Raw genomic sequence first — 72089 nt, 5'->3', positions numbered from 1 at the left:
CCCAATGGAAAGCCGCCTTCATTCTTCCTGCCCCTGCGCAGGCCAGTCAGAAGCCTCCTCCCTTCTACCTGCCAGTGGAAGTAGAAGGAAGGGAGGAAGCCTTTGATTGGCTGGTGAGGCAGGAAGAAGGGGCACCACATAGTCTCGGGGTGGGGTGGGAGGAATGGCAGTGTCAAACTCCGATGAAGCAAAGCCACCACGGGAGTTCATCCCCATGGCGGCGAAGAGGAAAACCTGACCCCAACCAAGCAAGGGCACCACAGGAGCCATGGCGGCGAACAGGAAACCCAACCCTGACCGAGGCCACTATGGGGGCCCATCCCTGTGGCAGCGAAAAAGAAGACCCACCGGAGTAAAGCCGTGGCGGAACTGGAGCCCATCCCTGCAGTGAAGGAAGAAGAGGTTTTTGGTGAGAGTTTGTGTGTGTGGGTATGAATGGGTGCCTGGGTGAGAGCTGGTGTATGTGGGTGTGAATGGGTGCCTGGATGAGAGCTTGTGTCTGGGGGTGTGAATGGGTGCCTGGGTGAGAGTTGGTATGGTGGGTGTGAATGGGTGCCTGGGTGAGAGCTGGTATGTGTGGGTGTGTGAATAGGAGCCTGGGTGAGAGCTCATGTCTGTGGATGTTTTTTTTTGTTTTTTTTGTATATAAGAGAGCATGTGTGTGATTGAGAGAGAGACTGGTAAGGGAGGTGATGTGTTTCTGTGTGAGAGAGAGAGACTGGTCAGGAAGATGACTGGTATGAAAGAGACTGAGACTGGTCGTGGGGTCTAATTGGGTGTGTGTGTGTGTATGTGTGTGTGTGAGTGACTGTTTGTGGGCGCTAAGGAAGAGGACTGTTGCAATACTGCTCGTGGGCCTAGCCGCAAGCAGCCTCTTACTTCTGCTGAGGCCGCAGCTGACTTCCTGCTCCACGGTGGGTCGGCCGCTGTCACCGCCATTCCTCTCTTGCGGCCCGCGGCCTAATGCGGCCTCCAGCCCTCCTCTTCACTGCATGCACACTGCTGTCCATGGTCCTGCCTCCTAGGCACGCAGCCGTGCCTCTTCTGCCTTCTTAAAGGCCCCACGGTCGGAGTAGCCCCGCGGCATCCCTTGATGATGTCATCCGGGTGTCTCCTCTTCAGCCTTAAAAGGCCCCTTCGCCAGTCCTCCAGCACCTTCACAAGGAGTCAGTCTGCTCCTGGACTTCTCTTCGATTCCAGCTTCTTCAAGGCACTCTGTCTTCATGGGAATTCCCTTGTCGCCTTCATCTGTGGTTTCTGGTCTCTTGTCGGATCCCGTGACTTCGTCTTCAGATGTCCCTGATGTCCTCGTCTTCAGATGTCACGTCTCCAGATAGCCTATTTTTTCCAGCTTTGGAAGCCTTGTCCTAGGATGTTCCTGGTTCTGGTATCGGTGCCTGGGTGAATGCTTGTGGGTATGAATGGGTGCGAGAGCATTTGTGTGTGATTGAGAACTTGTATATAAGAGAGCATGTGTGTGATTGAGAGAGATGTCTCTGACATCTGAAGACGAAGTCACGGGATCCGACAAGATAGTTCTCCCGCCGATTTCTGCTTCTAGTGGACCTGCCAGGGCGTCGGTCATGCCGGGTCACTGAAGCCCCTGCCTGGGCCGGATCCTGCTTCGAGTGTCGCCCGGATTCCACCTCATCCTGAGTTTTAACCTTGCAGTCATCTTTTCCACTTACCAAGAGTTTTCGTCCAACTAGTTCCCTTCGCCTGTTCTTGTTTGGATGTTCCAGGTTCTGGGAGCCAGCCTTAGCCTCCCCCAGTGGACTCTGCTTCCAGATGACCTGCCTGGGCATCGGTCATGCCGGATTACTGAAGCCTCTTCCGGCTGGACCCTGCTTCGTGAGCCACCCGGATCCTCTCTTCATCCTGAGCCTCAGCCTTGCCTTAGCCTTGACCACTTGCCTAGTGTCTTTGCCTTGTCCAAGTCTTCAAGTACTCTCGTCCTGACCATGTCTCCAAGTGTCTTCATCTTGTTCCAGTACCATCGCTTGTCCTCGACTACTGTCCGTCCTGTCGCATCTGCCGTTTCCAGGCGGCAGGTTTGAAAGGGCTATCGAGTGGCCGAAAAGCTACCCCAGAGACCAGCATTGCGTTGTTGAGTCTCTTCCGGTGCGTTCAGGTTCAGCAGAGGTCAAGGTTCCTGGTCTTCAGTCTATCCGCCCGTGCTTGGACACGTCTTGCCTGTCTCGCCGCTTCCTCGGAGCTCCTCTGCAGTCGCGCCGTGGTACAAAGGCTCACTACCTCCCCGGAATCAAGCTTGCTCCTTAGTGCTCCCTCAACAAGGACTATGAGGACAGAGCTTCAGCAGCCCTTGCTGCTTCTGGTGAGTGCTATTGGCCTGGAAGGGAAAGGATTAGGAGAGTTGCTGGAGAGGGTAAGTAAAGGTGGCTTTTTAAATTTATTTTTCTTGATTGCCTGCTGCTTTAAATATTGGGTATTATGCAATGTCTGCTGTTTTGAAATATTGTATTGATATTTATGACAATTTTTTAATGAGTTTTTAATTGTTGGATATTATTCTGTTCAGCAGCTGTTTTGTAACATTTTTAGTATAGCTTTATAATTATCTCTGTGTGGGGTTCTATAGCAGCTTGGCTTATTCTGTTTTCCCAATAGGAAATGTATTAGTGTTTAGGGCCTGGTTTAATAGTTGTATTTCTTATGTAGGGTTGTTACTGTTGAGTGTGTTCCATAATACAGGTGTAACTTTGTGCGGGTTAGTTTGTGTGCATTATTGCAAATCCTGAGAGTCTGTTAGGTGCTATATTTCTCTTTCCATTTCTCCAGGTTCTCACTGCATGCAGAGTGGCTTTTTTTGTTTTCCATTCCAGGTTCTGTCTCCATATTTATAATTTGTGTTTTTTCTGTACTTGGTGAAGGTCAGTTCTGGGTGTGTGACCGAGGTGAGGTATTTTGCTAGCATGTAGGCATTTGTATCAATCTTCTCAATAGGTTTTATCAATCAGTTTTCTCAATAGGATATGCATTAGTGGTAAATTACTGTCTTTTCATAAGGAAGGCTATTGTGCCTGGTAGTAAAAGGAGTTTGTTTTGCTTTTACTGTCATCAGAACCAGAATATCTTTTTTGTATGGCGAGTTGTACAGGGTAATGCCCTAGATCTGCTCTGTACTCATTGCTGGGAGTTGAGGGGATTCCTGTGGATGCCGAGTGCATGTTTACATTTAGCCCCGTGATGGTCACCTGTTCAGTGTGTCATGCATGTGAGAACCATCTGTCAGGTGTGTCCCAGCCAAAAAAAAGGTTGAGAACCACTGACTTAGGGGCCGATGCAATTATGTGCGCTGAAAGCGGGCGCTGACTTTTCAGAGCCCGCTTTTTTAACGTATGCATGGCACCCGCAAGGGAGGGCACCATGCAATATGCAAATTAGGGGGTCGCACTAGGAAGGAGGTGCTAGGGTCGCTTGCGCCATTTTCATTACTGGCAGATGGCCATAATTCGGCCATAACTCAATCTTCATAACTCGGCGGTTTGCTGAGTTATTTTATTTTATTTTTTTTACTTTAAAAAAGAAGTACAGAAAAACTTTTTTTTTCTGCTTTTCTGTACTTTTTTTCAATGCGCTCAGCTATTAACGCCTGCTCCAGGCAGGCGTTAATATCTGAGCGATAAATGTACATCTGAGACGCACATTTATCTATTTACATCCGGAGTGAATGAGTAATGTCTCATTCACTCTGCGTTGGACGCACGTTAAATAGGTGCTAATCCCCCTATTGCATTATGGGGTGGATTAGTGCCTATTTATCCTGCGTCCAACTGCGGGTTAACAGTGCGCTCAGCTGAGCGCACTGTATTGCATCGGCCCCTTAGTGAACTGGATAGCAGGAATAAAGATAGGTATAAGAGTACAAATGTATAAACTGTATAATAAAGCAAGCATTTAGTGCAGAGGGAGTAAGAATCCATCAAGTAGGATTAGCCCAGTGGTAGATGAAGCTATGGGACTAGGCTCATGATCAAAAGATTCTGGCAGTCAGTTAGTAGAAGGACAAGCCTTTGCTATTGAATCTAGCAGAAGGCCTGGGTGTACAGCCAAACATTGATCTTTTTCCGGAAGCAATGCTTTTCCTATTGGGAAAACAGAACAAGTTGGACTACGTAGAAGCCGTATTTTAGCAGAATACTTCACGCTGGTCACAAACACAAAACACAGAAAAACCCTCACAAATATAGAGTAAGTGACCACAAATTATAAATAGGACTTCTGATTTTAGTTTTTAACCAATAAACACCAAGAAAAAAATAATCAAATAGGTGTTTATTGCATGAGCACCAGAAAAATATCACTTCCCCTAGAACTGTATCATCCCTCCCCTTGCCTGCCTTGGATCCTCCACTCTGGTTTTGTGTCTTTTGTGCACTGATAGCTCCCCAGCTACACAAATGTATGTATTTAATTCAACCAGAAAGTATTCTGTAATAGTAATTGTGCATCCAAAACACTGATAAACACAGATTTTTTGTACTCAGAAAGAACCCCTAAGTAGCTGGAAAATAAATATCTAAATTTACAATTTAGAAACTAAGTACAAAAGCCCTAATTATAAATAAAGATATGCATACAAAAACTGAACTCTTGTCCACTCAAGCCACATCCTCTCCAATCCTGTTTAGTACGGGGGTGGAGTAGAGGGGAAGTGTGGGGAAACAACAGGAGGGGAGGGTCTAGATTAGGAAGCAAAGTGGCTCTTCTTTGCTCTACTCTGTTCATTTTAGCCTCACTTCCTCACCTTTTTTCCCTGCGCATTGCCTGGGCAGGGAGGGGAAGTTGCTCTCTGCTACCTGAGACTAGAGCACTGGTCAATAAAGTTACTGGAGACAGCCTTATGTGCTCATGAATACCGAAGCCCCTGGTGCCCCCACAAAACTGCTGCATTCTAGGCAACTACCTAATCTTCCTAATTGAAGAACTGGCCTTGATTTCAGTATGTTTATTTATGTATTTATTTATTTGATTTACATTCCTCCTTTCAGGCATTTCAAAATAGACTATGTTCAGGTGCAGCAGGTAAGAACATAAGAAGTTTCCAAACTGAGTCAGACCAAGGATCCATCAAGCCCAACATCCTGTTTCCAACAGTGACCAATCCAGATTACAAGTACCTAGCAAGTACCCAAAAATTACTGATGCCAGTACTAGCAGTGGTTATTCTCTAAGTCAGCTTGATTAATAGCAGTTAACGGACATAAGAAGCTTCCAAACTGAGTCAGACCAAGGATCCATCAAGCCCAACATCCTGTTGGGCTTGATGGATTGAAACTGATTAAATCCAAACTTTTTTAAACCCAGCTACACTAACTGCCACAATCATATCCTCTGGCAACAAATTCCAGAAATTAATTGTGCATTGAATGAAAAAAGATTTTCTCCAATTAGTTTTAAATGTGCCACATGCTAACTTCATGGAATGCCCCCTAGTCTTCCTATTATCCAAAAGAGTAAATTGAATAACATTTTCCCGTTCTAGACCTGTCATGATTTTATAGACCTCTATCATAGCCCTCCTCAGCTGTCTCTTCTTCGAGCTGAACAGCCCTAACCATTTTAGTCTTTCCTCATAGGGGATATGTTCCATTTTCATTATCATTTTGGTTGCCCTTCTCTGTACCTTCTCCATCGCAACTATATCTTTTTTGAGATGTGGCAACCAGAACTGTACACAGTACTCAAGGTGAGGTCTCACCATGGAGCGATACAGAGTCATTATGACATTTTCCATTTTACTCATCATTCCCTTCCTAATAATTCTCAACATTCTGTTTGCTTTTTTGAACATTGCAGCACACTGAGCCGACAATTTCAATGTATTAACCACTATGACATCTAGATCTTTTTCCTGGGTGGTAGCTCCTAATATGGACCCTAACATTGCGTAACTACGGCAAGGGTTATTTTTCCATATATGTTGCGTCGGAGGTAGACCCTTGGCCTGAGGTGGCATTGAAGCTTCCCATAGGGCAAGCCCCATGGGTCCCACCGTCGGGAGGCGGAGCTAATTAGGACATGGAGGCCGACAGGAGCTTCGCCACTACCAGCCCACGTTCCCCGCAGGTTGAGCCCTTGGGTGCCGGGGCTGGCTGGTCTTAGGCGGGCGTCCATCAGACGATTCCCAGTTGATGTTGTAGCAGGTAGCCAGAGACCAGCAGAGGTATCAGAGGGACCGAAGCAGGTCCGTACAAGACAGGGATTCGAGACCTGGGTGCCGCGGACAGGCCAGGAGCAAGAACGGGTGACGCCCGGGTAGTAGAAGTCTGAAGCCTGAGAAGGCCAAGTCCAAGGAGATATCGAAGATGTAGTTGAGAACTGGCTGGTATCAGGGCAGGTGGCAGAGCTAGTCAAGGAGCACAGTCCAATAATGCGAGGGTCAAAGCCAGAGGTCAGTCCTGAGCTTGGTCCAAACGTAGCAAGGGTCAAAGCCAGAAGTCAGTCCTGAGCATGGTCCAAACGTAGCAAGGGTCAATGCCAGAGGTCAGTCCTGAGTGTGGTCCAAACGTAGCAAGGGTCAAAGCCAGAGTTCAGTCGTGAGCATGGTCCAAACGTAGCAAGGGTCAAAGCCAGAGGTCAATCCAAGCAGGGCTAGGAAGGGACCAGGAACGGAGTCAGGAACAGGAACCAGGCACAAAGTCATGAACAAGGACCAGGAACAAAGTCAGAAACTGGAACAAGCAACGAGCAACGACAAGTGTGGAGACCTGTTGTCAAGGCAAGGAAAAAGTGGCGGGCCTTGCCTTAAGTAACAGGGCCCGATGATGTCATCATCCGGGGCCGCTGGTTAGTTTCCCGCTGCGGCCCCTTTAAATGCCAGCATGGCACGCGCCTAGGAGAGGCAAGACGCTGGACGGCGGTGTCTTCCCGTGGCACACGTGGGGAGACCTGCCAGGAGCTGGGGAGGTCCACAGAGGAGCCAGGAACAGCTGAGGAGGCAACGGGGGTGCAAGAGCACAGACAGCTACCTACTGCCGCCAGTGAGGACGGGCCAGGTCCAGGAGCTGGACGTCGGTGGTAAGTAGGCCCGGTTGCGGGCCAGCCGCAGGCCGGACATGCAACACTATATGCATCACTTGCACTTGTCCACATTAAATTTCATCTGCCATTTGGATGCCCAATCTTCCGGTCTCACAAGGTCCTCCTGCAATTTATCACAATCCACTTGTGATTTAACCACTCTGAATAATTTTGCATCATCTGCAGGTTTCCTGCTTTGGATATTTATTTCTCTGTTCCCAGAGGGTTGGCAATCATTGATGTGGCCGGACTGCCTAATTTGGGTCCCTGCCCCCCAGACCTTACATGGCGCAGGGAGGTATGGTGTAATCCAGGGACAAGAAAAATAAAAGGACAAAAGATAATAACTGGACTAGTGACAACAGTATCCCAGATTTTCAGCAAGGGGACAACTAGGCACTGTTGTTTTTCCCTGAGGAGCAGAGAGATGTCATAATAAAACTGTTTGAATTTAAATCCAGCATGAGACTTGTGCTGTTGCAAAAAGCAGCCATTATCGGATTACAAGAGGCACAGGGGGTTCAGTTACTAAACTGAGCCAATGTGGAGCCAGCTTACTACCCGGAGAGAGGAGAGAACGTCAGACCAATCAGTGAGGAGCAAGCAAAAAAAGGCACGAGGCCGTATGGGAGATTGGAGAGAGGGAGCAGTAGGGGAAGGAAAGCAGAGAGCTGTGCTTGGGCTAGGATCCCTCCTTGCCCTTCATCCATGGCTACCAGGAGACAGAGCACAGCAGAAGGAGAGTCCAGGAGCCGAGAGTTTACATCCCCCTCCTGCAGGACCTTGTTCAGCTAAGTAATCCTACTTTGCTCAGCAGCCGTACAGCGATTCCAGCTGTCTTTCTATGGCTCAGACTGTTGCATCAGTGAGCTACACGATAAACCCCTGCTGTTTGCTACCAACCAAGTAGGGGCTACCCTGAATTTCTAAATCCCTGCATCAGGGCAGGGAACCAGCTTGTTTTCCCCTGGTTTGAAGCCTCTATAAGCTTGGAGCTTCCCCAGAGAGAGCCATTACTTTTCAACTTATACAGCCTGCATTGACTATGATTTAACAAACCTTTTCTTAGTTATACCTGGGCCCAACGTTCTTGTGATTTTTCCTTTTTTTTTTTTTTTGGGTGTATACACTCCTTGGACTGGGGACTAATGAGAGTAACAGTAAAACATTCTTTTGTGCACTGGTATGACATTTACCCTTAAGGTCTTGGGTAACCCTCAGGTTTTCCAGAGGGGCAGTCTGTGCAAGAGAATCCACAGACTGCTACTGATAATTCAAGTTGCTCATAGCCCTGGTTGACTGGGCAGGTTGCTTAATTTACTAGACAAATATTTGGCCAATTTGTGATTGTCAGGCTTCTGGATGCGTGCTATTAATAATTATTTTCCCTTCTTTTGCTTTATCATATCTGTATTGTTCTGCATACCTGTTCATAGTAAAAAAAAGTTAATGTTTACAGTAAAGTGGTGATTTTTGTACTGTACACTGTTCCCAGGTGTGGAGTGAGAACCACAGAGACCCCTAGAAGAGAGGATCCGGGCATTTGGATCATTTATCCCAGAGGTGCTAAAGTAACCCACAACCCCCCACTCTGATACTCATACCCACGGGTGCAGGTGGGGGTTATTCTTCTTGTGCAGCCCCTCTCCCTTGGCAGCATAATACTTGAGGGGGTGCTACACTACAATAGAGGACTATTTGCACTCAGAGAGCAAAGGGTTGGGGGCCTGAAGACATCATCAACTTAAAGGCCGCCTGATTCCCTGCTTCCTCACTCAGAAACTCTAATTGAAGCTTTTTCTTGGCCATCCGTCCAATTTCACCAGAGAAACAAGTGGAGATCAGAAGTGCTAAAGCTCTGATGGCTGCAAATAAAAAAAATCTCGGAGTTCAAATGCTTTTCTTTTATGGGAATGAGCGATGAAATGAATACTGAGCCCAAATGTGCAAGGCCTTGTAAGCCCTGAACTATCCACGCTATGGAGTGAGTCTGCTGTCGCGTCCGTGGCCACCTCTGGAAATGTTAACCAGAGCTGAATTCAAAGCCCGGTTCTGTGAATTTTGCGGCAACATAAAAAATAATAGACAGGAACTTATGGAGAGGATCAATGAACTTCGGGAGTAAATGGCAGATATCGGGAGGAGAGGTGATGAAAGTGACATCTGTTTGGACTCTTAACGCTGGCCTGACTGATAAATTAAACCAGCAGTGCCAGAGATTACAAAAGGATAACATCAATTTTACAGAGAAAATTTAAAACCTAGAAAATAGATCCAGGCGTTGCAATTTGTGCTTTAGGGGCATCCCAGAAGTGGAACAATTTTCTGATAGCAAAGTTACCATTGTGAAACTATGCAAGTATATACTGGAATGTACACATGCCCCGGAGGAAGCAAAACAGATAGATACTCGCATTGAAAGAGCTCACAGAGCCCTAGGACCCAGGGCTGGGAATAAAGTTAGAGATATTGGGGTAGATTTTCAAAGTGCGCGTGTGCCTATATAACAGCATGCGCAGCTGTACGCATAGCAGGCGGCATGTATTTACTAGAGATGTGAATCGTGTGATCGATCGTCTTAACGATCGATTTTGGATGGGGGGGAGGGAATCTGATCGTCGCGGTTTTGTTTTTTAAAAAATCGTTTAAATCGTAAATCGGGGGAGGGCGGGAAAACCGGCACACTAAAACAACCCTAAAACCCACCCCGACCCTTTAAAATAAATCCCCCACCCTCCCGAACCCCCCCCAAATGTTTTAAATTACCTGGGGTCCAGTGGGGGGGTCCCGGTGTGATCTTCCACTCTTGGGCCACGGCTGCGTTAATAGAAATGGCACCGGCGCCATTTTGGTTCCTGTCCCCCGACGTCACGAGTGCAGGAGATCGCTCCCGGACCCCCGCTGGACCCCCAGGGACTTTTGGCCAGCTTGGGGGGCCTCCTGACCCCCACAAGACTTGCCAAAAGTCCAGTGGGGGTCCGGGAGCGACCTCCTGCATTCGGGCCGTATTGCTATATTGCAAAATGGCGCCGGCCATACGGCTATACGGCCGGCGCCATTTTGCAATACGGCAAAATGACCCCCACAAGACTTGCCAAAAGTCCAGCGGGTCCGGGAGCGACCTCCTGCTGGACTTTTGGCAAGTCTTGTGGGGGTCAGGAGGCCCCCCAAAGCTGGCCAAAAGTCCCTGGGGGTCCAGCGGGGGTGCGGGAGCGATCTCCTGCGCTCGTGACATTGGGGGACAGGAACCAAAATGGCGCCGGCGCTACCTTTGCCCTGTCAGGCAAAGGTAGCGCCGGCGCCATTTCTATTAACGCAGCCGTGGCCCGAGAGTGGAAGATCACACCGGGACCCCCCCACTGGACCCCAGGTAATTTAAAACATTTTGGGGGGGGGGGGTTCGGGAGGGTGGAGGATTTATTTTAAAGGGTCGGGGTGAATTTTAGGGTTGTTTTAGTGTGCCGGTTTTCCCGCCCTCCCCCTTCCCCTCCCCCCTCCCCCAATTTACGATTTTTGACGATAAATCGGGGGAATTCCTATTGTATCACGCCTCTAACGATTTTTGACGATTTAAAATATATCGGACGATATTTTAAATCGTCAAAAAACGATTCACATACCTAGTATTTACATAGTTCACGCATTTGTGCGCGCACTATGCAAAATACATGCATGTTTCGGCCGTGACTTGTGCACGTCTGTCATGCATAGTGCGCACAAATATACTTGTGCGTGTAAATATACTTGTGCTCCCCATGCAAACACACGTGTTCCCGTGCACTTGCGAACGCGAGGGCGGGACTTCCCGTTTCTCCATTCCACTCCAAAATGGCTGGCAGGGGGAGGCAGCCAAATTTCACCACCAGGGATGTCAACCTTCTGGAGTCCCTGGTAGTGGAGAAGGAACACCGCCTGTTCCCCGTGAGAGGCCGGAGGACTGACTTTCCTCGGCTGAGGAGAGCCTGGAGGCAGGTCCAGGTGAAATTCAGTCAGAGTGCTTCGCACCCACGTGGAGTAACTTGACAGTCTTTGCTACTGCAGATGGGGGCACTGTGGGAGTGTGAATGTCGAGTTAGGCCTGGGAAGAGGAAACAGAGTGTACAACTCAAAGATTATTGGCATAGCTTATTACCTACATGACTTTTGAAGCTCAGTATCCTGGTTCTTCATGGTTGCTAAATGTTGTTATACCACTCATTGTCACATTCCAGTATGCAGGTCCTATTAGCGCCATCAGAGTACACTCATGGTTCTCTCTTCCTTTTTTTCTAATAGATAGAGGACCTGAAGAAAAAGGCCCGGTGGCTGCATCTAAAGAGGAGGAGGTGGCTGGAGCGGCTGCGTGTGGAGCGGGCTGGGCCTGGTGGTAAGTGATCCTTCCATGCTAATGGAATGTTCAATCTTTTTTTTCAACATGAATGTACAGTTTATTCTGACCTCTCCTTTTGTTTTACAATGCTGCAGAACCTGAAAAGGAAAGGCCAGGCCCAGCTCCAGCACTTGGATCAGCGGCAGCCACTCCGGCGGGAGGAGCCAGATTCTCCCCCCCCCCCCCTCCCTGCGAGGAGACATCATAGGCGGCGACCACCTCCCCGGGACGAGGTGCACCCCAGGCCTCCCCCTCCCCCCTCCCCCCACATAGGGCATCCTCCCTGTTTTGCACGGAGAGTTAGGAATATGTGGGCACCCAGGGACCAGCCTTTGATGGTCCAGGAAGGCATGCCTGGCCCTCTCTAGCCTCTATACCCCCTCTCACATCAGCAGAGCAGAGGCTCATCATCGGGAGCACCTTCTCCTGATGATGAGCCTCTGACTCGGCGTGAGTTCTGAGCTTACATGAGGGGGATACGAGAGGCACTGAGGGCCATGAATGCCTTCCAGGAGAGGATGATCCGGAACACGGATCAGATCCTCAGGGCCGTATAGCTGCTAGGCGCAGCTGTAAGGGCCCTGGGGAATCTCGTCCGTCGTTCCTGCCTCCCTTGTCCCTGCCTCCCTAACTTCCCTGGGCTTTTTTTTCTGTAAATAGTTTTGCTCCCTAGTTCTCCCCTTCCCATACTTTTTGTTTTAAAAGTTTTTATATTGTAAATAGTTTTTTTTTTAAGTTTTATAAAATTTGTTATTAATATTCGAAACAGGTGTGTCTATTTCAGATGAGAGCTTGGTGCTTGAAGGGAGGGGGTGATGGGGGGAAGGGGGTCATGGATTGGATGGGTGGGTCATGGATGGAAGGGGGTCATGGATTGGATGGGTGGGTCAAGGATGGAAGGGGGAAAGGGGTCATGGATTAGATGGGTGGGTCATGGATGGAAGGGGGAAGGGGATCATGGATTGGATGGGTGGGTCATGGAAGGCGGTGGGGGCGAAGGGAGTATAGTTACAGTTACATTTCAACTAATTGTCCAGTGATCAAGGAGGAACAACCAGCTTGGAAGCCAAGGAGCTGTGGCAGAGTCAGCATCATCAATGAAGATTGGAAGCACATCTCCAGCAACACATACAGCTGTGATATCCAAGACATGGATATGGAAGACATATAGGAAAAGAGTTGACTAAGAATTCCCTAGCTATCTTCTCATTTCTTCACAGCTGTGGAACGCAGGGAGGCACTCAGGGCAATGTAGCCAAAAAGTAATTTGCTGACATTTAGGTTTATGTGTTTATAAATTTTACACATTGTTACAGTAATATAGCTATCAGAGCTAAAAATACACACGGGGGTAGGTGTACTGCACGTATGGATCATAAAGGACATGGTGAAGGAGAAATAGCTGAGGGACAGAACACGTTTGTACTTACCAGCCCTATACCTTGTTTTACTCTGCAATACTATATACACCATGAACCATGTAGAGGGGGCAACCATAGGCCCCAAAATATCAGTAAATCACACCCTCTTTAAGTATCTCAGCACATACATAGTCAATTATAGAAACAGAGTACTCATTGCTACCTATCACGTGACAATTCTTTCATATCCACATTTTTCATCTTGTACACCCCAGCCACATGGTCATATTTATTTAGGACAAGAAAAGCAAAATTGATTTTGTTACCTCACCACTGTTAGAGAGCTTCGGGTTGCTCCCAGCCTGGAAAAAAAACTAAGTTGTCCCAGGTATGTAATACAGGTTCCCTCTACCTCTCAAAAGGTTTCAACATAGCAAACAATAGAATACCATTGAGATACCAGAAATTCTGCAGAGCTGATATAGGAGAAGAGATTCAAGTGACATACAAATGTGAGTTACTACCAAACATTGATTCTTAAACTCACATAGGCAGGTGAGAAGCAGACAAGACATGTTTTAAAGCGAAAGTATGGCATGGATCCCCTTACAGAGCAAACACAGAAAAGTGCAAATCAGAGATACAAACTCTCTACACAAGTATCCCAGAATCTAAAAATATTATACACATTTCCCCCTTGTCATGAATTAGTTAAGCCTTCTTACCTAGACATTTTACTCTGATTCCTATAGCCGCAGCAATCAACACACCAGTATGTGCACATAATTGTGAACACTGCAGAATCTGGCTTGCGGGGTCACAGAGAAGGTCAACTCAATCATGGTTAGCTGCTAATCAATTCCCTCCCTCTCCCAGCAAGGCAGTCAGGTCATCCCCAGGGTTTAACAGTGGATGGAGACAAACTCGACTCTGGTAGGTAATGAATCTTAATTACCCATGGGGAAAAGAAACAGCACGCACATGTGCGCCAGCGTTTTCGATTGTAAAGTACACAAATCAACTCACACGCACATGTTGCATGTAATTGGTAATAGCTGTACGCACACATTTTGCAACGTGCACATCTCCATTAATGTTAAGAGGCAGTGCACTCATCTCCATTAATGTTAATAGGCAGTGCGCACAAATCAGCCAGCGCGCACAAGTTCCGCATCAATGTTAATGGACAGCGCGGTTAACTGCAGTATACGCAGATAGGACCCGCCTGTGCAAGTAATTTACGCGGGTGTGGGGGGAACATGCAAATTAGGCTACCTACAAAAGGATCACTTGTCCACTCAATGGCCACCTTCACCATGTCTCAGGCATGTGCAGCTCTGATTCGCAAGCCCAACGTCTTGCCAGCTGAGGTTGACATGATTGTTGAGCATGTCATGCGGTACCAGAATCTGCTGTATGGTCCCCAGTCTAAGAGGGTGGGTGCATACAGAAAGGAGCAGATTTGGAAGCAGATCAGGCACGCTGTCAACTTTGTGTTCCACTACAACCGTAGCATTGGGGAACTGATGCACAAGTGAAGGGACCTGAGGAGACTTGTGAAGCAGAAGCAGGTCAGGAGGAATGCAGAGGGAGAAGGCAGCCACATCAGCTTCACTCCCTCTGAGCAGCTGATACTCAGCACTTTATCTGAGGCAGCTGTGAGAAGAGTTGGCCAGCTTGACACCATGCCTCTTCTAGGGCAGGAAGGTGAGCAGAGTAATAAATATTTTTAAGTAGGCTATACTTATATCCATCTAGCACTTTTTTTAACCCTGCCTTTTTCTAGCTACTCCCCTAGTAAATGTTTTCATATACTGTATGGAAAGCAACATTGGTGACATCTCTAACTATCTGTATGTACACAGTATAGAGTACAGCAGTTTATGTTAAGCTCTGTAATGAACATAGGGGCCATTGTATTTTAGGCATTCATTATCCTAGGATTGTAGGAGTGCATGATCTACACATGTCTCTACCAAGCCAGCACATAGCTTATATCTGCTGCAGCTTTGGTCATATAAGCTAGGTTAAAGTGTGCAGTGGTCTTTCATGTGTGTATGAAGAAATGCAATCTGTATGTAACATGGCCTAATAAAGTTGATTCTTTAAGGTCTACTTGCATAGCCTGAATATTTAAATGCATAGGGGAGGTTCTTTGTTAGGGCCTATGTAGACTGACCAAGTAGCTCCTGTTCAACGTGAAATACAATGAACCTGCTCCAGGCTTACCACAATGTATGCTATGAGATAGTATTCAGCTTTTCTTACAGAGACCACTAGAGAAATCAGAACAGTTCTCAGTGAAAACAATCTGATAAAACCTGGCCTGGCCTGGACTGGCTTGTCCCCCTTGACAAGGAGCTATATGCTCACCCTAGGCCTAGCTCCTCAGCTACTTCCCACCTCACAAGGTCCCCAGCAGATAAGAAATGTCATATGTCCCTGCAGTGCAAAGAACATTGGTGGTCTCTGTTTTTTATTTTAAGGTATCTAGACACTTTCCTGATTCTTCCAAGGACAGGGCCTTGTGTTTGTGTAACTGGTAGACTGTGGCCCAATTCTGTGCAGCACAGTGACAATGTTCTGTTTCCTCTGAAAGTCATATTCCCCAAGCGCTCTGCTGCCTGCCTTAAGCCCTCCCTCTGCCACAAGGAATACCACCTGGAGTGTAAAGCTGGGTTGTTTGCTATATAGAATGCCTGGGGCATTCATAGCTCTATACCACAGGATTAGTAATTAGGTCTATCTAGTGTAGCATGCATCCCATATGAACCAAAGTACATAACACATCAATTGGCAGCGTGTGATAATTTTATTATGACTTTTTTTAGGGGAGCCAGATGATGAGCATACTGGACCTGCATCTAGATGACCCCAAAGGCTGTACCGTCATCTGTAGGTAATCCCAGACTCCTTGGATGAGGAGGAAGGGGGAGCCCGTGAACAGCCAGAACAGCCTGAGGAGGAAGAGGAGCAGCAGCAGCAGGAAAAGGAGCCGGAGGACACACTGGCTGATCTGCTACAGGATCGCCCGCAGGACAGCAGTGCGTCTGACCAGCTCGAACCTGAACTGGTTGCCAGTCAGGCTGAGAGACTGTTATTACAGCAAAGCACCAGCCTCTTGGACGCTATCTCAGGCCAGCCTGATGTGGTGCAGCAGGAAGCAGAGTCCCTCCGTTATACCATCAGGGAGGAATCACAAGCCCTCCATGATACCATCAGGGAGGAAGGACAGGGGATTCAGCAGGCGATACGGGACCTTTGCTGGGCAACTGATGTGGAAGAAGATGCTGCAGCGGTTGCCTCCTGTGCAGCTGAAGTCACCAGCAGCGCCATGGCCTTTCATGGTGCCCTGGATGCATTACCCTCTGCCTTATAGGCCACCCTTCCCATGGATGGCACCTGCCCGTGCTGAAGAGCCCGCTTTGGGACAGCCACCTGCACCTCAGCCTGCACCAGGCTATCTGTGGATGGCACCCCCACCCTCGCCTACGCCACCTGTCATGCTTCCCCCACCACCACCAGAGCCGCTGCAGCTGTACCTTCTTGCAGTCATGAACTGGAACTGCCCCAACCTCCTTTGCCCTCTGAGGGTAGCGTGAGCAGTGATAGGAGTCCACTGCACAGGAGCTCCAGGTTGGGGCAGCCTAAGCTTCCTGAAGCCAGAAAGTGAGGATGGCCAAGGAAGTGATATTTTAGTTTCTTCAGTTTTATTTATCTGCACTTTTTTGAACATACATGCACTTTATTTAAATAAGCACTTTAAATAAATCCACTATCACCTTATGAAATGGCTTTCTATGATAGTGCTCCTTTGTTGTACAGCCTGCCTTTGACTCAAGCGATGGATTTCTTGCAATTCTTCCTGAGTCAGATGCTCTTCCTCCTCCTCATTCTCTTCAGGGGCCTCCTCTGGTAAAGGGATGTGTCTGTTAAGTGCAAGGTTACGTAGCATACAGCAGGCTAGAAAGATCTCGCACATTTTAGGGGGACTGTAAAGAAGGCATCCTCTAGATCTTTCTGGACAGCGGAAGCATGATTTAAGTAAGTCAAATGTTCTCTCTATGACAGCCCTGGTCTTTCGGTGTGCCCTGTTGTAGCGAGTCTCAGTGGCAGTTGCAGGGGAGGCAATGGGGATCATGAGCCAGGTTTTTAGTGGATAGCCTCTGTCACCTGTAGGAGAAGACACAGAAAATCAGAGTAACATATTCCTTCTGTGTTTCATTATGGCACAGCTCACAGGCCTAGTAAACAGGAGCCCTGCTGTGGCGCCATAAATATAAGGCTGACAAAAAGATAGCTGGGAACTATGTATCTTAGAAGTGGTGGTTAGCTTACTACCTAGGAGCCATCCCCCCAGTGATGTGTCCTTGCTGGAAGTGGTCATGAATTCTGGATTGTGATAGAATGTAGGCGTCGTGAGTGGATCTTGGAAAGCGGAGCACCACATTGGTGATGAGGCCCTTGGCGTTGCAGACTACTTGCATGTTTAGGGAGTGGAATCCCTTGCGGTTGCGGTAGGTGGCCTCATCTTCTCCTGGTGCCCTTAGGGGCACATGAGTTCAATCAATAGCTTCCAAGACCGAGGGGAAGCGAGCAATTTGATAGAACTCTGTCATTATTTCTTGTTGTTCCTGTCTTCCGAAGGGGAAGGTGATAAAGTGTTGTGTTTTCCGGAGCAAGGCAGCCAGGACCTGCTCTAGACACCTTGAGGTGGCAGACTGAGTGATTCCATATGTCACTCTGAGCGGTGTTTGGAAGGTGCCGCTAGCAAAAAAGGCGAGGGCAGTAGTCACCTTGATGTGTACTGGCAAGGCATGGCCCCTTTGGGTGATAGGTTGCAGGTCAGGCTCTAACATTTGGCAAAGGTACAGTATGGTTTTCTTATTAAATCTGAACCTGTGCATTACTTCCTCCTCAGACAGATCCAGAAAATTTGTGCAAGTCCTGTAAACTCTATGTAAAGGGTACCTCCTCATTCTCTGCATTCTTCTGCTCCTCTCTCCTTATGGTCCCCTTCTTCCTCAGAACATATTAGGATATTGTCCACATAAACTAGTTTGTAGCTCTATATGTTATCCTTCTCTTTGGAATAAGGGTATGGTCTACTTTGCTCCTTACAAGTCCTCCTTGCATGAAGACTTGGTTGGCTTTCTTATTCCAGGCATTGGCTGCCTGCTTGAGACCATTAATGCTCTTATGAAGCTTGCACAGTAGGTTGTTTCATAATGGCTCTATGAACCTAGATTGTTGCTCCATATGTAGTTGCTCATTGATGTCTCCATACAGGTGTTGATGCTGCATTTGCATACTTTTACTGGCTGCAAGTTTCTTCTGTGATATTTGCTACGAAGGGCCTACTGTTAGCTTGCATGTTCTAGGTCTGAGGAACCTATACCTCTTTCTGTGTTCACCAAGTCCTGCCAGCATGCCCCCTATGGCTCTGTACCCCGGTTTTGAGCACTTTTTGCTTGGGACATGTGCATAGACATTCTAGGCAAATACCCTTAAGTGACCTATATATGGTGTGGACTCCATTGCTTATGATGGTAGCAGGTTTTGTAGGCTGTTATCATTGCTTCTCCACAGAATTTGTTGGGAAGGTTGGCATCTAGCAGCATGCTTCTTGCCTTCTCCACCAAGGTGCAGTACTTTAAGAACATAAGAACATAAGAAATTGCCATGCTGGGTCAGACCAAGGGTCCATCAAGCCCAGAGAACGTATAATTGTATGATTTTGTGATGGAGTATTCCCGTACTCATTTTGATGGGTTGTGTGATAGACACAATTTGGCCCCTATAGGCAATCCAGAGACAGAGGAGACTATAAGTGGAGTTTTAAGAGTCTCTGTGGGGATATGGAACTGCTTGGCCAGCTCCTCCTTGATGAAATTGCCTGCTGTTCCTAAATCCAAAAAGGCCTGACAATGAAGAGTCAGAAACTGGAATCAGAATCTGTGGAGAGGAGCCAAAATGACCCAGTGAGGCCTCTCCAACCAACCCTAGGCCCGAGAGTTTCCCGATCTATTTGGACATTTGTTCATGAAGTGTCCTGTACCCACACAATACAGACAGAGATTATTCAGTCTACGCCGTTGCCGTTACTCAGGTGTTAATCGACAACGATCAATTTGCATGTGTTCTTTTGAGGCCGATGAGGATCCAACACCTTGGGAGTCATAAGGGGTCACTGGAAGGCTGGAGCCAGCCGGATGGGTCGTCGCAACGTGGCCCTTTCTCAAGACCTTTCTTGGAAGCGTAGGTCTAGTCGAATGGCGAAACGAATGAACTCTTCCAAATTCTCTGGTGTCTCATGACCTGCCAGTTCATCCTTAATAGACTCAGAAAGTCCTTGCCGAAATATGGCTGTGAGACTGTCCTCCTCTCCCCAGCGAAGTTCTGCTGCCAAAGTGTGAAATTGAACTGCGTATTCTCCAACGGATCGAGTGCCTTGTCGAATTTGGAGTAATTCTGCTGCTGCTGAAGAGGAGCAGGAGGATTCACTGTTAAATAATTTGAACCAATTCTTGAGGGACGTTCATCAAATATTAGATGAACGTCCCTCAAGAATTGGTTCAAATTATTTAACAGTGAATCCTCCTGCTCCCAAAAGGGAGAAGCCCATGCCAATGCTGGTCCCTCCAAAAGAGATAGAATCAACGTGACCTTGGTTTTGTCAGTGGGAAATAAGGCAGGCTGGAGTGAAAAATGCATGCGACATTGGTTGATAAATCCTCGACATAGTTGAGGTGAATTGTGGTGAAGGTGCTAGACGTAATTCAGGAGTGAGTATAGGAGGAGTCGGAGCCGAGACCGAGAGGGCATCCATTCTAGCCACCAATCTTTCCAATACTCCCGTAACTTGATTTAGTTCCCCCTGTTGTTGCTGGATGTGAGAGGCTAGCCTGGGAATGACCTGTAGTGCTGTTAAATCCACTGGATCCATTGCCTCGGCTAACTGTTATGATTTTGTGGATCCATGATGGATAACAGACTTACCTTAGACCTGATGGATGGGTCGAGGTAACTGGCAAGGTGGAGTCCACAACTAGGCTCAGTTCAGTGTCCTCAGATATAGACAGTGTAATCCAACTCCAGACTGAGTCATAGACAGGTGGCTAGCAAGACAAGTCCAATTCCGGTCCGGGTCGTAGGCAGGCGGAAAACAGAATGTCCGGAAAACAGTCCAGAATCGTGGCAGGCAGAGAGAAAGGCAAATCCAAGTCTGGTCTGGGTCGTAGACAGGCAGCAAGTAGTAGACAGAGTGTCCAAGGAACAGACGAGAGTCGAGGCAGGCAGCAAACAGGGAAATCTCAGGCAGACCAAGTCAGGCAGGAAGGCAATCGATCCAACAGAGCACCAGCACAAGCAAGCCTGTAGCCGAGGCAATGCTGTGCTGGGCTCGGAGCTTTAAATAGAAGAGAGTTCCCGTGCAATTGCAGGCTTCCGGGAACTGACGTGCTTAAAGGGGGCGGGGCCTGAGCCCGAAGCACATCGAACCCCGATGCTGCCGACTTCTGCTGCCGCGCGGCAAAACTGCAGAGGAGCTGAGACGCCGACCTTGAACAGTAACAGCAGCGATGCATAGATTTGCTGCAACCTGAGAAGCTGAATCCTTGAACCCAACACATTGATCTGAAGCACCAACTATTGAGAGACCTACAAGATAAGGATACTATTGAAATTCGGTATCGCCTATTGGAGAAAATGTCTGAGGATGCACTGACTAAGCCACTATCCAGAGACCTCCAAGATGACCTTGTTGAAAAGATGAACTTGGGTATCAATCCTTCTGAAATAAAAAATGGATGCTGGAAAAAGACAACAGAAGATCATTTCCACTTGGACAGCAAAAGGTTAAACTTTACCATTGCAGCTTATCACTCTTAGAAGGGAGGGGATAGTTGCCTAGCAACCTTGAACATGTTAATCTCTTCCTGTGTAATAATCTGAGTAAGTTCCTTTCCCTGTGCTATATGATGTTCGTTAATAATTTTATGGATGTTTAAATTGTAAATCGCTATGACCTATGGAATAGCATTTGAGAAATAGTTTATAAATAAATAAAATAAATAAATAAATGTACCTTTCAGTCCTCTGCAGTGTAACAATCCTATTAAGATTTTCTTTCTTGTTTTATTATAAACTCTAAAGTAAAATTTGTTAATTATAACCTCCAGCTGAAGACTCCATCTGATTTCTTCAAAATAATAGCTCTATTAGCACAGTGTACAGTACAAACTTTGTTTCTGTAGCTAATCTGTATGGGGTAAACTTTCAAAAGTTTAGTTGGGTCTTACCCATGCAGAAGTAAGGAGTTATGTATGTGCCACTCATTTGTTGGCATCCCCAGTTCCACTGGCTAATAGAACGTAGGGGCGCAGTTGGGAATGGTAAGGCAACTAAATACCCCATGCTCACTGGGTCTGTTCCCAACCAGAGGGACAGGAGTTAGTTGCACTTCTTAAAACTTTTACAAAAGAAGGAGCTTGGTCCTCAGTCTAACAAATGTTGGTCATCCCGACTCTTAGGGGTAGCTTTTCAAAGGAGTTACGTGTGTAAACTTAGCTGTGTAAACTTAGCTGTGTAAACTTAGGTGTGTAAGCAGTTTGTACATATGTAACTGGGGGTCAAAACTACATTTTGTTCTGGAGTTGGAAGGGCCCAAGTACGGAACAGAGCAGTAGAAGCAGCACTGATTATGGAGAGCCATAGTATTTTTCTTTCCCTTGGGAATTCCCACTGAGTCATAGGTCTGGATAGGGCGCCAGGTTCATGACTGAAGAAAGGAAAGGCAGCATCACATTGCAGTGAGAAGACGACCATGGGAGTGTGCATGGCCTCCAGGGACTCCTGACCTCACTATGAGGCGGGGAGGGGGGCAAGTGAACAAGAAGGATTGCTGCTGCTGCTGCTGCCATTTCTGTCATTAGTGGTATCAGCATGCAAAAGCCATGGCTACTGCTGATCTGCTCCTACCGACTGAGGGAGACCGAAGGAAGAGTCCAGGGGCAGTGAGAAAGTCCACAGCGCCTAAATTTAGAAGAAGACGGGTCAAGTGCTGATGACACGATGACGTCATGACCCAGAAGTATAACAGGTCATGTGATTGCTGCGGTAAAGAACAATGGGGCAGATTTTATAACATGCGCGTGCGGCCGTGCACATGTTATAAAATCCGGGGTCGGCGCGCACAAGGGGGTGCACAATTGTGCACCTTGCGTGTGCCGTGCCCGCTCCGAGCCACGCTGCCTCCCCCTGTTCCCTACCCCTTCACCTCATCTTCCCTTTCCTTCCCCTACCTCCCCCGCCCTATCCCGCCTACTTTTGATGCCTTCTTTTTTTTGTTTTAAAACTTACTTCAGCCCTGGGGCTGAAGTAAGTTGCACGCACCAGCCAATTGCTGGCGCACAATCCCCGGCCCAGCAGCCATGTGGAGGCCTCTGGCCACACCCCCGCCCCTGGGCTGCCCCGCCCCTCCCCGCCCCCGGACTTCCCCTCTTTTCAAGTCCCGGGGCTTTATGCGCGCCGCTGGGCCTTTTAAAAATAGGCCCGGCACGCGTAACCCCCCTTTGCGCGTAAATCCAGGAGGTCTTTGAAAATCTGCCCCAATATGTACAAAATAAATGAAAATAAATGGGCACAGTGGAAGTGGCAGTGATGGGGAGGGGTTACAATAAAGCCCCTGCTACAAGAACAAACAAAGAGAGATCCATATTCAGCCGCTTATCCGGTTAAGTCCTTTTTGAATATCAGACTCGGGGAAGTCAGGAAAACAGCACTAGTGTCATCATGAGATTTCTTTTATTATACAAATAACTAGGGCAAAATTAGTGATGGGGTGCCACAGAATAAGCCCCTGCCACTTGCAACATGGCCAAAGGGAATCTTTTTATGGCAGGAAATGTTTGGCAATATGAGCAATATATGTAAAATCCCCATTTCTGATAACATAGAAACATAGAAATGACTGCAGAAGAAGACCAAACGGCCCATCCAGTCTGCCCAGCAAGCTTCGCACTTTTTTTTTTCTCATACTTATCTGTTACTCTTGGCTCTTAGTAACCTTTTGGTTCTATTTCCCTTCCACCCCCACCATTAATGTAGAGAGTGGTGTTGGAACTGCATCTAAGTGAAATATCTAGCTTAATTAGTTAGGGGTAGTAACCGCCGCAATAAGCAAGCTACACCCATGCTTATTTGTTTACCCAGACTATGTAATTCAGTCCTTGTTGGTTGTTGTCTGTATATAGATCCACTTTTCTTCATTCCCCCTGATGTTGAAGCAGAGAGTTATGCTGGATATGCATTGAAAGTGAAGTATCAGACTTTCTCCCCTGCCATTGAAGCAGAGAGCTATGCTGGATATGCGTGAAGTATCAGTCTTTCTCCCCTGCTGTTGAAGCAGAGAGCTATGCTGTTGAAAGTGAAGTATCAGGCTTATTTGGTTTGGGGTAGTAACCGCCGTAACAAGCAAGATACTCCCCGCTTTTTTGTGAATGTAAATCCTTTTTTCCACATTTCCTCTTACAGTTGAGGCTTAGAGCAATGTTGGAGTCTTAGAGCAATGATGGAGTCGCATTAACCGTGTGTATGTTTATTGAATAAGGGCATTATCTCCAGGCAGTATCCATCATTCCCGCGAGCCACCCACTCTTCATTCACGTCCTCTAGACTTTATGGATCCACAGTTTTTATCCCACGCCCCTTTGAAGTCCTTCACAGTTCTGGTCTTCACCACTTCCTCCAGAAGGGCATTCCAGGCATCCACAACCCTCTCCATGAAGAAATACTTCCTGACATTGGTTCTGAGTCTTCCTCCCTGGAGTTTTAACTTGTGACCCCTGGTTCTGCTGATTTTTTTCCGACTGAAAAGGTTTGTCATTGTCTTTGGATCATTAAAACCTTGCAAGAATCTGAAAGTCTGTATCATATTACCCCTGCTCCTCCTTTCCTCCAGGTTTTCCCTGCAACTACTCTATGTCTGAAGGGTTGCCGTGGAGACCTTGCCAGCCTGGAGGAAAGCTTGTGGTGGTGACAGAGAAACTGCAAGGTGATTTGCCAGGGTTGTAGTGAGACCAGCCCTCCTCCCCCCATAGGATTTTGAGGGCCACTATAACCGGTTTCAAAAACATCAAAATAAAACTAGCCACCAACAGGGGGAAGATCTCTGCTACAGGAGGGGGCTGATATGACTTGCTGTTGTATAAACATAAAAAATACACACATAGTTTCAGTGTCGCACGCACATTTACCTGTGCGAAAAAGAGGCAGTCTAGGGGTGTTCTGAGGCAGGGCTAAGAGTTATGCACGAACATTACTATTTTCTAAGAGACTGTTAGATCTGCTTGGCTTACAATCACAAGAGAACGTGCTTCTTCTGTAACAGCTCTTACCTACTGGAAAACCTTACCAAATGAATTAAGGCTTTGTCAGAGCATTACGTTTTTTAGGTAATCTTAAGGTATCCTGACAGTGGCTTTCAGTCTGTAGATTAGTCTTTCTATTGAGTCCCTGATGCACAAATTATTGTTCTCCTGCTGAATATTTTTGTATGATGGGAGTTGATATGAACTGCGGTTGTCTGTTTATATTGGCAAGTTCAGTTTGTTTCTGCATATTGTATATTATTTTGTATGAGTGTATCATTGTATATCACTTGGACTTCTAATGGTAAGCAATTAATACATTTTAATAAATGAAATGAAATAAACTTATCTTGCACAATTAATATCAGACTCATCTGTAGTCTGTTACTGGTTGGGTGGGGAGTGTGGGTGAACTAGTGGGAGGTCACAGTGAAGAACTAGAAGGGTCTTGATGACCTGGAGAAAGGCTGGGTGAACTGGTGGTTTTAATTACGCATGCATGTTTTAAAATATCCTGACTTTCGCGTGCAAATCAGGGTTTTACGCAGCAAGTTATATTTATTTTGTGCATAAAATATACACGCAAATATTTATAAAATAGGGAGGAAAAATACCTGCTTTCAATGCATTGCAAGTATTCACACATAACCAAACATAAGCGTATGCTGGGAGTAGACATATGCGTATTTTATAATCTGCTTATACGTGATATGCGCAGGTTATAAAATACTGAAGTATAGCTCAGTGTAGCCATATGCAGATGAATATGGGGCCATGTGCAGTTGTTTGAAAGTTACCCTCCTTCCCGTCAGAATCTTTATGACGTTCCTATTTTCCTCCAAGGATCTTGATGTATCCCTTGCTGATAGGAAGGGAAGGTTTAGTTTAGTTTATGATTGTAACCTCCCCTCCCCATCCCCGACTGGGTACATAAAATGATGGAATGGAACTTCCCTTTTGTGCAGTGGTTGTCTCCTCCAAATTTATTTTGTGAGTTCTTCAAAATGGTCATGCAGATGAGGACGTAGACTTTGATGATGACAGCATGATTTAACACAACTCTATTTCACTTGTTCTGTTAGGACAGGGAGAAAACCCGCTCACTCCACTCATGATCTCTGACTCCATCCATAGGAACTGGTTAGCATAATAATGGAGACTGACGCTTTGTATCAAATTCCAAACCAACAGCAGCTTTATTTTCTGGAAAACTATGTACATGGATGAGAAGGTGTTACAACATCATTACTGAACAAATCAGAAAATCATGGCTTCCATAAGAGTAAATATTACCACTATTGATGACCAGATGGATCACCCTGTTATCCTCTCCATTATCTTTTCTCTCTCTCAGCCCTAAGGAAGGGCTGGGTTGTTCAAGCCTACCCATATCAAAACTCTCATTCAATAGGCATCAAATACAAAATCGCATTTCCCATTGAATTATTCAATCCTCACGTGGTCTTGGACCTTTTCCCCCAGTCTCCATAATCACCATCTTTTTAGTGCAGGTTTCCCTTGACACTACGCATCAAAGACACCTTGGGCATACCTTCACATGAAATCACCCCGCTCGTGCTCCTACTCTGCACCTCTCTTGGGTAGTTCTCAAGAGGAGGAAAAACAGCACTCCACTCTCAGACCTCGGGCCTCTCCATTTTACTACCCTAGTAAGCTCCTTGGGTGGAGGAAGAAACTGCTCCTTTCTCTCTTTGCTGATTACCAGACCTCCACACATCAAAGGACACCCCAGGACATTCCCAATTTTGTGAACTCACCCTAGTCCTGCACTTCTTCTCCTTGCTGCATGATAGTTTCCCGGGGGGGGGGGAGATCCCACTTCTGGCCCACCGTCTTCTGCTTCTCTGCCCTGGTTCAAGAGGCAGACTCCTCTTCACTTCTTCTTGGCCTCGGGCCTCCCTCCTTGAGGGGAAGAGCCCCTGCAGGTTCCCACTCCCTTTGGAGGGTCCCTGGGCCTCTGTCTGTAGGCTGCCTACTCCAGTAGATCACATAGCTGGAGGGCCCTAATCACCATCCTATACTGGCAAGGGCAGGGGGGAAAGGGCAAAACGCCACCAAAACTCCTCCCCTTTATACTTCCCACTTCTCTTTCAGCAACCAATTATAAAAACCCAAACCTTAGCTTCCTAAATTATGTTGTCAATTGTCTTATATTGCCCACGCATACAACGTATCATCCCATGGTCTTTTAGTGGTACTGCAATAAATGAAAGATTTAACATCTTTTCCTAAACTTGCCAACCATGATAGTTTCCCTAGGTATCCCCCACCCAGAGTCTTCTGTACGACCCCAGCCTCACAAAAAATGTAGAAGTAATTGAGGGTGTCCCTATATTAGAAGTCTTCATTTATCGCAATTTCACTTTACATATCAAAGTGGTGCCTTACGCGGTGCTTCAGAGCAGTATTAAGTGTTCACACAGGCCTTTGCTCCATCTGTAAAGCAGAAGACAAAAAAAAAAAAAGAGAGAGAAAAATACATCAGCAAATATGTAACACTTAAAACATTTTTTGTCTGTTGAGAACATCCTGCAGAGAAGTAAAGGGTGGGTGAGTGAAGGGCTCAGGTTAAATGGAAATTGCATTGATGGTTTTTCTTGTAAGTGTGATGCATGGCAGAGTTCGCTATGCATTATGCTATCTATTAAACCTTGCAATAAAAAGATTGGAACTTGAAACATTTTTTGTAGCACTCACCTTTCCTTGCTAAGCCACATGAATTAACCCCTATCTCTCAGCCCAATAATTACAACAACATATATTCTCTAAATATCTGTAGTAGTACTTGGCTGGTGCTGGGAAATATAAATTAACATAATAATTTCTGGCAGATAAATACCAATTGATCCTTCCACTCTGTCCACTTACTCTTTTCCACACCGCCAAGGATCTGAATATTTGTAGGCCATTTCTCCTTATCCAAGTCAATTTTTGTTGTCTGTTTCTTGGGTTTTCTACCTTTCTGGGTAAATGAGCATACAAATACAAATATTTAATCCAACACTCAGCAGCCACTTCCCAATGTCTTACTGCTAAACTTTGTAATAATCTGATCAGCTACCAAAACTATCAAGGCTATTGCCCAAATATTTGCATTAAATTATTTGCCTTTCCAAACCCAAGCTCATGGCAAATTACAAGTCACGTATAATAAGCTGCTTGGGTCCCCTTGGACTTGCTGGGCAAACCTGGCTACTATCAACTTGCTGGTATCAACACAGTTGGTTTCTGGGGATTCGAGCTTGCTAGTTCAAACCTGGCAACCCTATGACCTATGGTGTCATTAGGTAATACTTCCTTTATCTGTTCTTTATTTTTTTCTTATCTCCTCTCCCCTAGTGTCTGTTCTCAAGGGAATGAAGGGTGAGTTGCTTGCAGAACTGCATCTTTATCTTTGCCAAGCTTGCTTGGTAGGAATGTGCATTTGTTTTAAATGAATGCAGAAAATGCAACGAATGAGGCCATTTTGAAAATGGCCTCCTACGAAAATACCCCAGCATTTTTGGGTATTTTTGTATTTGTGGGTTAAAAAAGAACAAAAAAGGCATCTTGCAGCTCTCAACCTCCCTCCTGCCCCGCCACAATTTATCCTGGAGTACAGGACTGCCTGGCTAGGTCTCCTCGGGCCTATCAGAGGCTTCCCTGGATCTCTCCAATCTCCACTCACAACCCAGAAAAGTAACTAAGCTGGGACCCAGGCTTACCCAGCAGAGACACCCAGACCCAACTGGAGCCTCCCTGGGACCTTCCCACCCCCCATTCAAACTTGCCAGGGCCAGGTAGCTCCCAGGCTGGCTCCAACTTATCCCCAGTCCCAGGTCCTTCTCTAATCTTAACAGGCAGGAGTGAAAGTTGTTCACTCCCACCCTGGGTCTAGAATTTAAAAAAAATGGTGCCATCTGCCTGGAAGATGGCACTGAAGAGATGTAACTTTGGTGCCTTCCTCTGGGGCAGCCAGAACCATTTTGAATTAACCTTTGCAGACGTCTTGCAGAAATCATTGCAGGGATAAGCATGCATGTAATGGCTTCAAGAATAATGTTTTCCTCTAAGTATAAGGTGAAGTCTTTGGGAGCATCAATCCAATGTGTTGTATTTATTTGTGATATCGACTTGAATAAAAATAGAGGAGCAATTTCTGTTTTCCATGCAGCTTGCAGATCTGTGACCCTGCAAGCTCATTTTCACAGGGAAACTCCTCACAAACCTTTCTTTTGAAACGTAGGCTGGCACGCTTACATAAGGCCTGATATTCAAAAGTATTTATTCGTTTAAAACTGGGTTTTACATGTGTAAATGCACTATACCCATGTAAGTGGGCTTTTGAAAATTGCTATAATATATGCCATTGAATCGGCCAAAGGTTTTACCCGTGTTAAGTACACTTTACGCAGGTAAATGGTTTTTGAAAATTGCTACAATAGTATGTTACATTTGCATGCGGAATTCCTTTGAAAGTTCACTTGTATGGGTATAAATGTACCATATATCTTGCACCTGCTGTGTAGCAGAAGCAAAATATGCATCAGAAAATACTTGTAGTAATTTAAAATTTAAAAAATTACCAAGGGCAATATTCAGCCACTGTCCAGTTGAGCAGGTTAGCCAAATAAATGCATAATGTAATGTGTGGGTACTTGCCAGGTACTCATGACCTGGATTGGCCACTGTTGGAAACAGGATGCTGGGCTTGACGGATCCTTGATCTGACCCAATATGGCAAGTCTTATGTTCTTATAGCTAGCCTGGCCAAGATATTCAGTAGTGTGATTGCACCGCTGAATATATTCAGTTGTTTTATAAGTTTATTCAGCTACCTATAGAACAGCCAAATAGCTGTCCTAGACTTATCCAGCTAACTGAAGCCTAGAGCCACTAAGCCGTTATGTATTTTTGCGGAAGGGATCCCTCTATTGTGGGGGAGTGTTGCTTTATGGCATGTTCTTTTGTCTAGGCGGCCAAACACTGTGGGACAAAAGAAAACAGTGAATGGCTCATTAATGTGATGGCAGCCCCAACCTCAAGGGACCGCCATGGCCTTAAAGGGCCACTCAAAAAAAAAAAAGTTCCCTGGCCACATGGGGAGATTGAGCTGGGGGTCAGTGCTGATCCCCAGCTCAACCCGAGGCTGCCACTTGAGGTGGCCCTAATTCCCCAAAAGTGGCCCAAAGGTGAAATCAAGATGTCATTGCCCTTGCCTTCCCCTTCCATCAAAGGTGACGTTACAAAAATTCAGTGGTCTGGATCCTGGGATCCTTTGCCCACCAAGGCACCCCCTCCCCCCCCCCCCAATCACCAACATGAAAAAGTAGGCTCCAGGCCCCGGCCTCCTCCCTGTCCCCCAATGCAACCTCCCAAAGACCAAAATGAAAAAGTAGGCTTCAGGCTCTGGCCTCTCCCCCACCTCCTCAAAAACAGAGGGTCCCAGGCACCGGCTAGGCTACCCCTTCTGGCAACTGACCCCTCTCCCACACCCCCAAACCTTAAAATCAAGTTGCAGATCCCGTTTTGGGGCCAAGGCACACCCTCATACCTGGCCCGGTCGGTGCCATTTTTCAAGGGGCAAGGTCCAGGGATAGGACTTACTAGCTGGCTAGAGTGTAGCTGGAGAAATGCCCAAATCTTCATTTAGCTGGATAACTTCTGAGTTTTCCAGCTAAATGTATGTGAATGTGGACCTCATTGCTATTTGTGCTTTGTCTACCACAAGTGGTTAAAGTGGATGACTTTCTTGCCAGTTTGAAGCAGTGGAGATTATGCAAGAAAACAGCTATTGCATGTCCTAAGTGACAATGGTTGGGGTTATGAACAGAGTCACCAGTGAAAGACAGTGATAAGCAACGCACACATGGGAAGATGGCAAGGCTTGTGCTTGCTGAGAGTTCACATGTGTTCTCCATAAAAGGTGATCATGGACAGGACAACATATGTTAGATCTGGAAAGTGAGGCTAAGGGTGGACAGCAAAAGTCGAGAATAGATGAAATCCTCCATACCCCATCATATCTTTATCAGCCTGGAGCAGGGAAAGACCGGGATGAAGTTTGTATGTGACTTCTGAGAAGCAAAAAGTAAATCCATCCCAGTGGATTTGGGTTGCAGAGCGTGAAACTCTATTTTTTTCTTCCTAAGGGGACAGCTAATAAGCTTCAGATTCCGGAGAATGTTGGAGGCTTCTATGGCAGAAGTCACTAAGGGTGTTTGGTGTTTCACTTAAAGACCACGATATGCCAGTGTTTAACATTCTAAATACAGAAATTTCCAATTCTTTAGATTTACAACTCTGATTCTAAAGTTTCATGTTACAGATAAAGTAGGCCATTGAAACAGCTTTAGATGGGTAAAAACTCTCCCAAATAGTCTGCTCCCATTCTATAACAATTTCTCCACAATTCGCTCTGGTAGTGATCTGCACTCCCACAGTGGGCCCATGGCTGCAGAGCCCACAGGAAGTACTGCCTTGATACTGTCATTGTTGAAGGAAGAAATTGTGACTCAATGTCACTGTGTTCCCTGGCTAGCAGATTGAGAGAAACTCTTAAAGAAGAATCATTGGACGCTATAGAGAAAAAAAAATGCATGCATGCTAATTATCTATGAAAGGAGAGGCCAAGGGGGTCAACCCACAAGAAGCAAAAGTGTGAAAACGATGGATCCAAGACTGTTAAAGCTCCCTTAGTCCAACATTGTATTTATTTATTTATTTATTTATAGATTTTTTTTTGCGATAGGGCACCCTTTTTAGTGATCTTAGATTTTCGGTCCTGGACAAACCATGTTGTGATCCACAGGGAGGGCCTTATGACTTATATTGCTATATAAGGAACAGTTTTGGATCTATCGTTTTCACACTATGGCTCCTTATGGGCTGAACACGGTTGCTGATTTTGCAATGTTTTTATAGGATTTATAAAATCACATAGAGGATTAGGAATTATAAGATCGATTTTTTATTTACACTGAATGGCAATTGGTTGTTTGTGTTAGGAGAGGTACTTCTGGGCTTTTAAATTTACAGACACTTTTAGAATTGCTGTAAAAAGTTGGCGTTCGTAAGAGAAGTAAGTGAGGGTAAGTGATAGGCATGACAGAGTCCATATTCAGCCGCTAGGTGGCTCACCAAGTTAGCTGGATACACTTACCTGGCTAACTTAGCCGGGATATTCAGCGGTGCGACAGTGCCGCTGAATATACCTGGCTAGCTTAAAGTTAGCTGGATAAGTTTAACCAGCTAACTTTAGGAAAGCGCTGTGGCCTGACCAGATTTATCTGGATAAGTTATCCGGCTAACAGTGCTGGTGGAAGGGTGTCCAGCCACCCTAGGCGGTGATATCATCATGTGATCTTTCTCTCGCTCTCTCTCTCATCACACACGAGAAACTACCCCAGCTCCTCAAAGAAATACATACCCAAAAACGGAAAATGCCCTCCAGCTCCATGCCTCACCCATGCCACTTTTCATCTCATTTGTCCTTTCAAAAACTGTTGCCCTTACCAGCTATACTGCCGTCCCGCCCACTTCCGGCACCATAGGCCATCGCCTATCTCGCCTAATTCTTCCACCAGCCCCTGCCGGCTAACTGAATATCAGAGTTAGCCGGATAACTTATCTGGCTAACTCAACTCCTCCCCGATCCGCTCATTCCCCACCCCTGAGTTATCTAGCTAAAAGCTTAGCCAGATAAGTCACTTATCTGGCTAAGTGGTGTCCGCTGACCATTCTTTTTCACTGAGCGCATAGTTAAGTTCTAGAATTCATTGCCAGAGGATGTGGTTAGAGCAGTTAGTGTAACTGGGTTTAAAAAAGGTTTGGATAAGTTCCTAGAGGAAAAATCCATAAACTACTATTATGGTAATTAATAAGCAATAGTAGCTTGTGATGTATCTAATGTTTAGGTACTTGCCAGGTACTTGTGACTTGGATTGGCCACTGTTGGAAATAGGATACTGGGCTTGATGGATCCTTGGTCTGACCCAGTATGGCATGTTCTTAAGTTCTTATGTTCTTATATCTAGAAATTCAGCAACACCACTTAGCCAGATAAGTCCAACTTATATGGCTAAGTTGTTTTTGAATATCAGGCTCTACATGTTTTTATAGAGAGATGTCTGGCAATAATGCTGTTTTTCCTTTACAGTTACCCCCCTCCCCCCCTTAAGCAGACAGACATCTATCGAAACATTGCAGTCTTGGGGCAGACACTGGAATGTAACTTCAGTCGGAGCACTATTTCACACTGGTGGCCATGTTCAAGATTAAGATAAATTGTTTCCTTTTAGAAAGGTTTTTGTTAGAAGAGATTTAGATTTTCCATGGGATTTATTTGTTTAGTTTACATTTTTCAATAGAAAGAAAGTGTAAGGTGGTAGATGATTATATCTTAAGGCCGGTTATGAACCAGCTTATTACTGTATGATTTCTGATACCACTCTTAATATTGTCCCTTATTAATCATGAAAGCATGATTGAAAATCTGGATTCCTTTTTCATGATTTTGTATTTACAACTGTTTATAACCTTCTTTGAAAACACTATACCTAAACTGGAGCTGCGGAAGGACCGAATTCCTGTTGTGCTTGAACTGTATGTTTTCCAGTTCAATTGAGCTCAAAGGAGAATGAAAAAAAAAACCCCAAGGAAAGGACTATTTTTCTTTTTGTGTAGGTTTGTGTTTTCTTTATATATCTCTGGAAGGACATACTGTATTTTCCACAATGTTAAAGAGCCTAAGGACAAAGGAGGACTTTACTAGGAACCTGGTAAGGCAGGTACCAAAAGGAGATCATGCTTCCTGAAGTTCAAGAGTATGGACTCTAAGGAGGGAGGGGGTGGGGGGGGGGGGTGTTTAAACTTTGAAAATAGCAAAAAGAAGAAAATTTATAAAATACAAAGAAGTCCACATTCAGCCAGTATCCGACTAAGGGGTCATTTATGAAAGTGTTTTATGGAGTTTTTGCATGCGAAAACCGCCTTTAACACATGCGAAAATGACTTAACGCATATGAAAAGCATCATAACGCATGGTGTAATGCAAATTAGGAAAAGGGGAGGAGGTTTCTGGCCAAGTGGGCTGGCTTTGGAGAGAGAGAGAGAGAGACTAGCTATAAGGCCCTTTTCACTATGCCCCCCTCCCGCGCTACTCCTATCCTAAGACCCTAAGTCTTATCTTAGCCCAGCCTACATCAACCTGTACAGAAGTTTTACTTTTCCCCCTCCCTTCCCCCTCTTAATTATCATAATACCCCCGAAACACCTGTCCCTGCCCCTTCCTTTAGGCCTTTATGATTCTTATAGAATCTGCCACACCTCACGGAAATCTTATTTTTTTTACCCTCATAGTACTTCGATACCAAGTTAACTACAGATTATTTTAACTTGTATTACTCATTTGTTGATAGTTGATTTTTACTATGCACCTCTTATTTGCGTTCATTATTTCCTTAAGCGTTTAAATGTTATCCTTATGCGTTCTATGTAAAGGTTGTGCCTTTGTTTCTGGCCTTCCCACTGTTCTCTGTAAACCGGTACGATGTGCTTATGGCTATCGGTATATAAAAATGTTAAAATTAATAAAATAAATAAATAAATAGTACGTAGGTATTTATACCTCTATATGAGGCCCATGTAGTACCTCGAGGTGAGGTTTAAGTAGTAGTGTAGGGGTTAGGGGCCACTTTGACATTCAGAGTGAGACATACGAACAGAACAGTACACTCTGGGAAAGATTTGATGTCCTCTTCACCAGAGTGTACTGTTCTGTTCGTATGTCTCACTCTGAATGTCAAAGTGGCCCCTAATCCCTCGAGGTACTAGGTGGGCTTCATATAGAGGTATAAATACCTACGTACTATAAGGGCCTTATAGCTAGTTTCTCTCTCTCTCTCTCTCTCATATTGTAGTCAGGAATTGTGGTACTTACCACAAAGTGTGAAAAAGTTAATGCACTCTGCGAAGCACTAAGATAGCACACTTTGTGATAAATAGACTATTACCATAAAACACACCCTTTTCCTATCGCATGTGATATTTAGTTCATTTTGATAAATCCAGACACCGGATAAGTTTATCCAGCTAACTTTACTACAGCTGAATAGTAGGCCTAAACGTATCTTGTTCACTTAAGGGCCTCATTTACTGAGCATTTTTCCCATAGACACAGAATGGGAGAAAAATCTTAGTAAATCAGGCCCTAAATTGGATAAGGTTGAAAATGGGCACTTATCCAGCCGGCTAAACAGCCATTGCTCAGCACAGCCGAATATTCATACAGTGCTTACTTAGCCTGCGAAGTCAACTGGCTAATTGGCACTGAATATTGACCTAATAATGTTCTTATGCAATCTTCTCATATTCTTTCTTACCTAGATTTCTGTCTTTCTGTAATCTCTCAGTGGAGCCTACTAAGCATTTTTCTAACACAGCCTAAAGTTTCTATAGGATCCATCTGAAGAAAATAGGAAAAAGCATAAGAATTGTCAAGTTAAATGTAAAACATTGATAAGACAGGCTAAGAGAGAATTTGAAAAGAATTTGGCCGCAGAGGCAAAAACTCATAATAAAATCTTTTAAAAATATATCTGAAGCAGGAAATCTGCAAGGGAGTCGGTTGGACTGTTAGACCGAGGGGTTAAAGGGGCGCTTAGGGAAGATAAGGCCATTGCAAAAAGACTAAATGAATTCTTTGCTTTCATGTTTACTAATGAGGATGTTGGGGAGATACCTGTTCTGGAGACAGTTTTCAAGGGTGACGATTAGGATGAACAGAACCAAATTATGATGAACCTGGAAGATATAGTAGGGCAGATTGACAAATTAATCACCTCTACTGGATGATATACACCCCAGGGTTCTGAAAGAACTTAAAAATGAAATTTCAGAGCTATTAGTAAAAATTTGTATCTTGTCATTAAAATCATCCATTGTACCTGAAGACTGGAGAATGGCCAATGCAAATCCAATATTTAAAAAGGGCTCCAGGGGCGATCCGGAAACTATAGACCAATGAGCCTGACTTCAGTGCCAGGAAAAATAGTGGAAACTATGCTAAAGATTAAATTCGTAGAGCATATAGAAAGACATGGTTTAATGGAACACAGTCAACATGGACTTACCTAAGGGAAGTCTTGCCTAACAAATCTGCTTCATTTTTTTTGAAGGGGTTAACCTTTTAGATCCTGCTCGTTGAAGGAATTATTTCCTGATGCCCCTTTTTACATATTTTAGTTAACTAGACCCAAATAAGGTATAAATATGGTATAAAAAAATTTGCAAGTAATTAAAAGTATTGAAAAAATGTTCCACTTGTGGAACGTTGGTACCTAAACAAGTGGATGAAGGTGAACCAGTAGATGTAGTGTATTTGGATATTCTGAAGGCATTTGACAAAGTCCCTCATGAGAGGCTTCGAAGAAAACTAAAAAGTCATGGGATAGGAGGCGATGCCCTTTCATGGATTACAAACTGGTTAAAAGACAGCAAACAGAGAGTAGGATTAAATGGTCAATTTTCATAGTGGAAATACCACTAGCCAGTTTCATACCACCATAGAAGGTGAGGCCATTGCAATAAACTACACCTCTTTTGCTATCACATGCAATACTTACCACATTTTGATAAATCTAGGCCTAAGTTACCAAGTCAGTAGCAATTTATGTTTGAGATGGATGCCATCCAGCCCTGGTGATTTGTTACTCTTTAGTTTGTCAATCTGATCTATTTCATCTTCTATTATCACAGATTTTTTATTTAGTTGCTCAGAATCTCCATCGTTAAGGAACATTTCAGGTAAGAGTATGTTCCCAGCATCCTTCTTCTTAAAGTCTGAGGCAAATAATTAATTCAGTTTTTCTGCTATTTCCTTGTCCTACCTAGAACCCCTTTTGCCCCTCAATCATCTAGTGGCCCAATTGGCTCCTCACGGATTTTTTGCTTCAAATGTACTTGAAAACATTTTTATTGTTAGTTTATGCCTCACTAGAAAGCTTCTTCTCAAATTCTCTCTTGGCTATCTTACTACTGTTTTACATCTAATTTGCCACTGCGTACACTCTTCCCTATTTTCATCATTTGGGTCTGCTTTCCATTTTTTGAACGATGCCCTTTTAGCTCTAACTTCCTCCTTTATCTCACCATTAAACCATGCTGGGAATCATTTGGTTTTCCTTTGACCTTTTTTAATGCACAGAATACATTTTATTTCGGTTTCCAAAACAGTATTTTTAAACAATGTCCACACCTTATGCAAACGTTTAACCTTTGCGACTGCTCCTTTTAGTTTTTATCTAATTTCCTCGTTCTTTTATAGTCTCCCTTTTTAAAGTTATATGCCTCTGCAGTAGTTTTACTTAATGTCCTCTCTCCACTGATTACGTCAAATTTGATTTCCTTATGATCACTATTGCTCAGCAGACCTACCACAGTAACCTCTTGTACCAGGCTATGTGTTCCACTGAGGACTAGATATAAAGTATCTGCTCCTCTCATCAGTTATAGGACCAGTTGCTCCATGAAGCAGTTATTTATGGCATCTAAAAACTTAACTTCTCTAATATGTCCCAATGAGACATTGACTCAATTAATATTGGGGTCATTGAAATCTCCCATTATTATTATGCTGCCAAATTTATTGTTTTTTTAAATTTCACCTAGCATTTTGCAATCTGTTTCTTCGTCTTGGCCAGGTGGCTGGCAGTATACATCCACTGCTATACTCTTACTCATCACACATGGAATTTCTAGCCAAAAGAATTCCACAGAGCATTTTGTTTCCTGCAGGATTTTTATCATGCTTTATTCCATACTATCTTTTACATAAAGTGCCATTCCTCCACTCATTTGATCACATTGTTATAATTTATACCCTGGTATTACAATGTCCCATTGGCTAGCCTCCTTTCCACATGTCTCTGAAATACCTATAATATCTATATCCTCAGATAATGCCATGCATTCTAAATCACCAGTCTTCCAGTTCAGACTTCTGGAATTCACATACAGATATATTTTAAAGTATGTTTTTTATGTGTACTTTCATTTCTCACAGGCCTGACAATCCTCATTTGCCCCATATAACTCATTTCTTCTAATCAATTTTGATAAAATTAAGCCAATATTTCCAATTTTCTTAAATGTGTTCATACAAACTCTCTCCCCCCCCCCCCCCCACCCCCCACTCCTCCATGCAGATAAACGGCCTTCTCTTTCAGGATCATAAGTAAAATGTCTGCCATCCAGTCTTTCTTAGATGGCATCCATTGATATTTCCAGTGCAGTGCCATCCTCCTTTACGCTTAGGGACCTTCACTTTTGGGTTTTATTTTTTACATTTTTACTGGGAATTTATCAGGGTTTATTATGACAAGAATAAAAACAGGAGAAAATGAGTGGAAAAATATGAATCTTTATTTTTCTGGGTAAATTTCGGAGTTCATTTTGGTGGACAGAAGCCAGGACAATAAAACAATATTGAGCAGGTTCTCCCACTCAGTAGCGTCCGTGTCTCTACCCCCGTCCCCTGCCTAGTGTGTACCTATCTCTCCCCACACTCCCGAGAACTTCCCTGTCCTTACTAGTGGTGGCTCCAGGCTTCTCCTCTCTCCTTCGGCAGCAGCAACAACGTACTGAGGCTCCTGCACTCTGCAGCACTGCACTTCTGCTTTTGTACTGGGTCAGGGAGCCTGCTGGGAAGTGCTTCTAATGCTGCATTTGCAGCACCAAGCAGCGGGCACTTTGGCTGCTTCGTGGAGGGGGAGGCGGGTGCTCGCTCTCCAGTGACACGTCAGCAACACTGGAGAGCGGGCGCTTTCGCTGGTGGTGGGGGCAGGACTTGAAATGCTGCAGGTGCTGAGGCCTGGAGACACTGCATCTGCAGCTCTGGAGGTCCTCTTTAATCAGTCTAAAATTAGGGTGAAAATCGGTTTAAACAGATTATTACTTTTGGAAAAATCCAGGAATTTATGTCTGAAAATCGGTTTAAACTGAAAATGAAGGGCCCTGTTTATGCTAAAGTCAAAATCATTGCCAGATTAGTAGGAGAAATACACCTTCGACTTCATCCAGACAGTCCAAAAGAAGAGCTAAAGGGTTGACTGGAATATACTATATATACTATAGTGTAAATGTGGTTAATGATTAACACATTATCATTCCAATAGCCATACATAGCCCTGCACTGCTACACTATCAGGCCAATGAAATATTGTGCGCTCAGGCTAGCGCACAGGTTAACTCACGGTTGTGGGTTATGGACGGTTAACACGCGTCCATAACCCCTGATGCAATAAAGGGATCGGCGCGTCCCAAACACGCATCCAAACCAGCATGTAGTTAATAGCGCTTATCGCATGTAAAAGCCATGTTGATGAGGCTATTAGCTAGGACCCCCGATGTAAAAAAGTCTTTTGTGCGCTTCAATGCCCTTTTACAAAATTATCCGCCTGAAATTTATGTACGTCGTGTTCACATGCAAGTTTACCTGGACTGAGTGGAGGCATTCTTGGGGGCAAATTTGGGAAGGGGGTTTGGATTTTATATTATACTTTATTTTTTAAAGTATGCATGTACATTTTTATGGAACATTTGTGCAGTTTTGTGGGATAAATTTCACTTTGAAAATTGGTGTAGTTTATGTGCAGATTTGCCAGCTAACGTATGCGCATTGTTAGAGAATTACCCCCTAAAGGTTAAACTACCTGAAGCACTGGCCCTTCAAAAAAGTCTGACTTTTTATTACCAGTTGTACGTACACCTCAAAATCTTTATCACAGTTAAAAAGCATTTTAAATTATTTTTTCCTATACTATTGTTTATTGGGTTTTTTTTATAATTACATTTCAATTCCTTCAGCTGTTGATAGAATTAAAAAAAAAATTAAAGGGCCAGATTTAAATTTTGTACAAAAGTGCAAAATGTCTGCAGGTCAGCTTGTCTGTTCTGTTTTTGAAAGATCTCATTTGCCTAATGATTTTGATTTCTCCAATCTCAGGAAAGTAAAAAAAAATCCTCAGGAAAAAAAAAAGGAAATATGCAAACAATACTGTAAGACTTTTGCTCAGATTGAAGAATCAGGTAAAAAGTTCCACAGTGCTTTTTACATAAGATTGGGCTTGCATTCTGTAAGGCCCATAGCCTGATTAACTAATAATAACAGTTAAGTAAATTCATATCCTGACAAATATCCTAACAAATAACCTAACAAATAAATAAATGATAGAATCCAGTGCATTGCTAGAGCAGATGTGCACGAGATATGCCAGTAAAAGAGAAAGAGGCGCCAGGATGCAGTAGAGAAAGGAGTAACAGAGAAGAAGGGTAAGAAAGACCTTCAAAATCCCCTAACGCTAACAAAAAGAACGTACTTACATCTCCTGCCTGTCTTGGGTGACATGAAAAATGGGAGCAACAGAGACACTCAGCTGATGGGATCTCTAGGATGCTACTGTTTGGAAGGAGATATCCAAAAGCTTCCAGATTTAATGTTGTGAAGGGAGAGATGAAAAACCCCCAGAGTGCTCTATGGATGACCTGGCAGTAGTCATCTCCATGATTTAGCTGAGTGGACTGGAATGAAGTGGAAAGCACTCACTACTAGAAAAAAATACTTCTGTAGCATTACTTGGGAGTCTGAAGATTTATCAGGGATTGAAGTAGTTATGGCTCTTCTGGCACTGGTGAACAATAGTAGTAGTAATGAACTAGGAGATACGTTTACCCAGTCAATAGTTTATAGGAGAGTATGGATGTTTATTCGTTTGAATTGAAAATTTTTGTTTCAAACAAAATAATTTGATCTCCCACCAAAAAAATATTTGTTCTCATTTGTTTTCAGTAAAATATTGCAAATAGTGTGCACAATTTGCAAAACATGCATACTATTAGCAATACTTTGCAGAAAATGAATGAGAACATAAAAAAGAAAACATCCAAAAAAAGAAAACATAAAAAATAGCATAATAAATGAAAAACATAAACAAAATTTTTGGTTGTGCAAATTCTTTTGGAATGGACTGTAATTGACTGCAAATGATTTTTTCCTTCTGAAAACTCTTCTTCTAATCACCATTTGGAATAAATAGAACAGTTCTGGGAACAATGAACCTGCATTGGTGTGTCTTGTTTTCGGAAAATCAGAAGCGCAGTTGAGTCTGCCCACCAGTAGGGTCTTAAGCTCCTCCCCCATGGAGAAAATCCTACTAGTCCTGCTCATGCCCACTTGCCCAGTAGAGAGACTGGGCTACAGAATATTTTCTATGGAATTTTTCTCTTCCAGAAGTTTCAGGAAATAAAACCCTAGTTAAAAAAAATTCATTATTTCAAAACTGTGTAAGCAAATGTCTTGCAGGTGTTTTACATTTACTTTTTGTGCTACTTTTGCTTGATATTTAAATCTGGCTTGGTTGGAGGCTTACATAAAGAAGCTGAGCAGCTTAGGTGTGAATCCTAAGTTGGTAAATGGGAGTAGAAATTGGTTGAGATGCAGGCAACAGAGGACAATGTTAATTGGTGTTTACTCCAAAGAAAGAACATTACCAGTGATCATTTCTGTGTCCAGCTTTGTTCAATATTTTTTGTACGTGACTACTAGAAAACCCATTGCATTGTGAAAAGTTTAAAATGTTATGAAGGAAAGTAGATGTTCTGGAGTGCTACTGGTGGAAAGAAACTGCAGGACTTAAAATTTTAAATTCCTCTTCAAATAAGGAGCAGAAGATTTGATTTGAACTGAAGACAAGAGTCGTTTGAATTGTTCCTCTAGCATTATGAGTTCTGTTTGGTAAGACAATGTTGATCTAAAGATAAAGTGATTGGCATTTGAATAAAAACATAATAAATTGCCATACTGCGTCAGACCAAGGGTCCCTCAAGCCCAGCATTCTGTTTCCAACAGTGGCCAATCCAGTTTACAAAGTACCTGGCAAGTACCAAAACAGTAAATAAATCCCATGCTACTAATAGCAGTGGCTATTGCCTAAGTCAACTTGATTAATAGCAGTTTATGGAATTCTCCTTCAGGAACTTCTCCAAACTTTTTTTTAAACCCAGCTACACTAACTGCCCTAACCACATCCTCCAATAACGAATTCCAGAGCTTAATTGTGCGTTGAGTGAAAAAGAATTTCTCTGATTTGTTTTAAATGTGCTACTTGCTAACTTCAAGAAGTGCCGCCTAGTCTTTCTATTATCTGAAAGAGTAAATAACCGATTCTCCTTTACCTGTTCTAGTCCTCTCATGAGTTTATAGACCTCTATCATATCTCACCTCAGCTGTCTTTTATCCAAGCTGAACAGCCCTAACCTCTTTAGCCTTTCCTCATAGGTGAACTGTTCCATCTCCTACTGAGACTCTTTCTAATGTCAGTAACACACACACCAGACAACTCATGATCAGTAATTGGTGTTTGAATGATTCCTGTAGCATCAGCAGTACACCCTAAAGTCCTGCTTAACTTAAACCAGACAATCCTTGGCAAAGCATTTTATATACTGTCGTTCCAAAATAAGATCACAACAGTTTACAAAATCATCATCCATATTCTTGTTTAATAATCACATTCTGTGCCAGCATTTATAATCTAGGTCAAAACCACAGCAGATATATGTTCTTATTCATGTTCATACATATTGTTGGTCAACATGACAGTACATTTATAGACTTCATATTCATATATTTTTCAAAGTCGGCATTTCAGCAAATGCAGATTCAAATTCAACTACCTATACACTTTACATCAATCATTACTTATTGCTCACTTCACTATCATTGTCTCTTGTACTGGTGTTGAGGTTTTCAGTATATTGGTATTTTATGTTAAATCGTAAGCTTTTCTAAAGAGCCATGTTTTCAGTTCACGTTTGAAATTCTTTTTTTTCTATTATCTGGCGTAATGACTCTGGAAGGGAGTTCCATAACTCGGGGCCTGCTATGGAACACATTCGGTCCCTTATTTACATGTTATGTTTGAGGAAGGATGTGAACCCCTGGGCTGAGATGAGCGATGACTCCGCCCACAGGGAGGAGCCCTGTGAACCTCACCTTCAGCAGGCGTAGTCTCAGTGGCATGGCAGATAGCTAAAAGAGTAGACTTTATTAATAATGGAGCGAAAAGAAATGTCCACAGTATTAGCAATATGGAAATACAGTCCCGAGCAGTGAGGATTGCCCAGAACGAGCACAGTGAATGAGATCCGGTAGTGGCCCCACAGAGCGGGGTATGCCGTGGAAATCTGTACAGTAGATGTTGGTAGTGATGCCAAGACCCAGAATACTGTAGAGCAGTGATGATGCAGGCTCTTTACTGAAGACAGGCGGTAGTGGCCCGTGACTCGGGGTACGCCGCGTAGAGTCCTCAGTGTAGACAGAATCAAAGGTGTCAGAAGGTACTCACAGTAGATGAACTCTGGAGCAAGGTAAGATCTGAGAAGCAGATCCAGCAGCAGACAGACAAGAAGGCCCTCTGAGGAGCAGATAGCCGAGAACGCAGGGGAGCCCCAAGGAGCGGGTACTCAGAGCGTTCAATAGCCAAGGCTGCAACAGGAACGGAAGTCCAAGAAGTGCAGAGTACAGCAAGACGGAACTCCTTGCTAACTCAAAGATGGAAAGGGCAGATTCGCTTAAATACGCTGCTGGGTAGACGTCATCGGGTGGGGACACCCCCGAGGTTCCCACCATGACGTATTCAAATATGGTCCTTGTGCGCGCACCTAGGTAACTCCAGGTTTAAGATGGCAACCGGCAGCACCCATGCTGTCCCGGGGACGCCGGAGAGGTCGGTTTGTACAGGCCGAGGCCACCATTCTTCCCAGGCTTGAAGGAGCATGAAAAAAAGAGGTGAGCATGAGCAGTTGCAGCCGTCTGCGACCGACAGGAGTAACATTACGTTAGATGTGTGTTCCGAGTAGAAGGCACCATTAGAAGTCCTTTGTGGTTCATAGTGTTGAAGTCTCACTCCTAATAAGCATGAGTCAGTTTTGTTGACGATATTGAAAATTAGGGTTAATACTTTATAATGAATTCTGGATTGTACAGGAAGCCAGTACAGTGCCATCAGCGAGGGGGTGATGTAGTCAAATTTCCTTGTTCCTAGTAATAGTCTAGCAGAGGCATTTTGGAGTAATTGTAGTGGTTTTAGTAAGCTTGAAGGTAGGCCTAAGAATAGGGAGTTGCAGTAGTCTAAGTTTGAAAATAGTAGTCTTTATGCAGAACGCCTGTATTGTTAGCAATGGTTTCAGCCAATGTAATATTCTCAGCTTGGAGTATCCTGTTTTGATTATTTTGAACAAAGTCAGCATGGCTTTACCCAAGGCAAGTCTTGCCTCACAAATCTGCTTCACTTTTTTGAAGGCCTTAATAAACATATAGATAAAGGTGAACCGGTAGATGTAGTGTATTTGGATTTTCAGAAGGTGTTTGACAAAGTTCCTCATGAGAGGCTTCTAGAAAAAGTAAAAAGTTATGGGATAGATGGAGATGTCCTTTCGTGGATTACAAACTCGCTAAAAGACAGGAAACAGAGAGTAGGATTAAATAGACAATTTTCTCAATGGAAGGGAGTGGGCAGTGGAGTGCCTCAGGGATCTGTATTGGGACCCATACTTTTCAATATATTTATAAATGATCTGGAAATAAATACGACGAGTGAGGTAATCAGATTTGCAGATGATACAAAATTATTCAGAGTACTTAAATCACAAGCAGATTGTGATAAATTGCAGGAAGACCTTGTGAGACTGGAAAATTGGGCATTCAAATGGCAGATGAAATTTAATGTGGATAAGTGCAAGGTGATGCATATAGGGAAAAATAACCCAACCCAATAATCTTTTTCAAAAAATTTATTAGATATTCCCACCGTCAAATTGGCAAAATTTGAATTAACCAGAAAAAGAGCATTTTCAGTAGCAGGTCCTGTTTTATGGAATTCACTCCCAGATCATCTTCGTCTTATTTCTTCTACTCAACAGTTCAAAACATCACTTAAAACTTATCTATTTCAGAAAGCATACTCTTTATCTCCTAATTCATAACATAAACATTCATTCATCCATTACAACAACAGTATCTCTTTCAATTCACTCCATTTGTAATTTTATTGTTTAAAAGCCGCAGGTCTTGAATGTTTATTGTGTCATTATTTTAATTGTTAGTTTTAATTTGTTTTAATTTGTTAAGTTTACTTATTATGTATGTTTGGCTGTGAACCGTTTTGATTAATTCCTCCGAATTGTAAAAGCGGTATATAAACATTTTTAAATAAAATAAATAAATAAATTAAATAAATGCTATAGTTTCACAATGTTAGGTTCCATATTAGGAGCTACCACCCAAGAAAGAGATCTAGGCGTCATAGTGGATAACACATTGAAATCGTCGGTTCAGTGTGCTGAAGTGATCAAAAAAAAGCAAACAGAAAGGGAATGGTGAATAAGATGGAAAATGTCATAATGCCTCTGTATCGCTCCATGGTGAGAGCGATACAATACTGTGTACAATTCTGGTCACCGCATCTCAAAAAAGATATAGTTGCGATGGAGAAGGTACAGAGAAGGGTGACCAAAATGATAAAGGGGATGGAACAGCTCCCCTATGAGGAAAGATTAAAGAGGTTAGGACTTTTCAGCTTGAAGAAGAGACAGCTGAGGGGGGATATGATAGAGATGTTTATAATCATGAGAGGTCTAGAACGGGTAAATGTGAATCGGTTATTTACTCTTTTGGATAATAGAAGGACTACAGGGCACTCTATGAAGTTAGCATGTGGCACATTTAAAACTAATCGGAGAAAGTTCTTTTTCACTCAATGCACAATTAAACTCTAGAATTTGTTGCCAGTGGATGTGGTTAGTGCAATTAGTGTAGCTGTGTTTAAAAAAGGATTGGATAAGTTCTTGGAGAAGTCCATTACCTGCTATTAATTAAGTTGACTTAGAAAATAGCCACTGCTATTACTAGCAACAGTAACATGGGATAGACTTAGTTTTTGGGAACTATCAGGTTCTTATGGCCTGGATTGGCCACTGTTGGAGACAGGATACTGGGCTTGATGGACCTCGATCTGACCCAGTATGACATGTTCTTATGTTCTTATGCTTATATGCTTTCTCATGGTGAAGTTCTCATCAATTTATATTCCTAGGTCTCATACTTTGATCTGAGGGAGTGATATTAATAATTCCTAGGTCTACTTTTGTCGGTTTGATTATCATGGTATCTCTCCTTAACTACACTATTTCTGGTTGGATTTTTTTTTTGGGGGGGGTGGTTAGAGTTAGCTTCAATTGAGAACATTTTTGTTGTATAGCCTTCATGTATGTTGACAGAGATGATGAAGTTTTTTCAAATATTTTATCAAAGGGGATGTAAAATTGAATGTCGTCTGTATATAGGAAGAAGGTGATTCCTAGATTTGCTAGTAGTGCACATATAGGCAGCAAATAAATGTTGAATAGTGTAGCAGAGAGTGGTGAATCTTGGGGGACACCTGTATCAATTGGGAAAGTGTCAGAAATTTGTTTGTCAAGTTTGACTTGAAATGTCCTATCTTTTAGGAAGGAGGAGAACCATTTGTTGACAATTCCATCTATTCCAGTTTCTTGCAGCTGGTGGCATAGCAGGGAGAGGTCAACTGTGTTGAATGCTGCTGTTAGATCTATTAGAACCAGGATATAGGATTCATTGTTGTCAAACCCCTGGAGTACAGGTTCGGCCAGCGAAATGAGTAGAGTTTCTGTTGAGCAGTTTTTCCTGAATCTGAATTGGTTTGGGTATAGTATATTATTGTCTTCTAGGTGATTCTCTAATTGTGTTAACACTGCTTTTTCTATGACTTTAGCAATGAAAGGCAGGTTGGATATCGGTTGGTAATTGTCCCAATTGTCTATTCTGCCAGTTTTATTTTTAGTATTAGCTTGTTTTGCCTTATTGGTGACCAATCCTTCTGCTAGCAAGTGGTTTATTATGGTCGTGAATATTGGATTTATTACGCTGTTTATTCAGGGTACTTGCAGGGATAGGGTCCAATGGGTGGGTGGCAGGCTTCATTTTAGTGGTGATTTCGTTTATTTCAAATTTCAAAACTGGGTCAATGAGTTCCACTTCACTTGACCAGATTTTTCTTCGGGCTCTCTTGTTGATGAGCCTATGGAGAATTCTGTATTTAGATTGTTAATGTTGTTTTGCAGAGATTTTGCATATTCATTGCATGAGTTCTTTGAAAACTCATAGTTATTACAGATGGAGGAGGATGGGTCTTTGATTAGGTTTTCAATTGTTTCGAAGAGTAATTTGGAATTAAATATTACCCCATGAATTTGTTTTGCACAGAATTCTTTTTTTGCTATGATTTGTTCTCTGTATTTTGTTAATAGGGATTTGTATTTTTCTAGTGAAACTGTAGATTGGCATTTCCTCTATTGCTTTTCAGATTTTCTCAGGGTCTGTTTGGCATGTCTTAGCTTTTCGTTGTACCAAGGTTTCTTTTGTTTAGTTGTGTTGCCTTTTTTTTTAATGCTTTTTTCTGGAATGGGCATAGGGTGTCTGCTATTTATCCCAGGAATCAAAGGATGAGGAGGCATTATTGTGATCAAATTCATTTATTTTCTTTTTAAATGTTTCTTCAAGTATTTCCGGTTCTATCTTTTTTCTCTATGTGAATGATTGCTTATTATGCGTGTTTGTTTGTTATGTGGTGAGGAGAGTTACTTCAGCTTTTATTAGCTGGTGATCAGACCAGCTGCCTTGTGGGAAGAATTGATTATGCAGTTATTGTGATTGGTGAGAATTAAGTCAAGAATGTGTCCTGCTTTATGAGTGTGTTTGGTTAAAAATTGAGTCCAGCCCTTGGCTTCCATCGTATCTAAAAAGATTTCACATGCTGTAGATTTTGGTATGCTGTCTACCTGTAGATTAAAGTCTCCTACCATTAGAGTTGATTCAGGAGCTGGGAACACTTTAGTGAAGATTTTGATTGGGGGTGAGCAGTCTTTTTGGAGTGTTCCAGGTGGGCAATAGATCAAACCAATATTTAGAAGTGGTGATTTTAGTATAGCAACCTCATAGGGAGGATTTATCTCAACTTTGTAGGCTTTACGTTTGAGTTCTTTTTTACAGATTATTAATGGACCCCCGCCTTTTCGTTTTTTTTCTGAGGAAGTGAAAGATGTCATAGTTGGGGTGATCGATTTGATTTAGAAGGACATTATCACTATCTTTCAGTCATGTTTCGGTGATGCAAAGGATTGAGGGATTTAGTTCCACTAGTAGATCATTTATTAGTGGGATTTCTTTTTGTAGCGATTGTGCATTTAGTAATAAGAAAGTAAACATTAAGCAGGGAGAAGTTGCAGAGGAGTAGTTATTTAACTTGGGTTAGATTAAGGTTTCGCTCTCTTTTCGCTTGTGTTTTGGAGTTCTCTGGCACTTTCCATGTTTTCCACGTCCTGTGATGATTTCAATGAAGTGGACAGGCTCCATTTTAAGATATGTATGGCTGGGGCTGAGATTAAGATTTATTTAATTCAGGCGCAAGCTAGCCAGGTAGAGTAGTGAGCTAGTTAGTGAAGTTAGCTAGATAGTCAGGCCTGCCATGTAGTAAAGCCAGCTAGGAGGTAGTGAAGTAACCATTTTGGGTTAGCACTTCAGGCGCACACAAAGGGGTGCACAAAGGGGAAAGCTCTTGTTGTGCTCCTTTGTGCGCGTGCCAAGGGCGCACGCCTCCCAGCGCAAGCACCTTTGGCATCACCGCTGGGATGACCACGACGAGATGGTGGGCAGGCGGATGGTGGTGGACGCACCCACCTGACTCCGGTGTCCTCTTTCTTTTTTCTTGCTGCACGGGGGAGGAGGGTAGAGCACCTGCAGCGCTACTTCCCATTGCTCCCCGGTGATGGCGCTCAAGTGTTTTGCCTGGCAGGTCCGCTCTCTACTTTCGGCATCACTGCCAGGATGACCTTGCCAGGATGATGGGCAGGCTGTGGGCGGGTGAGTTGCGGCCGTTATCGCATGTGGTAGGGCATTATTGCATGCGATAAGGCCCTAACACACGTCTTAAGGCCACATCGCATTTTGATAAATGACCCAATAAGTTAATCGGATAAAGGACTCTCTTAAAGAGCCAAGGGGGACATTTATTAAATTGATTTATGGAGTTTTCGCATGCGAAAAACACCTTAACGCATGCAAAAAGGCATAACGCACAGTGCAATGCTAATTTGGAAAAGGGGGAGGGATTTCTGGCCAAGTGGGCTGGCTTCGCAATTTGCAAAGCCATATCACACAGTTTTAATGTGGGAAATAACTACACCTTTTTCATTTGCATTATGCTGTGCGACATGGCTTTATCACACTTTGCGATGTTTTCACAAATAGCGTTTTCAGTGTTTTAAGCTGGAGAGAGAGAGAGAGAGACTAGTTATAAGGCCCTTATAGTACTTAGGTATTAATTCCTCTATATGAGGCCCACCTAGTAACTCAATGTGAGATTTAAGTAGTAGTGTAGGGGTTAGGGGCCCCTTTGACATTCACAGTGAGACGTACGAACAGAACAGTTCACTCTTGTGAAGATTTGATGACCTTCGGAGTGAAGAAACTCACCCAAAGCTGAGATTTGTACAATGTTCTCTCAACCTAGCTTGATGGACTAGGTTGAGAGAGCATTGTACAAATCTCAGCTTTGGGTGAGTTTCTTCACTCGGAAGGTCATCAAATCTTCACAAGAGTGAACTGTTCTGTTCGTACGTCTCACTGTGAATGTCAAAGGGGCCCCTAACCCCTACACTACTACTTAAAACTCACATTGAGTTACTAGGTGGGCCTCATATAGAGGAATTAATACCTAAGTACTATAAGAGCCTTATAGCTAGTCTCTCTCTCTCTCTCTCTCTCTCTCTCTCAGGAATTGCAACAATTGTGGTACTTACCACAAAGTGTGAAAAAGTTATCGCACTCTGTGGTAATACCTCTGTGAAGCATTAAGATAGTGCACTTTGTGATAAACAGGCTATTACCATAAAACACACTCCTTTTACTATCACATGCGATATTTACTGCATTTTGATAAATCTAGGCCCAAGAAAGGGATTAGGTTTGGTTGAATACGACTGCATTGAGTGGTGTAGAGTTTAATTCACTAAAATTGATTTCAGTTTAGTTAGGTTGGATGCAGGTCAGAGTTAGATCAGAGCTGATTTTATCAGGATTCAACTGGGGGATGAGTTCCAACAGGTTCAACATAGACTTGACTGAGTTAGAGCAAATAGAGGTGGGTTGGCTTGAAGTAAATTTAAGGTGTAAAGAGCTTGATTCACTAAGCTTTTTCACCATAGACACAGAATGGAATAAAGCCTTAATGAATCAAGCCTTAAATGATTTGGCTTGAATTTGATTTAGTAGACTTGGATTGGGTTGAGTTGAGTTGAAGACTAGTGTCTAAGCTGTACACAGTAGTCATGTTGATTTCATTTCAACTAAGGTAAATTGATTTGAATTGGATTAGTTTGCATTAAACAAATCAGTTGAATTAAGCGCATTCTGTTTGAATTGATTCAGTTTCAGGTTGGATAGAGTGAAATAGGTTGAATTAAGACTGGATTGTTTAAAGTTGGGTAAATTGGATCAAGTTGGATTAGATTGAGCTAACTCTGAACTAGACTTAATTTGTTCACATTGATTTGGGTCAATTTTGATTAGCTCAAACAAAACTAACAAATTATTTAAATAGATATGAGACAAGGCTAAGAAAGTTTAAAGACACGGAATTTCCAAATTATTTATGGTTCCTTGCTCAAGCAATATTGAACTGGCTGGGATAGGATTAGGAAGGTTTGGGATGCATCTAATTTGACTGAATCAGGACTGGATTATGTTGGTATTTAAGTCATTTGTTGCTGAAAACAATTAATAGTGCATGTGGCTAGGGATCCATAACGCCATCAGCAGCCCTGGATTCGCCATAAACTTTTCTGATCACAACAAAACCTAACACCTGCAGCTAGTCCCATGAACAAAAAATAGAGTCACAGAGACAATTCATTTGTACCATCAACAGAACATTGTTTACCACAACAAACAAAAGCTAAACTGAAAATGCTTCCCCCCCCCCCCCCTCGCACACCAGTCCTGGCCACCACTTCTCTTTTAGAATAAAAGAAAATAAATTAATAACATCCGATGTGCTGTGTTGTTGGGGACTCAGAAACTTGGAGTCCAATCCCTTTAGGGACCAGGAGAGAATGGAACAGTGGAATGGAGGGCAATGCAGAGCTGCACAGCTGCAGGAAGAGAAGTGAGAAAGTGCTCACAGAAAGCAGCCTTTGTTCCTTCCCTATAAAGGGTAAGAAACACTTATGCATGGCAAATTAGCTCAAAAATGTATTTGAGTAAAACGTTGATTGTCTTGGGGCTCTGCAGCTGCAGAGAATTTCCAGATAGATTGTTTGGGGGTGACAGTGGGGGTTATAGTGGGAGGGAGAAGACAGAAGGGTAGGCAGATTATCTATGTAAAATTAACACATTCACGTAGACAGCCAAACGCCCTGTAAGACTATGATACAATTAACACTGGTAAGTATGCGGACAGATTTGTTTTCAGAACAAAGCAGAGCTGCCGTGAGCTGGTTAAATACTGGTGCAAAATGTTGTTATTATTACTAAAATGAATAATTGCAGAATATGTGGGACTGACACTCAGGATGTCTTGTTACCACTATTTTGTGGGAAAGAAAATATTTTTTCCGATCCACAACTAAAACTGCGTGCCGCAGAGGAAGTTAAGGCAGGTGCCAGATTGCATAACCTGCACTGGACCTTGGCCAGGAAACTAATAGAGATAGTCCTACTCTTGTGAAAGGCTTCAGGGGATCTTAAATGCTAGCAAAGCACAGCAGACACCCTCTCTTTACCAGTGCGGTACCTTCCCACCAGACTGGGAGGTTGCTTCAGTACTGGCTCAGGTGAAACAGTGGTTCCTAGCACTCTACTAAGATTTCCTGTTTGACCTTCCTCTGCCTGAATGAAAGTTTAATGATTGTATGATAAAGATTCAGTCTTGGTTATTGCAACATGTATTGGTATTACATGCCAAAAAGTCCACTGTTTTATTAAATCAGTTGTAAGCCACTGATGGAGTCCCTGGAAAGTACTTTTGGGAATGTAATGATCCCTATTTCTGCAGAGATCAGAAACTTGGGAATTCAGTTTGACACTAATATGACATTAAGACCTCATATTAGATCTGTATTTTTTAAAATTTCAAACCATTTGCTCTTTAAAGTCCTTAGTGTCTCCCTTGGATATTCGTCTGATTGTTCAATCTTTAGTGTTGTCAGATTAGATTATTGCAATAATCCCTAAAAACCTGCTTCATGTTTTAGTTAATCCAAAATGGTGCAGCCAGGGTTATAACAGGGGCCAAATACACTGAGCATATTACACCAGTGCTACATTCCCTTCATTGGCTCCCCATTGAGGAACAATTAAAATGTAAGTTGTTAATCTTAGTATATAAATCTTTGCACCGTGATAATTTCCCACTTGCAGATCTGGTTGACCTTTATATGCTGTCGAGGTCATTGCGTTCTGAAAGTCAATCCCTTCTCAGTATATCCTCTTGTCTCAAGCTATAAACTATAATAAACCAGACTTTAGAGTCTTCTCTCAAATCGGTCCTGTTTTGTGGAATAATTTGCCTGCCTCCTTAAGAATTTGTGAAGACCATATATATTTTAGAAAGTATGCTAAATCTTATTTTTTTAAGCAGGTTTATGCAATTGAAATGATGTATTGTGTATTGTACTGTTTATTTTATTGATGTTGTTTGATATGCTTATGGATGGAATTGTGTAATCAGAAATGATCAGTCCAGAACTGCATTTTGTGGAATATAAGCGTAACAAATAAATAAACAAATAAATAAATAAATACCGATTCAATATCTCATGGAGGAATTCCCCCGCTAAGCTGCTGACATCTTTTGCCAGGAACATGTGCTCCTTCAAGATCTTCCCTCTAAGGGGGTTCAAGCACTTTTTTTACAGGAAATATAACAATAAAGTTATCGATCATCCCAATCATCACTATCTCATACATGAGAGGCCCTCTTACTTTCACATGGGTAATGATCTCAAACAAGCCTTTCCAGACAACAATCAAACCCAAAATCAATATAATTAACTCAGAACACCCTTCAGGATAATCAACAGTTTTGACATTCCCATCAATTGTACAATCCCTTTTAAACTGGCAGGCTTTCCCAGTTATTCTTCACTGTTAAATTACTATCTCCTTTTCTTCTGTTCCAAGTTGTAATATGTCCCTGTTTTATTGTAACTGCAATTTTCCCTTCTTTTAGCACTTGTTAATGTTTTTTATCACTTTATTGTTGTTCACTCCTTGTTATTTGTAAACCGGCATGATGCGATTCCCTTCGCGAATGCCGGTATAGAAAAAACTCAAATAAATAAATAAATAAATGGACATTTGCAGGCTTTGGATGGTAAGAAAAAAAAAAAAGTTTAAACCCATGATCATACAAATCTGACCCAATGGTGCAAGTAAGTCTTCCCTTCCACGCACATTCTTCATTTTATCTTTCCCCTTTCCAAAGCATGTATGCTGACCGTTTTATTTTTATCATCTCAGCGCAACGTGTTTTTTATCTTCTTCGTCTCTCCTGGCAGTAGCCATGCATTGCTTCTGTCCTTCCTCTTTCCTAACTGGCTGTTACTAGGAGGCCACTGAGCACGCCCTCTCTCCTTTTACCCTTGGCCTATCTGGTGTTTACTTGGAAGTTACCATATCTGGCTACCATCATTGTTCCTATTTTCTCCTGCAAGGACTGCAGAGACCTTCACTCAGTGTAATAGGCCCTTTGTTAAGACCGTGTGCTGAAAGTTTCTTAAGGCTGGCATTAAAAAAAGAAAAAAATGTAGCTCCCAATGCAGTGAGCAAACGGTATGGAAATGCACTGGGAGTTAAAAATGTGCGCAAGAACCCGAGTTAAAATGTGTGACTCAACACAACCTGATCATACATTGATACTCAGGTAGAGGAGAATCTCTCGAACAAGATTTATGCACACAAAAATCATGTTATGTGAGCCTAAAAGACTTTTATGTGCACAAAATATGATTTGTGCTGATTTTGTGTGCCTAAAATAAGATTTATGCTCACAGAAATGCTTTCAGCTCAGAAAACATTTTTGGTTAACATGAATCATATTTATGTGCAGAAAATGTGTTTTTGTGTGCACAAAGCATGTTTTCTGCGCATAAATCCTGAAAACAAGACCTGGCACTAGGTCTCCTGCTTTTGCCCTTAGAGTAACAGTAGCGCTGGAAACTTTACTCCACCTCTGACCAAGAGTAAAATTTCCAGAGCTAAGAAAACCTGCATTAAGCCAGCACACCTCTCTGCATGTGTGGGATTTCTATACAGGGATGGTAAGCAATATGCACAGATTTCTGTGCATATTTTTTGTAAACAAAACTCCTGCTACATTGTAGTTTGTGCACAAAATATTTGCACACAACTGCGGGTTAAGCTATGCGCGTATCTTATCATATCAGACCCTAAGAGCATGAAGCCATTTGCTGCATACATCAGGCTCCCTGTACGAACACGAGTTGCAACTGTGGGAAGGAACAGTATTTGACTTAGTTTTCTCCCAAGGGCTGTGAGTGAGACTTCAGCAGTGTTCTGAGCCTCACAGTCTAAGAAGCAGGAGCTTAAGCATGAAAGAAAATCTAGGTCTCATGTCTAGCAATGCAGAGCGCAAACCACCGGACCTTTAGGCTGTCACCCACATTCACCATTTTTATCAGCAATTATAGTAAATGTCTTTTTTTTTTGACATATCATTACAGAAGAAAGTAAGGCGTACAATGAGCCATTGATAGTCTCCCCCTTGGTGCGTGCCAACACTCTTTCCACCCGCCCAGGGCCGGAACCTCTGCCAAACAACCTCTTGCAGTAAACAAGAGGAACCAGATTAACCAGGAACACAATAGAGGGATTTGTTGCTCATGGTGGTGGGAACAATGTCAATGTCGCGCACAGCTGCATCCCCCCACTCAAAAACTTAGGCTTGATTTATGAAAGGTTAAAGTTCACCATGTTTAAAAGGGTGTCTGCCTGCATCACTTAACCCTTACCAGACAATAACCCATTAATTTGTAGACAGGAGGTGATATGTGTACAAGTATTAGGAGGTGGGGTGGTGTGAAAGCAGGGGGAGATGCTCACAATTTCTGTAGTGTTGAGGGGTGAGGGGTATTTTAGACTCCAATATTTTTTCCTGGGTCTTTGCCATGTTTATTGGTATTTCTTCATTGCAAGATGTATCCAGTACTTCAATGTAATAATGAGTACCATGAATTCCAGGAGCATTTAATACATATCTGCTCTGTCTACATCATGTGCTAAGTTTGGCTGACCAATTCAGGTAATGTCTGGGACTTCCAGTTATGAAGACAGACCCAAACTAATGTGGCACAAAGGAACTTTGGAAAGCAGAAACCATAAACAGTAACTGTGTGGGTACTCTGCAGCTTCAGCATCCATGCAGCAGGAGCCAAAGGCTTCGGACAGTGGCTGTGGACTCCTGGAAGTGTAGTAGCCTCGGTAGTGCAGACACTCTGTGTCCCCATAACCACCCCTGCTCCTTCCCCTCAGCCGCATGTGCCGCATTTCCAAACTGGATGCATGTCCAACTGTCAAGGAGGAAGATGAGCAGCCATGGGGACATTAAGCCTGCCCTACTCCAGTGTCCCCATGGTTCACAAAAGTATTACTGCCCTTCTGGGGATGGATGAGAGGGAGAGGCTGGAAGGACAAGCTGGATGCCGGGGGCAGTAAGATGATGGAAAGCTGGGGGCTAGAGAGGAGAGGGAAAATGGAGGGCGATGTGAAAAGGGATGACTGAGGAGAGAGAGCGAGGGGGTGACTGAGGTTGAAGGAGGTAAGAGGGAGTGATGGAGGCTGGAGGGTGTGATAGGGAGATGTTGAGACGGGGGGGGGGGGGGAGATTGAGAGATTAAGAGAGGGGATGCTATCTGGAATTGGAGACAGAGAAGTAAATTAGGGTCTCAGAAGCAGCTGACAGATGAAGAAGGGACTAGATGAAGTAATAGACAAGGGTGGAGAAGTTGGGAGGGAATGGTGATAGTGAAGAGGTTCACAGGAGAAGGAGCAGAGATAGTGATGACGGGAAGAGGAAGGCAGAAAGAGAAAAAGATGACAAGAAGTAATGTAAAAGGAGATGGAAGGAAAAGAAATCAATGTAAAGAATTCATAGAACGGATAAAAAAAACAGAGGAGAAACATGGAATGGTGAAATGAAAAAAAGATACACAAAGATAGAAAAAAATACCATTTTCGATTTAAGACAGATTACATGACTCTTAAAAGTTTTACATTATATTTTATGAGGTAGATATTTAGCTGCACAGGTTTAGCTGAACAGGTTAGCCACATAAACATATCCGGGATATTCAGCAGCATGACTGCACCACAGAATATACCTGGATTTCTTGCAGTTAGCCAGTTAGGTGTATTCGGCTGTCTTTAGACCCTGCTCAATGGCAGGTCTAGCTTATCCAGCTAACTTAGCTGGATTAGTCTGAATATCGTCACTTATTCGGCTAAGTTAGCCAGATAATTAACCACATCCTGGAATGCCCCATCCCACCCCCTACTTAGATAACTATTTACTAATAGTTACCTGGCTAAGTGGCAGCCACTGAACGTGGCTGAATATTCAAATACTGCCACTTAGCCGGTAAGTCCGAACGTATCTGACTTAAGTGGTGCTGCATATTGGGCCTCGTGTATACATGTTTAAGCTTTTTTAATAACTGATATGTACCATTTAGCAAAGGCTATTTTTGTATATTGGGGAGGGAGGGGAGGAGAAAACATGCTGTAGCGTTTCTCTTTTCCGCCCTTCCTCACTCCCCAATGTCAACAGTCCAAACCGAGCTTGTCTGCAAGTCGGGGGTAGGAGGGAGTTAGGACAGAGTAATGAGGGGGTGGTCGTAGAGTGGGAAAGAGGGAAATGGAAGAGTGAGGGATGGTAAAATGGAGATGGATAAAGGGGGGATGGGATAATGGAGGCAGAGGGGTAGGAGAGGAGAGGCTGAGATGGAGAAGTCAGAATGGGAACGGAAGAGTGGGAGGCAGAGAGGGATGTGAGGCAAAGGGAGGTTGAAGGGCATCAGATGAAGGGAAAGAGAGAGGCTGATACAGTGCTAAAAAAAACAGCTGGAAGGAGAAGGGCCACTTTAATCATTTATAGGGCCCTGGGTGAATGTCTGTGGATGGGCTCCCTTTTATTCTGTCCATATTTACAAGTGAATTTTAGATTTCACTTTATTTTCTTTTCCAAGCTCAAGGCAAGCTACAATCAGATTAAGCAGGTAGTTCCTTTCCCCCGAGAGCTTGCAATCTGTTTGAACCAGGTCACAAGACGCATCAATGGGAGAAGTAGGATTTGAACTCTGCTTTCTCTGGTTCTCAGCTCCCTCCCTTTCCCGTCGTTGAACCCTTCCCATCCACCCCCATTAATCTGATACTGCCGCAGCTGACTGATAGGAGCGCACCGCATGCTCCCTCTGTCTTCCGGCCCATGCGGGCCAACGCAAGCGCACCTCAGGCCCTTGCACGTGTGGGGTGAGGCACCTTCCTCCTTCCAGCCTGTTCAGGCTGGTGGGAGAGCGGTGTTAAGGTCCTTGCACTATAGGCAGGACCAGGGCAAGGATAGTATGCCCCCTAGGTCAGCAGTTCCCGAACCTGTACCGAAGGACCTCTCCTCAGCCAGTCAGGTTTTCATGATAACCACAGTGAATGGGCAGTGAGAGAGATATGCATGCACTGCCTCTACTACTTGCACATTTCTCTCATGCAGATTCATTGTGGATATTCTGATTACCTGACTGGCTGGGGATCTCCCAGGACAGGTTTGCTCTAGGAGGTGAACCTTCAGCATGGAAGGGCCTCTTCCTCTTCCTCTTCCCCTTCCCCCCGCTCCTCCACACACATGTAATTTCAGGTCCATAGGCACCTCTTCTCCTTCCTCTGAGATTCTGATAATAAAACTAAATATTATGAGTTCAACACCACTCTTCCCAGAGCATTCCTATAAAGATACATAATTGTATGTCATATTTTTAAATATTAGACTTTGTTTCATTCATATATATATATATATATATATATAATTGTATTTATTGCATTAAAATATTTATATACTGCATTATAAAAAATTCCAAGTGGTTTACAATAAAAGACTTTTATAATATAAATCAGTAATAGACAAAATATCTCTCCATCACAATAATCATCAAAGAACAATTCAGAAATCAGGTCAGTGTCTGATGAATGTGTCGTCTGTGACTTGGGGAGGTAGGCTGCAAAAACTAATCAAGAAATACTTAAATATGTAAATTCAAAGAAATTCATGCTGCATTGATTGATGGCAGTCTCTGAAATGGCTGGCTGGGCTGAACCGGGATGTTTCCCTTTGCTGCTCACTGCAGGAAAAAAAAATTCAAATTCTGTTGTCACCTCAGTGACTGTGACACAAACTCCTTCCATTACCAGGTGAAGTAACACACAGCCCTGCAAAAATGTCACTCAGAACCCTTATTGCATACCTGCCGTGCCAGCACAGCACTAACTCCCAGAACTCCAAGGCAACACTGCAAATGTTTCACTGGGCCCTAAAACACCAATACACCTCCTCCTGAGAAAACAAAACAAGCTAGACTGCTACAGATCTGTACCCAGGACCTATATACTAGCAAAATACCTCATTTCAGTCATACACACAGAACACAAGTCCTCACCAAATGCAGAATAAGTGACCACAAATTAGAAATAGAAATATGCAGACAAAAACTCTGCTCTGTTGTCCAATCCAGATTCAGCCCTTTCCTCCTGTTCTCTGTAGACAGGAGGAGAGGGGAGAGAAAAAGAAAAGAAGGGATTAGATTAGGGAGGAGAGTGACTATACTTATTTCTGCAGTGTCTTCTCCAGGCTCAGCCCCCTTGCCTCCTGCTCCTGAAGACAGGAAGGGAGAGACTGGATTAAGAAGCAGAGTGGCTCTTCTATGCTATGCTTTGTACTCTGTGCTCTAGGCTCATTCCTTCTCCTCCTTTTCCTTGAATACTGCCTGGGAGGGAAAGTGCTGGAACAGGCAATAGAGGGCTGTTCTCTGCTGCCTGAGATTCCTGTAAGCTACTCCAATGAGCCACCCGCATTGCAGGGCCCGAGGCAGCTGCCCTTTTGCCCATAGGTAAAAGCAGCCCTGGGAAGAAAAATTATGGACGTATCAGATTATGGTGACTCAGCACCTTGACAGCTGTGTAGAACTTTGCTTCTATCCTAAGGCTGGGCAGATGATGCCGAGAGCGTGCTGTACTACTTGACCCCCATGCCAGCCTATCCTCCTCCTCCTGTTCCTGGGGGCTTCCTGTTTACAGCAAATAACATGCACTGCAGATGGGAAGAAGAGAGACAACCACAGGGACAGGAACACAGTGCCACTATTGCTGCTGATCTGCAGTTAGGAGATGGGGAAGAACAGAGGGCAGAGTCCAAGGGGAAGGGGTACAGAGACTGAGGGGAAGGGGTACAGAGGAGGGATCGATAGGGTAAAACTAACCTGTCTCAAGGCAGGCTGCAATGGGGTAGAGCAAAGGATATAGGAGATCAATGTGTGAATGCAAGAGGGTAGGAAAAGGGATCCAGAGAAGAGGTGAAGGGCTATGATGGGGGGTGGTGAAGGATAGAGAGGTGAGAGGAATAGCTGTGAAGGGTTAGAGAAGGAAAGGAAGGCACAGATGAATACCCATTGGAAAATCATAAAAGTGAGTGCACCTAGCAGAGACCTTCTCCCAGTAGATGACTGCAAGAGTTTTGGGGCTCTAAAGGGATGAAAACAACTGCTTTCTAACATGTCAGCGTGGGAGCTCTATGGATTTAGATGGACGAATCCAACCCATTCCTAGTGTTAGGGCCAAATGAGTTCTGGGGGTTAGAAGAATGGACACAGCTCCCTCCCAGTGTGGGACAGCAAACACGCCAGGGGTTAAAGGGATGGGGGGGGGGGGGACAGAGCGAGCTGCGGGGTGTTAGAGAGATGGAAACAGCCCCCTTCCAAGGTGGGAGAGGGATTGCTCTGGGGGGCCTGAGGTATGGGAAACCTTGCTGCTCTATCACGGTGTAATGGGGGAACTATGAGAGGAGAAAAGGCTCCCTCTTCCCCCTCCCCACTGTGCCTGCCCAAAAAGACAATGGAAAGCAGTAGTTACTGAGATGACTGTTGAACCCTTGCTTTGGCTTTTCTGCCCCGAGCAAGACGACCATTGCATTCCTGCGAGTGCTGATCAGGGGTTGAATGACACAACTGATGACTCTTGGCTATTAATTCTTGCTGATAGAATGAGCTCCTTGTTCTCTCTCCCCATCCTACAGTCGCAGAGGAATTACAGGACAAGGCACCCAGGAGATTTTCTTCTCTCTGTCTCTTAACTCTTTCCCACCCTGCCTTCACAGCAGAGGGAAAAGGCGGGAGCTCTGCAAAACTCTGCTCTACTATAACCGAGCCTCACAATCTATCTAGCCGGCGAGAAAACTCTTCGGGGGTTCCACTCAAATAAAAAAAAACGGGGGTCCATCATGTGTACATCCCTAACATACATCTACTAGGGCTACGCACCTCTAGGAGCTCTACAGATATAGATTAAAATGTCTTCACCTCTCTTCTTCCCTTTCCCTACTCATAGTGAGACGTGAACATAACCAGAAAAAGAATGCCAAATCTACACAAAGGAGATGATGATGGACTCCCAGACGAGAGTGAAAAAACAATAATGTTTGTGCTCATTTCCCCTTTACCAGCATACCTGAGGAATAAGGTGCAGATACATAGCCCATCTTCCCGCATTGGATTAAGAGATCACAAAGCCCTGGGTAGCTGCCTTTGTCATATTATTGAAAGAAAATTGAGAAGGATAATGAAGGGTTTTTGCCATCATGGATGTGCTTCCACTTTGCTAAAACCCAATTCGAAAGAAGCCTGGTGTCTGTTTCTGTCATTTCCTGCAATGTATTCCTCTGTTAGAGTAACAGTACTGTAAATATTACCCCCTAAATCGAACAAATCCCCTGGTAAATCAACCGATCCCTTCCCGAGTCAGTGAGGGGATTAAACCTAAAACATATGTCAGCCCTGGCTGTGACACGTCCTTCTGATTCCAAGCACCAATAGGCACTTCCAGGTGGTCAATAAAACTGTATGGCTAATGCCTTTTTGTGATATTTTGCCAACATGACTGTCCCAGAAGGGAATCTGGGAGTTGCAGAGGAACTGCTGAAAAGGAAACTGTCCCCCATGGAGAAGTTAGCTAGAAGTATGCCACCTCAAACAAATCAAAATCTGTTTGCTTCAGATTGACTATGATGTCATAAAAATGACCTCATGCATACACACACACTGCATAAAGCAATCGGGTGCCATTCTGTATGATGTTATTTGTGAACGTATTCTAGACATAACTGCTCCTGGGGGTTCTAGAGCATTGCAGGAGACACAACTTCAATCAAGTTAACAATAAAAATCTGTACTCGATACAGGACATATATCAAACATTTCTGTATTGTTTTTTGTTAAGAACACAATGCAGGCCCAGGTGGAAATGGTTTTCAATAAGAAAACTTTCAGTGACTGTCATGTGCAAATTTATAAACGCATCATGGGGAGAAGCTTCTTTTTACCCGGTGAATTCAGCCTCCCCACACACATTGCTCCTAGAGTCCAGAACTTGTTTAATGCTAGCCAGGATTCTGTCACATCTTTTTCTCTGTATGTAGCAGTAATTTCTGAATGTGGACCTCCTATTATATAAATGATAATGGGGGGGGGGGGGGGGGGTTGGCCTAAGCATTCCTACTCTTTGCTGTGGCTCCCAGCTCACATCTCCTCGGTCAGTGGGTTCAAATCCATTTTCATACAAATTCAGTTACTGCCCCAAGAAATCCAGACTAGAGCGCTGAGCACGAGTTCTTCCTGAAGCTGACAAAAATCAGGTGATGACCAGCGTCCCGTGATCCCAGCTCCTACGGTTTTTCACTCAGCGCACAATCGAGCTATGGAATCTGCTACCAGAGGACGTGGTCAAGGCAACTAACATAGCGAGGTTCAAAAGAGGGTTGGACAAGCTCCTGAAGGAAAAGTCCATGAACAGTTATTAGCCAGGTAGGCTTGGGAAAGCCAGTGCTTAATCCCTGGGACTGAAACAGAGCCAACTGTTCGGGATCTGTGTCAGGTACTTGCCACCCGGCCTGGCCGCTATCAGAGACAGGGATGCTGGGCTTGATGGACCTTGGTCTGACCCTGCATGGCACATCTCATGTTCTTATCTTCTTATGTCCTTACTCAAGAGTGAGTGAGGAGAGGCAGAAAGGTATGAATATCACAGGTTTATTTATTTGGGGAGCTCAAGGCCCACACATGCCCCTCACTTAGGGCAGCCACAGAGTCAGAGAGCTGCTGTAGCAGAATCAAAGACGGGTATGGTGTGTACTGGCAGCTGGAGTGCATGTCACTGCCACCTAGTGCCCGGAGACAGCATTTACAAGTTTGCTGAATACATCTTACATTGTAGCTGCACCAGGACATGAATTATTATCTACTATTTTTACACCAAACTAATTATGGGAAATCCTGCACTGGGTATAGCTTTATTACCTTTAGAACAGCAGTATTAGCTGCTCTAGATTCTTCAAACGATCAGCTTAGATCTGCTATGTCCTCTGTCAGGGTCTCCTTTTCTTTTTTTTTTTTTTTTTTTTTTTTAAATCTTGATTATTCTTGTTGCTTATATGTTTACACTGTTTTGAAAATAACCGGTGTGCACTTTTTAGTATGACAAAAAGGCACCCTAGTGACAAACCCAGCCGGCAATGTCATGTGAGGTCCGATGCTGGCAGTTGTGCTATGGGAGGCCTGCGGGGCTCTGCATGGCAAGGAAACGCTGTGTGGCTGCTCCTACCACCAGATGGAGAAGTCAAGCGAGCAGAGAACCCCTTAATGCTTTTTAGATGCCCCTCAAATGTCTCCTCATAATGGGGAGGGGGGGTGGTCTATCAATAATGTGCTGACCTATATTCCTGGCCTGTACCTATGGGGTTCAATTTCAAAGGGCTTGACGCCCATAGAGCCCTGCTCGTCACTCCCCAATCTAATCCTACCTGACGTGTGCCTGCGGTTCACCAGAGGAAGCTTTTTTTTCCCCCCTTCTGGTTTCCCTTTTCAGCTACCTTGGCTTTGCTTTCTCCTGGGGATTTCCCAGGTTCGGAAGCTGGTCTGCTTTTTTTTTCCCCCTTATGAAATCAGTTCTCTCGTTTCTTTTTTTTTTTTCTTTTTTTTAACCCTGCGTAGAGTACCTTTCTCTCCTCAACAGCCCATGCTGCTCTCATTTTTCGTATTGGTCATACGTGACACAAGATTCCCGCTCCAGCCAGACTTCTTTGCAGTTTAATGACAGAAAGGAGCTCAGGGTTACTTGGGGAGAGAAGAGCCTGGGCCGCTGTGTAGAAAAGGGATTGCTGAAGCTGCTGGGAGAGGAGAGCACGGGGGATACAAACCCGAAAAGCACACGTAAATGCAGTTAGTGTTCTAAAAAAAGCACTAAATAAGTTAATAGGCAACGAGATACCCAAAAGAGAAAGCAAACGGGAAAGCCTCTGTTTGTAACAACAGCTTTACCATTGAGGTCCCTAAATGGAGATCACTTTTCCTTAGCAGCATCACAAGTTGGTGCTAGCCGTTTGAAGCCAGTCATCTTTTCAGTGAGAAAGCCCCAAATAATTTCCCCAGAGGTCAATATTCAGCAAGCCAACGAGCAAGACATTTATCTGGGTAAAGTTACCTGGATATTCAGTGGAACATACCTGGATAAGCGTCCCCCCGAATATACCCAGATAAAGTTACCCAGACGAAGTTATCTGAATAACTTTAGGGCAGGTATTTCTCCAATTAGACTTACCTGGCTAATTTTATCTGGGTTGCATTGAATACCAGCGCTCCACCCCCTAAAATTTCACCTTGCCCCCCAGAACTCATCCATCACCGCCTCTTTTTATATCCAGCTATATTTTGTGCAGGTAATGAGTTCACCAGACAAAATGTAGCCATACAGTGGGAGGAAAATTCAAACCTCCGGTTTTGTCCAGGTATTTTTAATAATTACCCAAACCCTTTAAATCTCAACCTCACAGTTTTCTTAGCTCTGTAGAGGACGTCCCACCTCCCAAGACAAACAAAAGGGTCAGATTTAAGTTTGGGGTGAAAGCAGAGGGTGCCGGAGGTACAAAAAGCCCACTAGCCAGCTTGCTTGTACAGTTTTGGAATGGGACATCTTCCGGGCCCCATGGTTTAATGCCCTGCACTTTCTGGCAGAGAAAAAAAAAGTCCTCAGGAAAAAAATGTTGTCAGATCAAAAGCTTGTACCAAAGGCTGTACAGGATTCTTTCCTGATTCTTGAATGTATCCCTTTCAGGCAAAAGTCCTGTAGTGCTTACTGTGGGCAGGCAGGGGGAATCCTGCAGGGTCCTCTCAGGAGGAGACACCCATTCTCCCGCTAATCCCTCTGAGTCTGGTCTGAGATAAGCCAGTTTGGTAGGCAGGAGAGAGAGAGAGAGAAGTCAGCCCTGTGAGCTTATGTTGCTGCTACTTCTGTACCTGGCCCAGAGAGCTTATGCTCATCTCTGGCCCTTCACCCATATGAAAGTTCACGCCAGAGAAGTGGATTTACGATGTCATCAATGCCATCCGCCCATGGTGACAGCTGCATTTTGCTTACTTATTTTTCACTCCTGGATGGTGCTGCATGTCTCCTGCAGGCAGTGCTCACAGCAGGACAGGAACTGCTGCACGATCAGCTGCAAACATTCAGTCTAAAATTGCTGGCCTAAGGGTGGTTATGCTGGTAATTACTCTCTACGTCACTTTAACTGAACAATAAAGTCTAATGTAAAAGTTTGATACGTGTAACTGTTGACTGCAGATCGATTGCTGCGCACATATTCTGCCCACATGATTACCGCCTGAGACAAAAGCGGTTTTCCTTTCAAGTGTCCCTAATAGTGCTAAAAATCACCATATAAAATAAGTCATTCAATTTGCCTCTGCCTCCAGCTGCTCTGTGACCTCCTGCTCTCATCTGCCCAGTTTATTGATTAAAATCCCTTTCCTAAACCTTCAGTTACTGCTCAGAGAAAATGTAATGGAAAGCTCAGGATGTGTTCCATCAGCTGATGCCATCAGACAATGGAACAATCACTGTATAATAATGCCAACAAGTCGCCCAATGCTGGCTTCCTGTTCCATTTTCATTGTGTTGCAAATGAGGGTCTGATTCTTCAAGAGGATTCCTTCTATTTTCTGTCCATAGGAAATACCCATGATAAATCAGGGCCTGATTAACTTTAAACCACTAGACCACCACGCAGACAGACGTGTGGCTAAGGAGACCTAGAGCAGGAACCACAGGCAAGCAACTGAAGTTCTGATTGCTACAGAGGGACTGTTACCACCAGCATGGCACACCTTTTGTTAAAGAACCCAATTATTATCTTTCTGAAATAATTCCTCCCCCTGCTCACATCCTTTCTAAAGAAGCACTTTCCTCCCTACCTTGGTCAATAGCAGCTGAAAGGAGGTGCAGGGGAGCTGGGGTTCGTTCTCCCAAGCAGCACATGCATGGGTTACACCCAGTCCCCCTGGTATAGTGAAAACACACAAGCAAACCCCCAGTGATTCTGTCTCCTGCTTTTCTAAGAAGGTGGGTGGGGGAAATAGGGAGTTAGCGCTCTACATTGGATTAGGATGGGAGATTAATGAAAGGAGGTGTGGGGGGAGAGGGATAGATATGAGATTACAGATTAACTGTTTGGTGCCTGAACGCATGATTTGCCAGCCTGGTAGGATGTGTAAGAAGTAAACGAAGGGAGATCAGCACCTGCAGACTCAAAAGAGATTTTCCGGAAATCCAACAAACCTCCCTAAAACCGGGTTAAGTGGTTTCACGATGGCCTGTCTTCTTTCTTAAGAAAATAAAGCAAAATATTCTTTCTCACCCTTCCGCCAGCCGACAAGAGATTCCAAACTCTGCAGCCACTTTCCTGTTCCCCGTGGTAAAGCCATTTTCACCGGGCAAGTTGCAGCCTACGCCCCTCCATGTAATGCTCCATGAAAAAAATGGAATTGTCCCCTCTGTGGGGCTAGAGGGCAGGATCCAAGAAGCGAGGAGGCACAGGCGATAACATCCAGCTGTGGCCACACTGGAAAAGCACCCCCTGCGCCAGCCCCGTGCTCCTCAGCAAGGAAAAAGAAAAGCCCTCGCCCACCTGGGGCGGGTGCCATGGCCCACCTTGAGTAGCTATAACCATAGACCTGAGGCTCAGGCCTAATCTCCTGCTGGTCAGTTTGGTCCAATTTCTACTGCACGTGTTTCCTCTCGTTTGCTTTCAGGGTTGTCCCAAGCGAGGGAGGCTGGTGGATGCTGCAGGGGTTAGCCAGGCTGTGGCAGGGAAGGGAAGGCAGGACGCGCTGTCCGGGATGCTCTGGCCCCTGCTGGTTTCCAGGAACGTGCTGCTGGTAAAGCCGAGGCTGCCACTGCCCCTGCGCCCTTGCAGCAGGCCTTTGGAAAATGTGTCCTTATGTTCCTGACAGGCCATGGAGGGTTTTGCCTGCCATGGCTGGCCTGCCAATCCAGGAGGGGAGGCCGAGACCCTGAGGAGAAGGCCAGACAGGGAGCTGTCATTCCCTCTGCTTCTTCTCTCGTCTGACGGCCAGCAGCAGCCTTTTTACAGCTTTTTATGTTTTTAATCACATGATTCTAATTCACCTGGTCTGAACAAAGAGGATATACAGCAAAAGGGCCCAAAACAAGAAAGAAAAGAGAGGAGGGGGAGAGAAAGAAAGGGAGGCAGTGAAGGGGGAAGACGGGCTTATCAAACTTCCAATTCATAGCTCCTTTCCTTAAAACACAAGGGTGATTGTTATTTTGTTTTTTAATGTCTGTCCCGAATGCTTTTACTGTATGTAAGATTTCATTGTGGCCGCTGCACTCTCCAATAGCCACGCCAAAAAGACAGGACAATACTAGTTCTATGTGCGAGGCCTCGAGCCGGCACAAAAGCTTCCAGTGTCCGTTGTCTGCTGCGACAGGGGCTCAGGTATTTGCAGCAAGCATGTGAGAGAGAGAGAGAGAGTGTGTGTGTTGTGTGAGCTCATTCATGTTCTTGCTGATTCCAAGCATGGACCATTCCCCTCTGCACTCAAAAATTAAAACACTCAAAGACCCCTCTTGACCTCCACTGACAAGTCAATCTTGGAGAGATACTAGGAATGACCTCAATGGCCCTGCAATCCAAGAAAGACCAAGGCTGAGGGTAGTTTTCAAAGAGTCTTCTGCATTTTACGGGCAGAAGTGACCTGTTGTAAAATTGCCCGCCAGATATATGCAGGTAAACTTTGGCATGTATGCCATGTTTGCATGTACGTTTACCCAGATTGAGCATAGGCAATGGGGGGGGGGGGGGGGGGAGAGGGTGGAATTGGAGAGGGGCTTGTATTTACGCACATAGAGATCCATCTTCAGAGTCATTTAGCTGGATAACGCAAAAGTTATTCGGTTAAATGCCAGCTTTTCAATATTTCCCCCACTTATTTGGCTACATTTTAGTTGGATAAAGCAGAGTTGCTTACCTGTAACAGGTATTCTCCAAGGATAGCAGGATGTCGGTCCTCACACATGGGTGACGTCTGATGGAGCCCAGCACAGTAAACCTGTCAAAGTTTCTTGAACTCTTAATGGGCCTCACTGAGCATGCCCTCACATGCCATTATAGTATGCATCCACACAGGCTCCCTTCAGCATCCACACAGGCTCCCTTCAGTCTTGTATTTAGCAAGTAAGATGAAAAATAGCGTGAGGACCGCCATCCTGCTGTCCTCAGAGAACACCTGGTACAGGCAAGCAACTCTGCTTTCTCTAAGGACAAGCAGGATGGAGGTCCTCACACATGGGGAAACCCTAGCCTCAGGTGGCCCCCACCCCCAATGAGAAAAAGGAGAAAAAACAATAACAAGTGACAAAACGCACAGCAATATTTTTGTTGGCAACAAATCTTTTTTACATTTTTAAACTTAACCTATGAGGAGCAGCCTGGAACAAAAACAAGGGGCCATAGGAGGGAAAGGAGTTGGGTTCTAAACCACAAACAAGCTCTGGAAGACAGACCGGCCAAACTTACTGTCACGTCAGCTATCCCTGTCCAAACAGTAATGTGAAGTGAACGAGTGGATGGAACCCCACGTCGTGGCGTTGCAGATCTCCTCCATGGGCACTGATCACAGGTGAACCACAGATGCTGCCTTGACTCGGACAGGGTGAGCTTTGACAAGGCCCACCAGATTCTAGCCCGCCTAGACGTAACAGAAGGAGATGCAATCTGTTAGCCAATTAGATATAATCTGTTTGGCAATGGCTATCCCTAGGTTGCTTGTGTCAAAAGAAACAAAAAGTTGGGTGGACTTTCTATGAGCTTCAGTTCACTCCAGACAGAAGGCCAAGGCTCTGTTGCAGTTCAAACTGTGCAGTGCTTGTTCACCTTGGTGAACAAGTGGCCTGGGAAAAAATGTTGGGAGAATGATTGACAGGTGAAGATGGAATTAGGCAAGAACTTAGGATGGGTGTGTAAGACCACCTTATTGTAATAAAATGTGGTATATATAAGGTGGATAGGTTACTAGAGCCTGAAGCTTACTGACTCTGCTCGCCAAAGTGACCACCTCCAAAAACATGACCTTCCAGGTCAGGTACTTCAGGTCACAGGAATGCAGTGGCTCAAAGGGAGTTGTCATCCGCTGGGATAGAATGACTTTGAGATCCCAAGACACAGCAGGAGGTCTGACGAGAGGTTTCAAACGGTGCATGCCTCACATAAACTGGACAACTAAAGGCTGCACTAAGGTGAACTCATATGAAGTTGTTCTTGAGACCAGACTTAAATGTAGAAGGTAATCAAACAGTTTTTTGTGTGGAGCAGAAAAAAGGATCTAGGGCAGAGGTTCCCACCCTGTCCTGGGGACCCCCCAGCCAGTCAGGTTTTCAGGATATCCACAATGAATATGCATGAGAGAAAATTTGCATGCACTGCCTCCATAACATGCAAATTTTCTCTCATGCATATTCAGGGTTCGAGTCCCGCTGTCACTCCTTATGACCTTGGGCAAGTCACTTTACTCTCCATTGCCTCAGGTACAAAAACTTAGATTGTAAGCCCTCTGGGGATAGAGAAATACCTACAGTATCTGAATGTAAACCGATGTGATATCTCGATTGAGATTGAAATGTCGGTATATAAAAATAATAAACAAATAAATAAATAAATAAATTATGGATATCCTGAAAACCTGACTGGCCAGGGGGATCCTCAGGACAGGGTTGAGAACCGCTGATCTAGGGTCTTTTGCTCATATTACACAGCAAACTTCCGCTACTTAAATCCACACAGTCTTCTAGTTGAATACTTCCTTAAAGCTAGAAGAACTCAAGACACATCGTCAGACAATTAAAGGAGTTATAAAATCAACCTCTCAACATCCAAGTGGTGAGCAACAGAGACTTAACATTAGGTTGAGACAGTCTGCACTGTTCCTGAGTGATGAGATTTCAGGGAGTCCGCTATCTGATCGGTTCCCTGATGGACATCTCCTGAAGGAGCAGGAACCAGATCTTTCTCAGTGAAAAGGGGACTAAGAGAATCATGGCGTCCCTATCCTTTTTGAACTTCAAGAGAGTTTTTGCAATTAGCAGGATTGGAGGATATGCGTACAGGAGTCCTCTGCTCCAATTCAGGGCAAACATACCTGAAGCTAGTTTACCACATGCTCACTTACTGGAACAGAGGAGCGGGACCTTCCTATTCCGAGGGGATGCTAACAGATCCACCACCGGTGTGCCCCAGTGATGGAAAATCTGATTTGCTACCCTTTGGTTGATGGACCACTCATGGGTTTCCAAGGACCAACTCAGCCTCTCCACAAGAACATTCTCCTCGCCTGCCAGGTATTATGTTCAGCAGCTCACAGGACACCCCCACATGCCGCCACACTCACTCTTGGGCTTCTTCATGGCAGGAAACGCTGCCCATTGCTGTTCATGGTCTGGAACACCACCACCACAACATTCTTCCAGCTGCTCCTCCTAAGACATACATGTACCCGACTTGCCGGCTCTTTAAGGGACTGTGAAGGGAAAGTTCCCACAGCACCCTTTGATAACATCACAGGCGCCTGCCTATATAACTTGAGCCCAGACTCTTCCTCGATGTCTCAGCATCAGGTCCCCTGGTGTTCCTTTGTGTCCCAGTGAATGTTGCTAGTTGTCTCTATGTTTTGATTGTTCCCATTCCTGCCTCTTCTCCACCTTGTCCCTGCCCTAGCTTTGTCTGTGCCTTGTCCTTGCCCTGCCTTGTCCCTTCTCTGTTCCCCTGTTTTCTTTGGCTTGACTCTCTGGTTCTGACCCTGGCTTGGATCTTGTCTTGCTGTCTGCTGCCTGCCCTGACCATTGGTTTGGATCTCATCTTGCTGTCTGCTGCCTGCCTCAGCCCTCGCTTGGGCTCAGACTTTGTTTTCCTGGATAGCCTTAGGGACCCATCTAAGACATGCTGGCCACCAGATCCCAAGGGTTCAACCTGCAGGGGAGGCAGCTGGTAATGGTATAGCAAAGCTCCAGCCGGTCCCACCTAAGGGCTTCTCCACTAGCTGTTGGTGCAAGTCTGGTGGTTTTGCCCACTAGGTGGTGCCAAGCACACTAGAGCACTAAGGGTTTACCTTTCCTGCCAGTGCTACACTAGGTATATGGCCCTGAGCATCATCTCCTGAGAGATCGCCTAGCTCCTGACACAGGAGATATGATCCCGTACCTACTGCTTGTTGATGTAGTACATCACAACTTGGTTGTCCATCTGGACAAGGATAACTTTTTTGGATGGCCTATCATTGAAAGTCTTTAGAGAGTTCTGGATCATCCAAAGTTCCAGGAAATTTATCTGATAAGGTTTTTCCTGAGCTGACTATAGTCCCTGGATGCAGATCCCCTCTACATTAGCTCCCCAGCCCAGGTTAAACACATCCATCATAAGGACAATTTGTACTAGAGATATTTGGAAGGGAATTCCTCTGATCACATGGTAATTGTCCCACCACCAGGACAGGGAGTCCCTGAGTTGTCTTGTGATCTAGATGCTGTCTTGGAGGTCCTGAGGGACTTGCAGCCACTGAGACCTCAAGATCCATTGGGCTTACCTCATGTGAAATGTACAGTTGATGCCATGAGGCCAATCAGCTGCAACATGTCCCATGCTGATGTCTGCTGACTCTTTATCTCTTCCACTGTGGATATCAAGGTGAGAGCCCTTTATTGTGGAAGGAAGGCTTTTGCCAAAGTCATGTCTAACAGAGCACTGATAAATTCCAGTTGAGGTGATGGGCTCAAATGAGACTTGGGGTAGTTGACAACGAACCCTAGTAATGCCACCACCCGAATGGTCATCCGCATTGATTCCTGTGCTCCTGCCTGAGATGTATTCTTGACCAGCCAATTGTCCAGATAAGAATAAACATGCACCCCCAGTTTGCACAAGTGCACCACCACAGACAGGCATTTTGTGAAAACACATGGGGCAGGTGCTACCCCAAAAGGTAGAACACAATACTGGAGGTGATGGTCTCCCATTACAAATCTGAACTATTTCCTGTGATTGGGGAAATTCTCTATATGAGTGTAAACATCCTTTAGATTGACAGAGCATATCCAGTATCCTTTTTTGAAAAAAGAGGATTAAGGTGCCCAGGAAAACAATCTCGAACTTTTTTCTTTTGATGAATTGTTCAAGGCCCTTAGGTCTAGGATGAGATGGAGTCCACCTGCTTTCTTTGGAATCAAGAAATAATTGGAGTAAAATCCCCACCCTTTTCGCCTTGGTAGAATAGGCTTGACTACATTAAGAGGGAGGAGAGCTCCATTTGAAGTAGTTACTGATGCAGCAAGTGACCCCAGTTGGGTCCAGGGTCAGATTTAGTGGGAGACCCAATAGATTTAATCTGTATTCTTTTCAGATTATGCTGAGGACCTCCCTTTGACAGGAAAGTCCTCCATCAGAGCACCAGAATATTGGCTATGTTCTCGGCAATATAGTCAAAACCCCATCCCAGGTGTTGACTGGGTTGCCACCTGGGGCTTAGGCACCTTTGCTGTCTCGTGAGAGCATGAGGGGCCTGTTATGCAAGGTACTGAGGGGCAGAGCATAGCATCATTTTGGATACCTTCTGGAGGAAGAGGCTGGGTGGTGAATGCCAGCAGAGAATTGCTGGTGTGTTGTGCTACCACATCCTTCACTCTATCTCTGAAGAGAGTCTCCCCTGTACATGGCACATCAGCAAGTCTTTTCTGCTCTTCTAGATAGAGATCTAAAGCCTGCAGTCCTTATGGCAGAGACTCTCAATGTTGTCTCAAAAACATCAAAGGTTGAATGGACCACGTGTTTTCTGCCCTCTAGTTCACAGTGACTGGAGGGCATCTTGCTGCTTTTGAAGAAGCTGCTTGGCCACCCTCTGCACTAACTTCACCACGTCCCACATATACTGGCTCATTGAGCATAACACCCTTATTTATTTATTAAAATATTTATCTTTCGCCTATAACAAAAATGTGCTAGGCGAATTACAATAATAATACATAAAACATCAAATTACAAGCATGTAATAATTAGACATTTAAAGCACATAGCCAAAAATAAAATACATGACAGGACAAGTGACTAAACTGTTGCCCTGATAAACTTTCCTCCCAAGGGTGTCAAT

General features: G+C 44.2%; 1 long non-coding RNA gene across 1 annotated transcript; it reads right to left on the bottom strand.

Annotated features, from left to right (window-relative positions):
* Positions 1-25326: 25326 nt before the first annotated feature.
* Positions 25327-65995, bottom strand: LOC115084823. Its single transcript, XR_003854653.1, has 3 exons — positions 65294-65995; positions 27033-27126; positions 25327-26600 (listed from the first exon to the last, which is right to left on the bottom strand). It is a non-coding gene; the product is annotated as an uncharacterized LOC115084823 (long non-coding RNA).
* Positions 65996-72089: the final 6094 nt, after the last annotated feature.

This window comes from Rhinatrema bivittatum, chromosome 2, assembly GCF_901001135.1.
Source record: "Rhinatrema bivittatum chromosome 2, aRhiBiv1.1, whole genome shotgun sequence".
NCBI classification, from domain to species: domain Eukaryota; kingdom Metazoa; phylum Chordata; class Amphibia; order Gymnophiona; family Rhinatrematidae; genus Rhinatrema; species Rhinatrema bivittatum.
Note: the sequence above shows the minus strand (reverse complement) of the source record. Positions and strands in the feature narration are given on the sequence as shown.